Source organism: Camellia sinensis, chromosome 9 (genome assembly GCF_055761805.1).
Source record: "Camellia sinensis isolate YWXY chromosome 9, ASM5576180v1, whole genome shotgun sequence".
Classification (NCBI taxonomy): domain Eukaryota; kingdom Viridiplantae; phylum Streptophyta; class Magnoliopsida; order Ericales; family Theaceae; genus Camellia; species Camellia sinensis.
This window is the reverse complement of record NC_138969.1, coordinates 191,067,380-191,139,468: the sequence shown is the minus strand read 5'-3', so window position 1 is coordinate 191,139,468 and position 72,089 is coordinate 191,067,380. Positions and strand designations below refer to the sequence as shown.

The window sequence follows — 72,089 nt, the reverse complement described above, 5'->3', positions numbered from 1 at the left end:
ATTTAGCTAAAACCTTTATATATTAAAAAAAAAAAAAAAGAAGGTTGTTAACCTTAAATATATTAAAAAAAAAAAAGAAAAAAGATTGAAGTTATATTTAACTTTTGTTGTGAACCTTAAAAAAAAAAAATTTGTTAACATTAAATATATTAAAAAAGAAAGAAAAAAGATTGAAGGTATATTTAGTTTTTGTTGTGAACCTTTAAAAAAAAAAAAGGTGATTTTTAACATTAAATATAAAAAATAAAAATGGGGATTAAAGTGGGTGGGGAAAAATCCATACCATTAAGAAATGGGGATGGTGGTGCCCATGGGAAATGGGAAATGGGGAATAAAAAAAATTTATTATAAGAGAATGGAGATGGAGAATTAATATCCACCCCATTGCCCCACATTGCCATCCCTAGACACAATCAACGCAAAACTTGTTCTAATGGATTAAATTTTGATTTCAACCATAGTGGATTAGGACCAGGCCCATGAGAGAGCTGTCTTGGTTATTGCTATGTACCTAGCATATTGGACTTCAACCATCGTGGGCCATTCCTTTGTGTGAGTGTTGACCCGCACTTTAGGATCTTATTTAGGTTCCCCACTTGTCCCTTTTTTTTGGGTTTGGTTAAAATATTTCTAGTAGTTATTCAATAGTCCCGACCACCTTTGTACCAAATCATTTTATGGTCGATTACATAAATAAATAGATAAATTATAAATATATTCTCTGAGATCTAATTAAAATATAAATTACTTTTGTAATTTTAAAAATTACATTTTATCGTTTAAGATTTCTAATTTCATAACAAATCACCCCTTTTATTAATAAATTATCAAGTCAATTAACAGTTTTTAATGATATTATAAATATATTTTAATTAATAATTTAAGTAATTTTATTATTGTAAATGAGAGCAATTACAGATTTCTTTTTTTTAGTTAGTTATGTTAAATAAAAAAATTTAACAAGGAAGTATTTATAATTTTTCAAAGTATAGAAGACAATCTACTATAAGCAAATTTTAAGGAGTGCATTTGTAATTTACCCTAAATAAATAATAGAACTCGGGTTTTACATTTCCACCTTCGATAAGAGGTGATATTTTGTATAACGAGTAAGTATCACTACAAATATTATATATTAATTAGAAGGTAAAGGAAGCTGTTATTTTCATTTCATTTTATTTCAATCACATTTTTTTCTTTATCATTATTATATATAGAAAAGAGTATTTGGAGCAAAGTGGAGTGCAATTAGTAACTACATATAATAAAAATAAAAAAAATAATAAGTGTATTTGAAGTAAAGTAGAGTGAGAATAGCATCTCTCAAAATAAATTATACTAATTACTTTTGAGATTTTAAAAAATATCTTGAGCTCCACAAGTTTAATATAATTACATTGTGATCATTTAAAATTTTAATTTTTAATTCACATGACACATTGTTCCATTTTTATCAATCATTCGTTAATTTTACTCTTAAATATCTCTATCTTATATTAGTTTTTGTTATTTTTTATTTTACTAGGTTATTGTAATTAGACTAAACTCGTATGGCTTAATATATTGTTCCAAACTTAGTAGTTGGTAATTTTGTTTACCCTTAATTAAATATCAAAATTAATTTTGGCACATTATCTATCTATATCTATACTATTATGAAGTTAAAGTATAACTTAATATTTTGAGCCATTTATGTCAAGTGAATTTTCTTATTTCTCTACTAGCGATGCACCTATGCTATGCACAGCAATTCTACATAAATATTTATTTAAAATACATTCATATTATAATTTTTTTTAAGAACTAATATTTACATTTTTTTTTCATCTAGACTCTCAAAATGATAGTGTAAGTATTATTCAATATGTTTGGTTTTAATTTTTTAAATTCAATTTTTTAGAAATTGAATCTTTTGTTTGTCGTGCTTTTTTTATTTTTAGCGAATATTTTTAAAATTTTAAACAATTTTTTTGCTTTTTGGACGTACCTTACTTGCATATATCTAAAAAGTAAAATATTTATAAAAAAATATTTTCAAAAATCAATAAATACACAAGAATACGAAAAATTAACTGAATTTTCATTTTTTGTATTTTGGTATTTTTTGTATTTAGTAAATTTTCTAAATATTTTTTTCACAAATATTTTTTAGGTGTATTTATATTAGATGTTCTAAAAATTAAAACAAAATGCTCAGAATATTTTAAAAAATAGTGAAAACAAAAAAAATACGAAAAATAAAAAATTTTAATTTTTTGAAAAGTGAATCTTGAAAATTCAAACCAAACAAGCTTATTGTTATTTTCTAAGTAATAAAACTCATGAGATTTAAATAGATAACTTGAGAAATAAGTAAATTTTTTGTCACTACAAGAAAAGGGGCTTAAAAGACGGAACTATTTGCGACGGCACGCTTGCCATCTCAAAAGTCTCTTTTTGCGACGGCAAAAAATGTCGTCTCAAAAAAGCAGAGTATTTGCGACGGCACCATTTGCCGTCTCAAAAAAGCAGAGTATTTGCGACGACACAATTTGTCGTCTCAAAAAAGGAGAGTATTTGCGACGGTATTTTCTGTCGTCGCAAATACTCTCTTTTTTTGAGATGGTATTTTCTGCCGTCACAAATACTCTGCTTTTTTGAGACGGCAAATTGTGCCGTCACAAATACTCTCCTTTTTCGCGACGGCATTTTCCGCCGTCGCAAAAAGTGACTTACATGTTTTTTCTTTGTTTTTAGTGAATATTTTTAAAATTTTAAATATTTTTTTTAGATGCACCTTAGTTAGATGTATCTAAAAAATAAAAATAAAAATTATGAAAAAATATTTTTAAAAATTAATAAATACATAAAAATACAAAAAAAAAATGTATTGAATTATTGTATTTTTTTTGTATTTTTGGTATTTAGTGAATTTTTAAAAGATTTTTTTTATAATTTTTTTTTACCTTTTATGTGTATTTATGTTAGGTGTGTCTAAAAATTAAAAAAAAATTACTTAAAATATTAAAAAAATTCAGTAAAAACACTATAACACGAAAAACAAGAAAGTATAATTTTCTCAAAAGAGTTTTTGAAAACTCTAACCTAGCATAGTGATTGTGGTTTTGAGACAGTTTCATATATATACAGTCACAAAATGGTTTGAATAAATGCAACGGCATTTTTCTATCGCAAAAAAAAATTTTAAAAAATGATGTCGTCTTACTCTTTTGATATAACATTTCTCTTTTCATTCATTTTTGCATCTTCCTGTCTCTCTGTCTCTATCTCTCTCTCTTCTCTTTATCTCTTTCACTCATCACTCTTCTTTCTCTATCTGTCTGTTTGTCTCTCTTATTTTCTCTTTGTGTCTCTTGCCTATCTCTCTTCTCTCTATCTCTCTCATCTGTTTTCTCTCTCTGTCTCTCTCGCTCATCTCTCTATCTCTCTCATTTCTTTTCCCTCTCTCTCTCTCTCTTATCTTTCTATCTCTCTCGCTCATCTCTCTTCTCTCTCTGTCTCTCTGTTTTTCTGTGTCTCTCTCTCGCTCATCTCTTTTCGCTCTATTTCTCTCTCTTTTTGTCTATCTCTCGCTCATCTCTTGTTTCTCTCTCTTTTATGTCTCTCCATCTATCTCTATCTCTCTCTCTCTTTCTCTCTTTTCTGTCTATCTGTCTCTCTCCCTGTCTCTCTTTCACTCTCTCTCACTCATCACTATTCTCTCTCTCTCTTTCTCTCTCTCTCTCTCTGTCTGCTTGTCTATTTGTCTATTTCTCCCTCACTATGTTCGCCTTGCTCACTCTCTCCCTCCCATCTTCTCTATTTATCGAGTTCCTTCTCGATTTATCGATCCACTATAAGAAAATACACTTTTAGCAACCACTTTGTCTCTCTCTCGCTCATCACTCTGTCTCTCTCTCTGTCTCTCTCTATCTCTCTTCTTTGTTTGTCTCTCACAAAATTAAAATATTTTTAAAATATTTAAAAAATTGATTTGAATTAAGTTTTGAAAAGAGTTTTGAATTATGTGTTTGGTTATGAGTTTTGAAAAGTAATGATTATATTTTGAATTGAGTTTTGAAAAATGGATGTAGAATTATGATTTGAAAGCTCAAAACAAACACCATACTTAAATCAATGGGTGGAACTATGACCACCACCACTACTGCCACTACTACTACCATTACCTCTCATCCACCATCGCCACTCCATCTCCTCTACCACTACCACAACTTCACCACTAATCTCCTTCGCCGCCGCCACCACCACTACCACCACGACCATCACCTCTTATCCACCACCTTCACTGCCGCTCCCTTTCCTCTACCACAAAAAATTAGTTCCTAGTTTTGCTATGTTCCCTATAATAGATCATTATTATTTATATGTACTTATTACTTTATTGTCTATGGACTAAGAAGCATGAACACTTCTGCGGAGGAAGTGTGTGGTGACGACATGACGTCTCTTAATTAAAAAATCAAATTCATAATATTGGACACTTTACTAACACTTTGTGGACACTTCGACGACACTTGTTAAACCCTTTTAACACGTCCTATGTGATGACTTTGTTCATAATAACAATGTTATGCATTGTTCAGAACACAACTTATGCATTCTAAATATGTATTGAAACATTGCTTTGAAGGTGCCAATTAATTGAAGGATGATGAACTTTTGTATAGATACTAGAAGGCTGACATTTCTTTGAAAGTGTCATAACTTATTTCCATTGCTTAATTTTCTCAGAAATGCATATGTTGTCATTGTTGATTGAGATGTTTAATTATCCATGTGGGATTTGATGACTAACAAAAAAAAATGTTGTATTTGATGTTGTTGGGAGTTAGAGCCAGATTTCAGATAAAATTTTTATGTTTTTTTGTATTTGATGCTATAGTAGTTAAATTTTTATTTTTATATTTAATTGAGATGTTTAATTATCCATGTGGGATTTGATGACTAACAAAAAAAATGTTGTATTTGATGCTATAGTAGTTAAATTTTTATGTTTTTTTGTAATTAACATTAACACATAATTATATTGTCATTAATTATTTTTATTTTTATTTTTCAGATATTTCCCATGTAAGAGTGTGCTTCTTGTGGAATGCATGCCTGTGGAGAATGTGGCTAACTTTTGTTTTTGTTATCTACGAAGAATGATGAGAAAAATATTTAATTTTGGTTTATGTTATTTTGAATTATAAACAAAATCATGTATTTAAACATTATATATGTATTATGGAACATTATGTAGTGGGATAATTTTGTTGATGTGTAATTATGAATGAAAGAATATTTTATTATGGAGAAATTGTTATTTTTATACAGGAATTTTTATATTATTATGCAATTATTATGGAGAAATTTTAATATTTTTAATAATTTTATCGCAGGATGTTTTTTTCTTTTTTGTGACGGCACTACACCGTTGCAAAAAACAGAAAATTTTAATATTTTTATTGATTTTGTTACAGGTTTTACTTTTTGTGACAACACTAAATTGTCGTAAAAAATAGAAATTTTATTATTTTTTTAATACTTTTTGCGACGGCAGTACACTGTCGTAAAAATAGAAATTTTCATATTTTTAATACTTTTTGCGACGACACCACACCGTCGCAAAAATAATGTTCTTGCTGTTGCAAAAAAAAAAAACTATTAGCGACGGCATTTTTTACCGTCTCAAATAACATTTTTAGCGACGGTAAAATAATGCCATCGCAAAAAGTCAAGAAATTTCAAACATTATTAGCGACTGCAAAGTGTCGTCGTAAAAGGCAAAAACGCCGTCACAAAAACTCTTTTGCAACGCCCCCAGTTGCAACCCCCCTCTTGCCGTCGCAAAAAGTCATTTGCCGTCGCAAAAAGTTTTTTGCAACGGCATTAGGAGTATTAGCGACGGCATCTTGCTGTCGCAAAAAGCTAAAATTTTAGTAGTGTGTGGTAAAAAAGTTTAAAACAACACTGACAAAATTATTATGTAAATTAATTTACTATACAAAGAGATACATGAAATATAAAATTAAATTTTTGTCTACTAAATGTTAAACAATATACCAAAGGCAAAAATATGTTAAGTTAGATATACGACATAGAATTTTTTTAAAAATAAGGTATATAGTCAAATTTACTAATAGATAGAGTATATACAAAAATTAAATTAGAAATTTGGAGTTTGGAGTTTGGAGTTTGAAGCAATTATCTCCAACGTTCTGCATTTAATTTATTTATTTATTTAATTTATTTTTTTTGATAACTCAGTATTTGGCTCATTAGATCAACTAATATGGGAGGACTAATTTTACCATCCACTAACGGAAGGCCCAATTAAAGCTGAGGCAAAACCCCGTATGAATTGGTTGTCACAACCCAATCCTAGCAAGGCAAACCTCGTCAAGAGGGCAAACCTCAAGCACTATAACTCCTTTATACAATAATCACATGTACAATCCTTATATTTACATCAGCAACAATGTAAAAAATCTTTCAATCGGCCATCCTATATTAATTGATCCATTCAACTACAAAATATCATCATGCCACTAAGTTAGTTCCCTTGCACCATTACCCAAAAAATACTAACATGAATCCATCTTTACATCAAACTTCAATCAGAAATATATATATATATATATATATTTACAATCAACCTCCTTCATACGTATAAAAGATAAAACTACATCTTAAAGTGACCGTTACCTAAAATATAAGAGTTTGATTGGACTAAAATTAATACATAGTGAAAATTTCATAAACCATTATCAAGATTTTTCAAAGAATATCATAATGCGGAAAAATGCAATTGAACAAGGAAATCAAAGCAAAAATATAACTTTTTAATACATTAAAGTCTACCTCGCACTATAGGTGGCGACGGTACCGTTACCTAAAATATATATCCATAAGAACATAGCTCATGTCATCAAATCATTTCAATTCTTATTTCAATATTTTAGTCCCTAGAACCCCTTATGTACAACAACGCTTATAGTCACTACAACAAAAAGCAGTTTTAGCGACCAAAAATGTAAATTTCGTCGCTGAAAGTAGGACAATTGGCGACTAAAATTGAATTAGTAGCCAAAAGTCGACTAAAACAGTTTAGTAGCCAAATGTATACTTATTGGCGACTAAAAATCAGTTTAGTCGCTGATTATATGGGTTTTAGCGACTAAAATAATTTTTGTAGCCAAAAGTGAAGGTTTTTGGCGACTTAAAGAAATTAGTAGCCAAAAGCATAGGTTTTGGCGACTAAAAAATGGTTTGGTCGCCGATTGTAGGTGTTTTACCGAAAAAAAAAATTGTAGCCAAAAGTAAAGGTTTTTGGCTACTAAAAAAAATTTAGTAGCTAAAAGTGGACAATTGGCGACTAAAATTGAGTTTAGTCGGCAAAAGTGGTGGCTTTGGCAACTAAAAATCAGTTTTGTCACTGAAAGTGGTTATTTTTAGACGGAAATTAATTTTTTTAGCGACTAAATTATTGGTAGTAGCCAAAACTAAGGTTTTTGGTGACTAAAAAAAAATTTAGTCGCCAAAAGTGGCTCCTTTTTTTTAAATAAATAATATATTTTTTACATAAATTATATTGAATAAAAATAATTATGTTTATATATATAGTTTAATTAATACGGGTCAATATACTATAAATAATATATTTTGCATATATATTCATGTGGTGTTATTGTGGCATAGTGGAGAGAGTGTGTTGGTAGAGGTTTAGAATGTGGAAGGTTGGTGGTTCAAAACTTGGAGACGAAAAAAATAGTTGGCAAATGTATAAATTAAAAAAAAATAATTCACTATTGGCGACTAAAATGTATAATTTAAAAAATATAAATGAGCTTTGGCGATGAAAACTTTAGTCGCTACAGACTTGGTTTTTGGGCGACTAAAAAATTTAGTCGGGAAACTTAAAACCCGACTTTTGGCGACTAAAAATTTAGTCGCCAAATGTGTTTTTTCTTGTAGTGAGTCCTTATGCCCCCATCTCAGCATGTTTTGGTCCTTGTTTTGACCTATTTTAAAACAAGGACCCCAAAACATGTTTTCGTCCTAGGACCCCAAAACATTTCGACCCTTGTGGCCCTATAGGCTATATTTGGTTATATGATCAACAAAAAGAAGTATTTTTGCATAATATTTCGTTGTCATTCCATCATCATCATCATGAAATTTGTAAGACTCAACGTAAATAAATTCTCAAGAAAAAATTGACGCTTTATTATACAAATAAAATCCTTTATTTAAACTCAGTTTTTGACCTTGTTAAATTTATAGATTTTTCAGTACATACTAATATCATGATTTAATTTATCCTCAAACTTTGTATTTCAAATAGAGGTAATGTTTTCCATGGTAAGGTATACTTACCTCCAAAATAGCAAAAAGAATAAATTTGAAACTCTACGAGTTAATTCCCAAGAGGTGTAGAGACGCCTTCCTCTAATCCTAACAATTAGTAAATAAGATCTAAAATTAGGAAAATGCTTTCAATGAAAATTACAACATCTACAAAATTGATCCTAAATAAGATATGATATGGAATGAGAGCTAAAACCATACTAAAGAACTCCTCCAACTTCCTCAAGTCACCCAAAGAAACAACTTATCCAATCTCCACAACACCAAACCTTAGTACATTTTGAGCTATCAATTATTTAAATATCCAACCAATTTATGTACACATACCACCACCAATTAAACCACAAAGATCAAAAAAACAATCAGTGTGTTTAGTTTCAATTTTTTGAATTAAGTTTTCTGAAAATTGAGTTTTTTATTTTTCATGTTTTTTGTTTTTAGTGAATATTTTTAAAATTTTAAGTAATTTTTTTTTTACTTTTTTAGATGCATCTTACTTAGATGTATCTAAATAGTAAAATATTTGTGAAAAAATATTTTTTAAAATTAATAAATACACAAAAATATGAAAAATGTACTAAATTTTAGTATTTTTTTTTTGTATTTTTTGATATTTAGTGTATTTTTAAAGATTTTTTTCACAAATATTCTAATTTTTAAGTGTATTTATGTTAGGTGTGTTTAGAAATTTAAAAAAAAAAGTACTTAAAATATTTAAAAAATTCATTGAAAACATTAAATATGGAAAATAAAAAAGTAGAATTTTCTGAAAACTGTTTTCTGAAAACTAGAACCAAACAAGCTGAATATTTTTATAAACCCAACAGCTTAGGTAAAACCACTTCAACAATTTATAAAATTCCTCCAAAATTATTTATAGATCATAGAGATACCCAATCCACCATTTATCAAATCAATTCTAACATATAAATTTTCTAACAACAAAATTCCCAATTTTTACATCACATTTGAACCCTAGATTAACCAAAATCTTAATATCCAAAATAACCATCAAATTAATAATTTTTATACATGCAAAAACATCCATAGAAACTAAATATAAGTATAAAACTCAATAACTAAACGTGAATCACCAAAATTCTAGAAATCATCATCTCAAACTCTAAAAATGTAAAACATTAAATTAAACCTTTTAGAGAGATATTCTTACCAATTAAAAGCCTCTAATCCCTCAAGAAAAGAAATCCCAAGCTTTGATCCTTCAAGAGGTTAAGAAAAATCTAGAGTTGGATTTTATTTTATTTTTTTGGTTGTTATTTTCGAACAGAGAGAAGTGGCCAATAAGAGCTCTTTCTGGCGAGGTAAGATGGCCAGCGGTGGTGGAGATGGTGGGTTGAGGTAGTGGTGTAAGGATGGAGCAAAGATGGGGTGTTTGGCCACCAAGAAAGTAAGGAAAAATGAGAGAAAGGTATAGAGAAATTAGAGAGAAGAATGAAGACAAAATAAAATAAAAATATACAATATATATATATATATATTTTGAGTGGTGCTACATACACCAATTAGTGTATTAACTAGTGTACCAACCTAGTTATTACATTATTATTGACCTTACTCATTATACAAATTACACATATCAAAAATATCTTAAATTATGTCACATCATCAATTGGTACACTAGTTAGTATACTAATTGGCACATATAACATTACTTCTTTTTTTTTTAAATAGCTGAAAGGTGGTGTTGGGTCACACTTACAATCAAGTTTGAAGTTGGGTTTGGATATCCTAAGTGAAGTTTAACTTAGGAGAGTGTTTGGCTCTAAAAAATGTTGGGTATATTATATTGGCCCTATGAAATAGAGTCAATCTTCTGTATAAATATTTTGAAAAAGCCATTACTAAAGAAAATTTAAAATAATGTTGTACATGACAAATAATCAATAGTGTTAATATTAAAGGTAAATTATACCTTTTATCTTTTATATTTTATCATTTTTTTTCTTTGGCCTATAAATTTTTTTTTCTGTACCTTAGTCTTTCACATTTTAAGTTTTTCTTAATTTACTCTTAAAATTAATTTTTATTCAAAATTAGTTAAAAATGTCACATTGATAATCACATAACATGAAACATATTATTATATTTAACCTACACTTCTAACTCAAAGTTAAATCTAAACATAATAATATATATTTTTATGTCTCATGACCGCCAAGCCAACACACTATTTTTTATCTAATTTTGGATATAAATTAATTCTAAGAGTAAATTGAGGAAAATATAAAACATGAAAGATTAGTGGGGAAAAATAAAATCATTTAAGGATCAAAGTGAAAAAATAGTAAAAATATATATAGGACAAAATATAATTTACTCCAATTTCAAACGTTAATCATCAAATTTTTTTTTTTTTTTGTTCAATTTACATAAATATAGTGAAGAGTATGTTTATAAAAAAAATAAAAATAAAATGTTACCATATAGAATATGAATGCTTTTTTAAAAAAATATATTTTAATTTTGATAAGTAACAATATTTTGCAATAATAAGGGCTGGTTTGGGAATTTGGATAAATATTGGGTATATTATATTGTCCCAAGAGATAGAATATCTTCTACATAAATATTTTGAAAAGGCCATTACTAAAGAAAATTCAAAATATACATGACAAATAATTAATAGTGTTAATTTTAAAGGTAAATAACACCTTTTATCTTTGGAAAAATTCCTCTAAAATCCCATATGGATAAATGTTATTCCATTTAGTCCTAGAAGACTTTCAAACCATTTGGTCCTTTTTATTTTTTAAATGGTGTATTTATTTGATTTGAGGGTTTGGGAGTTTACTGATTTGCCCTTGGTTGTGATTTTGTTTTAATTTTTATTTTTATTTTTTTTTATTTATTTATTTTTTTTTGGTGTGATGTTGGGGTGGGTATGGATAAGGTATGTAAGTATGTATTTATTTTTTTGCATTATTTTGTGGAGTGATTTGTGGGATGTATGATGTTACCCAGTTGATGTGGTATTTTGTTAATGTAGAAATCGTTTTGTTTTGTTGAAGGAGTTGTGGGTGTTCCATTCTTTTCCATTGTTGCTGTTGGGTTTGTGTTGTTGACTTGTTGTGCAGCATTGTTGAGGGTGAGTTTTATAAGTTGTCTATTGGTGGTGTGTTATGTTTGATTAAATGCTTTCATTGTTGTTGAGGTGTGCCAGGGAGTATGGTATGTTAAGGTGTTAATGTTACGATGCGATGATATGATGTTATTTTTTGGTCGCTGCGGAAATATGTTGTGTCATTTTCAAACAATGTCGTGTTAATTACGATAGCATTATATCATGTGTTTTTTTTAATTATATGTATGGAGTTTGTAGTGTTGTTGTTGTGTTCTTATGGTCAAACCAATGCGATATTAACGTTATTAACAGTTGCACTTCGACACGATTACAGCTTCCACCATCGAACATCACCTATTTTACTATGCCATTCACGTTCACATTATTTCACAAGCAACATTAGCGTGTGTATTCAGTTTGGTAAAACATTATGCCATTTTTTAATTTTTATTATGTTTTGCTGTGTTCGTTGAATAGACTTTGCTACATAAATCACATTTTGTTATCGGATTTGCAATATTTTATGAAATTATCTACATCTTTAGCTAATCAATATGGCATTGGTTACGCTGGGTATGAGAACACAAAAAGGAAATAACATAGGTACCACATGTAATGATTTTTGTCAACCCGGGTTGTGTTACCATATAGGTCCCACTTAATATATTTTGCTATGGTGTTGGTTTATGATGCCAAACATTCTGGGGCAACGAAAATCACATTGCAAAGGAATTTAACTGTGTATTACTTCGTTTTGTGCAAATCCATTTACGGTGAGTTGGGGTGCATTAACGATCGAGTGACAAAATTGGACTATTTACTTCATTATTTTTGTTCAAAACTATTATCGTTTGATTTTTTTGTAGTATTAAACTATCATTTTGTTGAATTCCATTTACGTGCGATGAGGGGGGTTGGGTTGAGAACTATGAGTTGCCATTTGATTTTTATCATGACTGTTTCTGTAACGCCCTCAATTTAAGACATAAATCATTCATTCACAAGTTTCATGAACATAAAGAAAAGAATACATTTTCATTCATCAGAGACTTCTTTACAAAAATATTACATGTTATCAACAAAGTAAATGCCCTACGGGCTTACATATTTCCAAATAATAATTTGGTTACAACAAAAGAGAGTTCTAACTCTATACATAAAAAGCCCTCGGCTTGGATTTACATTTAACACAAAATACAAATAACAAAAACGAAGTCTTCAACTCCTAAACCTCCCAAGCTAAGACCTTGGAGGCGGCATGTCCCCTGTACCTGAAAAATGGTGTCCCAAGTAAGGTGAGTCAATGCTCAGTAGAGATATGCTAAACAACATATGAGAATTAACTAAAACATTAGCATTCGATAAATGTTTAACACTTATGAACAATCTTAAACCTTTTCCATAATCAATCAACATTGATACCCACATTTCAATTTACTTCCAGTTATTACCCAAGTCAATTCATTGACACAATTCATTATCATATAAACAATTCAAAATGAGACTACAACTCATTCATCAACACTTCAATCATAAACATCATTCATACACTTCCATAACTTATCATTTTATGGAACTATGTCTGAGGCAACCAGCACCCAAATATAAATAAGATTTCGGAACTTTCACCCTGGACACTCCGGCCAACTTAATTACCCATGGAGTTCATCCCCTATCTTCTCCCAAACAATGATATATATACAATGTATTTAAACACATTGTCATATACAATGACCAATTCAATCACATATACAATGTTTACTTCCAAACGTCATATCCAATGACACATTCCAATTGATTAGTTTCAATTTACCTAATCAGCATGCAGTTTCTACAACAATCATGGCTATCCTCCACCGATAACCCAAACAGATATATCTAAACAGATAGATAAATTTCTCAACAGGTAATATATCACATTTTTCATAGGTGAGTGATTCATCAATCCAACTACACCATTTAACAACAATTTCCTCCAATTTCATGGTTCTCAAACTAATTTCATATTTCCATAATGATTTCATCAATTACACAAATAATATATAAAATTCAAATTAGAACATTTTTCCCCTTTTCCAAATATTGCTCATAAGGCCAAATTTTATCCATTATACACAAACAACCCCATTTTCAAAACCACATATACATATAGAATCCAAAATAGAAAACCCCTATTTCACAATTTCAAACTCAAAACCCTAACTTTACCCAAACCAACCATTTATACAAAATGACCAATATCTATGTTAAGCCCATATAGGAGAGTAGAATATCTCTACCTCAAGAAGAGAAGACGAGCCAAGCAAGAGATGAGCTCCAAAGATGACGAAACCAACTTCCACTCGGATAAAAATGGAGATCTTGAAGAGCTCAAACTTTTTATCAAAGGAAGGAGGGTGAGAAGATCACTAGATCTAGGTCAAAATAAAGAGAAAGAGAGTGTGTGTTTTAGAGAGAGAACTCTCAACTTCAGGTTTTGGAAAGTTTTAGAGAGAGAAAGGATAGAAAAAGTGATTTAAAATGTCACTTTCGCGATCTGATATACGTGCAATCCGCTCGAGCAGAGAGTTTGACGCTCGAGCGTCAGACACAAAAATTAGACCCGCTTGAGCGCAACAAAGGCCCCTCGAGGGCCAAGACACAACAGCAAGACACTACCTGCTCGAGCGCAATGATACCCGCTCGAGCGTAGAATACACTCGTCCAGTATTTTACAAACTTCAGACAATCGCTTGAGCGCCAAAGGGCCGCTCGAGCGTGAAAGACACTTCTGCAGTATTTTTGCAGACGCACAAAGTACTAAAGGATTGCAAACCCCGCTCGAGCGCAAAAGGACCCGCTTGAGCGAAAGATCAAAATCTGGGCAATAAGGTTCTAGACCAACAACCAACCAGCCTATTCTGAACACGCCCAAGACATCCGAAAACTAAAATTCAAAGAGTAGGAGGAAGAAGAGACATAACAACAACATTAAACCATAAGACCCGAGTTCGAAACACCATAAAGGTCAAGTTAGAAATCGGGGTCGCCATAGTTTCTGACGTAATTGCAATCCACAAACGAAAGGGCAGGGGGCCAAGTACAATATTTCTGCAAATCCATTTTTATCAAGCTTAATTTCATACAGTACCATTTACAAACTTTCGTTGTGTCACCATGTCGTAGAACAACCACAAAACCATGCATGATAAGATCCTTTCAAATCCCCATGACATTCTCTTAATACGACTACAATACAATGAAATAAATAATCAAGACACAACCATTTCCAAAGGCGTAAAACTTAATGTTTCAATCAATCTTACCAAAACAGATTCACAATGATCATTTAACATACAAGTATAACAACATAATCACTTGTTGTGTATCCAAACTACTAATATTCGCACACATTCAAATACTTGGAATCATATATTTATTAAACGCAATATAACATAACTACGTTATATGTCATAACAACATTTGAGCAAAATTAAATCAACATTCAACTAATCAAACGACTATAAATTGTGAGCGGACTGTCTTTCCACCAATCCTACGTTTGGAGCACCGACTTTTTGAACTACTTACAGCTACAATTATATTAACATATTAATGCAAGCATACATTTAAACAAAAATATGAACGGCACAATGTGCAAAACAACATTAATAAGACACTTCGCCACACACACCCAGTACATGAACTCCAAGGAAATGACAAGGCATGCAACACATGATGTTCACTTAGCAAATGACAACACAATGTTCAAACCAAAAGTGTAACACTGTTGAACAAATTAGCAAGCAGTAACATTTTGCAAAATTATGCAAAATACTATCACAACTACCTCCTTTCATTTCCAAACAAACCCAAGCACAAGCATACAATTATATGGAATGCTTATTATGATTGATTTAAACAACACCACCCATTTAATAACATTGCAGTAATTCACATTTCAAATCCACAAAACTTAACCAGACTCAATTAACAAGGGACCCCAACGATATTACAACACAATAACAAACCCCTCTCACTGAATGCCACTTACACTACATAAAACCAAATGATTTGAAATCAAATAGACCGAACCACAACCACACCAGCACTATTACCGATAACAACCCCTTCCAACCAAATGTCTAATATCCGTAATAAAAACATTACTAACAGCGTGTAACATTACTAATAGCATGTATCGACTTGCATTACAACAATGTGCATACCATTTACGTGGAATCTTCACTAACATGAACTTAAACACCATCACACATTGACTACCATGGCAATAATTCACATTTCAAGTCAACACTACAATAACAGACTCAAAAAACAAGGGACCGTAAGGACGTTACGGCACAATGACATGCCCCTCTCCATACATGCCACGACAAATGCACTTCATAACATGGGTATGGTCAACATAACCCTTCGACTAAAATTGACAACATTAACAGTCCAAATGTTAATTGTCGTACACACTCTTAGAAAACAGGGTAATGTGGAGACACATTACAACATAACAACTCTACAATCACAACAAATAACCCTAACATTAGCTCATGCCAACACAACAACCACAAACACATACACCCACAAACAGCACATTACTGTCGTATACAATGTTGGTTGAAACAAAACTAAAACCCCAAAATTAATTGCCAATACACGACCATAACCCCAATGAAAATCGAAACTCACATTACCAATAACACCAAACAATGTCATGGTCGACTATCTAGTATCACGCCATCAACATCAAAACCATACAATCTAACATTAACCACACAACATATCGAACCAGCATAAAAAGTAAATAAATATCGGCAACACATACCTAACACCATAGGTCACCAACACCAACCACAGATGCCGACGAATGGAAGATGCAAACTCGACAACAATACGTCGTCAATGTCAACCATGGCGACGAAGCTATTTCGTGCCACTCTTAATCGCTGATGCGAATTTATTCCTAGAAGAGGGTTCTAGTGTATCTAGGGTTTGGGAGAGGGAAACTAAATGTTAAATTGGGAGCTGGGAACAGGATGTGGATTCAATGTTGCCAAATCCATTGATTGAACTAATGGAGGATTCTATATCGCATTAACATCGGAATTCCAAAACTTCCTATATTTGTTCTTCCGTTATGATCGGATGGGAGAGAAACCAAAAGGCTGTATAGTACGTTTTTCTGGACACATTAGTAATTTCAACATCACCAAAAAAACCCTTTTACCCCAACATTCTGAGAAACACTCATTCAAAATCTGTGCAAATGTGTCATTAACATTGAAATGGGACTTATTAGTTTTTAAGAAAAAAGACAGGATCAAATGGTGCACAACATCTTTATTTGGAATTCAGTGGTGCTTCACCCTTTATCTTTTATATTTTACTATTTTTTTACTTTGGCCTTTAAATTTTTTTTTTCTCTATTTTGGCCTTTCACATTTCAAGTTTTTCTTGATTTACTCTTAAAATTATTTTTTATTCAAAATTAGTTAGCAAATGTCACATTGATAGTCACATAATATGAAATATATTATTATATTTAACCTACACTTACTTAAACTTAAAATCTAAACATAATAATATATTTTTTGTATGTCTCATGACCGCCAACACATTATTTTTCTATCTAATTTTAGATAGAAATTAATTTTAAGAATAAATTAAGAAAAACATAAAACGTGAAAGATTAGTGAGGAAAAAGAAAATCATTTAAGGATCAAAGTGAAAAATAGTAGAATATATATGGGACAAAATATAATTTACTCTAATTTTAAATGTTAATCATCAGTTTTTTTGGTTCAGTTTACATAAATATAGTGAAGAGAATGTTTTAAAAAAAATAAAATTAAAATGTTACCATGTAGTATCTAAGGAGACTATAATATGAATGCTTCTTTTTTTTTTAAAAAATATATTTTTTTTAATTTTGATAAGTAACAATATTTTGCAATAATAAGGGCTGTTTTAAAATTTTAGCTATTTCAATTGATTTTTTTAATTATTTTAGCTTGATTAAAAAGTTATATTTGGGATGATAATTGGTTTTTTTTACAATTGATTTGATGGTTATGAGAGAAAAAGTAAAATGATTATGGTACAGATGTGACATTTTGTCTTATTGACTATTTTAGCATATTTTGTCTTTATTGGTTATTTTAGCTTAAACCTAGCTTCCTAAACACCCCTTAAATATAATAGATGCAATGACATTCAAATTTCTTTGCAATTTTCATAAATAAATTAATTTTCTGAATGTATTTACCCCAAGTGTTGATTTAGGTAGGAGAAGTTAGACTAATTATAAAGATATTATTTTAAATTTTTATCAATGAGTTTAATTTGACTAATTCTTGATAATTTTGAAACTTCTTAAAATTTAAGAATTAATTATAGTTTAATTTTAATAAACTTATGCACGACTCTCAATTCATGCTATGATTTTTTGCCTCAATGATTTTTTTATGAATATTTTCAATTTATAACATGAGTTTATAAATTAAATTGCAAATATTTAACTGCTAGCAAAACATTATCATAAATATTATAGAAAAAACTATTGATTAAATGACACATGTGTTTTTATATTTTTATAAACTCAAAGAATTGAAAAATTGTCTACGTTTATGCATAATATTTTTCAGAATAAGAGTTTACTTTTTTAAAAAAAATCAAAACTAAATATTTTTAATATAAAGAATTCAAAAATATAATAGTGTAATATATCCATGTATAATAAACATTAACATATTGATAATAAATCATCAAAAGTAAATGTGTTTTGAAATTAATAACAATTCAAAATTTAATTTACTTTCCAAATTGAAGTGATTGATGATTATTACCTTATGAACTAAATAATTAATTATTAATTATATTTAAAAGGTAATAACCAATGATTAAATGATATGTGTATTTATGTATTTTAGAAATTAAAAAAAAATTAAAAAATGTGTGTTGAGAATTCAAAGTCAAATGCCTCACAACATTTTTGGTTATATTATATAATTTTGAACATAAAAGGATCTCATAAAGAATGCCCTTATGACTTGAGTGCACACAATTTTTTTTTTTTTTTATTAGCAAAGAAAACTTTATTGATTATAACAATGAGGAGCAAAGAAACAATCAATAAAGAGGGGGGAAGAGAGCAGCAAGCTAACAAACTAATACCAAAACAGATGGCACTAGAGAGAGTGGCTCGAGCTCACCCCCAAGTTGGAGAGGCACCAACCAAAGAGAGAAGAAAAGAAGACGTAGAAAAAGGGGAAAGGAAAAAAAAAATAGAAGTCCAATAGCAAATTCAACCTCTGATTTGATTCCACTTGAACACATAATCATCAACTATGAAGCAAGACATGAAGAGCATATTCAACTTCAGTGCTACAAAATGGGCAGAGAGAGGAAACAATGTTGCCTAATGTGCCAATTCTATGCAAAACTCCACAGATTTGATTTTGTTTTTCCAAGCCAGCCAACCAAAAAAGAGAACTTTGGGGGGTAAAGCATTATACCAAACAAACTTACTGCTCCTGAGTTGAGGGCCAAGTAGTGAATTGCTAAATGAATAAAGGGTAGAGACAAAGAAAGAACCATTAGCCCATACTTAACAATCAACACTGTCAACACTCAGAGGAGGTGATGAGGATAAGATATTAACAAATCTGGTTTCTTCAATCAATTCCCAGTCATATAGCACTCTTCTATAAGGAAAATGCCAAACATCCGAGCTGGATTTCCTATGGAAGAAATGATGAAGGAAACCTTTCTTGCCTGTAGAAAGATTGTAAAGAAGAAGGAATTCTTACTTGAAACAAAGGCCACCACACCACTTATCATGCCAAAATTTGATTCTGGACCCATCCCCCACTTTAATTAGGCAGTTATCGAAGTAGAAGTTGAAGATATTCCTGCTATAGGAACCAATGGTGATAATGTCAATCCACATTCTAGAGTGCTTATAATGGGATCTCACTGGAGGATGCCAATAATTTTCCTCAATTTTGTAGTTACTGCAGATAACCCTCCTCCAAAGTGCATTGATTTGATTCCCAAATTTCCACTACCATTTGAGTAGTAAACAAGTATTCACATCGCTGATCCTTCTAATGCCCAAACCCCCTTGGTTGACACTCTTTGTTACCTTCACCCATTTCACCAGATGGACTTTCATTTTTAGATCTTTGCCACCCCATAAAAACACAACCTCAATCTTCTCAATTTCTCTAGCTACTCCACTGGGCATCTTAAATAAAGAGAGGTAATACACAGGTAGATTGGATAAGACAGACTTGATCAAGGTTAGTCTACTTGCAAAAGATAGTAATTTCTCCTTCCACCCTGCAAGCCTAAATCTGATTTTGTCAAGAATCAGTTTCCACATTGATTTCCTACCTGGATTAGTTCCTAGAGGCAGCCCCAGGAATTTCAAAGGGAGTCTATGCACCTTACAATTGAGTAGATTTGCTATAGCGATCCCGATTTTTCCCGTCATGTATTGTGTTCCTGACTCGGATCTAATGGTTGTATGTTGCTGTCTTATTCTTTTTTCCATCCTTTAATTCCTTGTATTTGAGTTTTGGGATATGTTGGGTAAGTTTGCAACAAGTTGGTTGGGTGTTGGAACAAATGGTTGCTATCCAGATTTTAGTTTCTTCGCTCGAGCGAGGATTTTGTCACTCGAGCGAGCCCTGGGTTTTAGCTTCTTAGCTCGAGCGAGTGTTCCTGCACTCAAGCGAGCTTTCTGCGGTGTGTCTCTTCGCTCAAGCAAGCTTTATGTTTTGTGTTCCTTCGCTCGAGCGAGCACTCTTGCGGTCGAATGTGCGTCTGGGTTGCAGACCTAAAGCTTTGAATTGTGCGCTCGAGCGAGGCTTCTTACGCTCGAGTGAGGGGTTTGTTGTGTCTGGTCGCTCGAGCGACCACTTCTTCACTCCAGCGTGCCTCGCATATATCAAATCGCAGCAACAGTTCTCTTCTTCACTTTTTTGTCTCTTTTCATCTTCAAACCCTAATTTCGGCAACCTCTCTCTCTACACACACTTCTCTCTACAAACACTCCTTATTCTAGAGGTTTTTTACCCTAGTCCCTTTGTAAGAAAACTAGAGTATTGTGTGGGCTTCGTTTTGATCCGAAAATCCTTGGATTTGGAGCATCTTGAGTTTCTTCCTCTTCTCCTTTAGGCTCCTAACTTTGAGGAAGGGATAAACTACTATTTCTTATGAGTTTTAACATAAATATTTGTCATTTTGTATAAATGGCGAGATTTGGAAATTTTGGGAAGTTAGGGTTTGAAATTTGAAATGTTAAAAGAGGAGTTTTCCATGATTGGGTTCCATTATGTATATGAGGTCTTGATGATGGAAATAGTTATGTAAAATGAAAGAAATTTGGCCTTGATTGCAAGTTTTGAGAAATGGAGGATAATGTCCTAATTTGAGATATACAAATTATTTGTGTAAATTATGAAACATTGGGGAAATATGAAATTGGTTTGGAAATTATGGAATTGGGAAAACATAAGATTAAATGGTGTAGTTGGATTGATAAATCACTCACCGATGAAAAATATAATAATCTATCTATTTGGTAAATTTATTTATCTGTTTAGAATTAACCGTTTTGGGCTATCGGTGGAGGATAGCCATGATTGTTGTAGAATTGCATGATGATTAGGTAAACTGAAACTAATCAATTGGAATATGTCATCGAATATGACGGTTGGAATTACACATTGAATATGTGCATTAATTGATCATTGTATATGATAAAATGTTTAAATACATTGCATATGTATCTTTGTTTGGGAGGAGATAGGGGATGCATTCCACTATTTGGGAGGAGATAGGGGATGAACTCCATTGATAATTAAGTTGGCCGGAGTGTCCAGGGTGAAAGTCCCGAAACCTTACATACATCTAAATGATGTTGATGATTGAAGTGTTGATAATATGAGTTGTAGTCTCATTTTGAATTATTGATGAATTGAAGTGTTGTTTTTATGAGTTGTAGTCTCATTTGAATTACTTGGATAAACGAACCATGTCAATAAAGTGAATTGGAAATAGAAATGAAACCGGGTTGAAAGATGAATATCAATGTTGATGGATTATAGAAATGATGTAAATCGATGTACATGCGTTGAACATTTATCAGATACTAATGTTTTAGTTATTTCTCATATTTGGTTTAGCATATCTCTACTGGGCTTTGGCTTACCCTACTTAGGACACCATTTTTCAGGTACTGGGGACATGCTGTCTCCAAGGTCTTAGCTTGGGAGGTTTAGGAGTTGAAGGCTCCGTCTTTTGTTATTTTGTTTTGTTGTTTAAATGTAAATTCAGGCCGAGGGCTTTAGGTGTAAAGAGTTAGAACTCTTCTTTGTTATACCCAAGCTATACTTGGAAAGATGTAAGCCCATAGGGCATTCTTTTGTTATTGACATATATTATCATTTGTAAGAAGACTCTAATGAATGAAAATGCATTATTTCTTTATGATTACGAATCTTATGTATGATTACCATTATGTCTAATTTTGAGGGCGTTACATTTGCAAAGGAAAACAGAAGCTCATCAACCACACCAACCCTACACACAACACTTTTATGATAATTGATTTTAAGACCAGAGAGAACTTCAAAGCATCTAAGAATTCGTTTAGCAAGAACCAACTGATTCCACTCTGTATCACAGAAGAGAATTGAGTCATTTGCAAATTGAAGATGGGATAAGAGAACCTCATTAGCCACAAGTTTCACTCCTTTAAGAATGCCAAGATTGAGGGCTCTATTTAGAAGAATGTTAAGCCCTTCTGCTAATAAATTGAAAAGGAATGGTGAGAGTGGGTCGCCTTGTCTGAGTCCTTTTTTGGGTTAAGAACTCCTTTGTTGGTGATTCATTTACAAGAATGGATATTCGAGCTGTAGAGACATAGACTTTCATCCAGGAGATCCATTTAGGCCCAAAGCCAAAACTGGACATCATAGAAAATAAAAATTCCCAGTTTACAAAATCAAATGATTTCTCAAAATCCAACGTTAGAATCAGTCTTGACTTCTTTGTCTTCTTCCAGCCATCAACCACTTCATTAGCAATGAATACCCCATCCAGAATATTTCTCCCTCCTAGAAAAACAATCTGAGTTTCTCCAATAATTGAGGGTAGCACTAGCTTCAATCTACATGTTAGAACTTTTGCCAAAATTTTGTATAAAAAGCCCACAAGACTGATGGGTCTATAGTCAGCTAGGCCAATAGAATTATCCAACTTGGGGATGAGAGTAATGAAGGTACTATTAATGCCATAAGTGAGCTTGCTGTGTGTATGAAAATCTTTAAAAAATTGAATGATGACATGCTTCATGATCTTCCAAAATTTCTGATAGCACAACAGGTTAAACCCATCAGGGCCTGGTGTTTTGCTGTTATTACAGTCTTTGATCGCTATCAATACCTCAGATTCCTTGAAATCTGATACAAGATGTTGAGAAACAAAGCTTGCCTCAATTGATTTGAATTCCCCTCCCAAGACAGGCCTTTTTGCCCAATATTCAGTGAATTGACCCTTAAAGTGTAACAGCACCTCATGCTTAATCCTACTAGGTTCCTCAAAAGATACCCCATTAGCTGTAATAGAGTTGATCATGTTTCTACTTTGTCTAGTGCTAACAAATACATGGAAAAACCTCGTGTATTTATCCCCATTCAAAGCCCAATTTAATCTGGATTTTTGTAACCATAACCATTCCACCATTCTATAAAGCTTCCACACTTCACATCTAATCACTCTTCTTCTTTCTTTTTCTGAGTCAAGCAATACTCTAACCTCTGCAATGATGTCTATTCTTCTTCTGAAGCCTTGAGCTTTGTGATGGTATTACTACACACCTCAATATTCCATTTTTTTAGTTCTATCTTTAGAAGCTTCAGTTTTTTTAGAAGTATGTACCCAATGCAGCCAGCAACAGTGTTGTTGTTCTAGGAATTAACAAAGAGCTTAGAAAAACTGGGGTGCAAAGTCCAAGCATTGATAAACCTGAAAGGCCTGGGGCCCAATCTCTTTTATCTTCCATCATCAACAATGGGCAGTGGTTTGAAACTAATCTAGGCAGCCTCCAAAGCTTTAATTTGAAATTAATCAACCATTCAGGACTGAGCAACACTCTATCAATTCTGCTCCACTTCTCTATTTCCTGGGCATTACACCAAGTATATTTTCTTTCCAAAAGAGGTAGATCATTGAGTTCACATTGTCCAATAAACTCATTAAGTTGTTTCATTCCCCTGTCCCTTCTAGAGCATCCCACCCTCTCATCTATATGCCTTATCTTATTAAAGGCACCACCCAAGCACCAAGGCTTAGGGAATGAAGCTTTGAGCTTTGACAGATTCGCCCATAGTATGGACCTGCTGCTAACATCATTGAGAGCATATATGTTGACCAATACACAATCAAAAGAGTTATACAGTAGACCTGAAAGTAAAACATACCTCCTAGTGCAGCGGCAACCAGAAAAATAAAAAACATTTGTATCCCAAATGCATAAGAGCCCACCAGCAGTACCTTCAGGATCCACTGACATATACTCCATATTTCTACTCCCCCAAAGCTTCCTAACAACATGATCAGAAACCACAGCTTTCTTGGTTTCTTAAAAAAAAGCAATATCGATATGTCTATCCTTTAATAGCTTCTTGATTCTACATTTATTCTCAGACTTTCCTAATCCCTAATATTCCAAGATAATGGCTTCATGGAGAAACAAATGAAACACTCAAAATCTCCATTCTATAACAGTTTACTGTTTTGCCTTCCCCTCCTTGGTAATTCTTTCTTTGTTCTTGAGCTCTAGGTCAATAATCTTAGTTAATGCAACATCTTCTTGTCCATTGAAGTTGAAACCAAGAGTTTTCCCCAATTTGATAGTGGCTGTGGTTTCTTGAAGAAGGAAATTCTTCAAACTTGTTTAAGCCTCAGACAGATCTGATTGTGTAATTGCAACGGCTGCTGGTCTATATATGATAGATTTGGAGTTGGGTTTGTTAACATCTTTATGTCCATAGAGTCTAGAAAAGCTAGTAAACCCTTCAAACTGGGCCTTTTTTTTTCCCCCCTATTCTTCACATTCCGCAGGGGTTTTGAGTTAGCAGTATATAGCCTAATTTGGCCAGAATGATTGAGGCTTAAAATGCCCTTCCCATTTGGGCCATCATTAAATATTGGCCTAGGAGTGGCTTTATGAGAGTGAGACAGAGCCAAAATCCCATTATTGCCAGGCCCAAAATCACAAGACTCATTGGGCCTAGAGAAATGACCAATATCTAAGTTATTGCAGATTGATTGGGTCAAATCCATCTCAAGATTAATGCCATGCTGGATACCCTCTTTAGATCCACTTAAACTGTTGATGAAACCAGGCGTAGAAACTTGCTCAACACACCTCTAATAGCCATCATTACTTTTAGGTCTGTGCACTGTCTCCTCTAGCATCATTACCTCTACACATGCTCCCTCCTCTCTGCTGCATCCTTCATCCCACTTTGTCTCCTCAACTGTTGTGCTTGTTTTCTCTCTAATGTGACAAGCAGTAGGCTCCTTCCTCGGTGCTACCTTATTGGTGCATGCCAGCTCAACAGTAAGCTTGCCACACCCTGCTGCCACATCATCATCATCTTTCTTCTCCCTACTACTCTCCTCTGAAAAAATTTCTTCCTCTTTACTGTAACAGATTTCATTGGAGCTACAATCTTCCATACCATTAGGCTTCAAGGTGTTAATGTCTTCTATATGGTCTTCACACACAAGGATGGGATAGACTTGACCCTTACACTCTAAGAATATAGTTTTGTTAATAAGCTCCATATATGGTTTGACCACTCTAATTTTGGCATAGGAGAAAGACTTTGGTTGAGAAATATCGCCGTCTAAGTTAAGGACAGTACCCCAAATACTTCCAATGTTGTTGAGTGTGTTTCTATTCCAAAAATTTAAGAGTACGCCATAGCACCTCAACCACAAACCTCTCTCTTGTTCATAGTGGAAACCTGGCTTCCATTCCCCCACAGAATGGCTATATTCCTTGAACCATTCTTTGATATTGCAGATATTAAATTTCAGCTCCTCTTGAGAATTAAAAGTTAATATTACATCACGCCTTCCCCCTTTTCTGACTACCACATGTTCCAGCCCTTTCTCCTTCAAAACTTTTCCAATGTCATGGGTGGAATACTCAGCCTTAAGTCTGATTATTGCACTCTTATAAAGCCATCCATGGTTAACTTCATCAACTTTTATGGTCGTGCTTACATTTCCAGCTACAGTGGGTGTGACTCTTTGTAGTAAATCTGCGAAGGATCTTTGGCCTGCATATAGAGCTTTACTCCTAATGCTGTTTGTTTCGAAGAATCTTCTGGTGAGCTGTGGTCTTCTTATGCTCTGTTCATCTCTGGTACCCCTATCATAAGTAGCATTTTTGACTTCTAGCACCCTGTCATCCACCAACAGACCATTCGCTTTTTGGATGGCAATGTCTACTGCTATAGAGCAATCGAATCTTATAAATCCAAATCTTGAGTTTGTCACTACTCTTCTTTTGAAATGTATAAAGACATCCTTCACAATACCAAACTATGTAAAAATTTTGAACAGGGATCGAACATCCATTGTTTGTGGTAGATTGTCCACAAAAACCGTAAAAAGTCCATGGCTTGCTTCATTGCATTTTGCTCCACCTCCTTTCCAATGCCTCACTACTGGAATCCAACCTTCATTACCTCTTTGCTCCATCTTCCAACTTTGGGTCTTCTCAACAAGGCACGTTGCTTCCCTTTAACAGCTTCAGTTTGTGCCAGTTTTAGAAATAGGGCTTGTTATGATAGCAGTCACTTAATGATGATGCGTCACAAAAGTCACCAAATTATATTCAAGGTAAACTACCATTGAAGTTTCATCTTTGGTAGTCAACAACTGAGTGAATCTCAATTAGGGGAAAAATGAACTCAATTAGGGGAAAAAATGAACTCAGGGTGATACTAAGTTGGTGGCTACCAAGCCAACATTAGTGTCAAGTGTGAATAATAACTATACTTTATACACCAACTAGAAGAAACTTTTTGTTGAGTTCACATATGTTTAAATCTTTATTTAAATTAAGACTTACTTGGAAAGAAACAGTCTCTAGCAGCTAAAGTGATGATATCAGCACAAGAGACAATGCCTTGAGTGGCACACAATATGTGTGCATTCCTTCTAGTTTTTTAAAAGAGATGGGCTTCCGGGAGGTTCACCATGGTCTTATTTTGATGATTCGAATAATTTATTTTGTATTACCCTTCGTATATATTATCTACATAAAAAAATAAGTCGATCCAATAATTGGAATCTATTCAATTTATCGCATTTATTTTCAAAAAAATGAATGACAAATCTATATTTTCAAAAATGTCATCCATTTTTTTGGTAATAAACACAATAAAATAAAGTTGTTATGATTATTAGATTGATTTAAATTTTTTTATGAATGATATTTATAAATTTTTTTACAAAATAAATAATTTAGATTATCAAAACAAAACTTATGATAAATCTCATGGGCCTAAACATCACTTTCTTATCCAAATTTGAACCGCTGGACACTACAACAAAAAGCACTTTTGGCGACTAAAAAAAATTTAGTCGCCAAAACTTGTGGAATTGGCAACTAAAAAGTTTTTTAGTCGGCAAAAGTACAATATTTAGCTACTAATTTTTTTTAGTCGGGAAATGTTGATTATTGGCGACTAAAAAAAGTTTTAGTCGCTAAAAATGCCCACAATTAGTGACTAAAAAATGTTTTAGTCGCTGTATAGATAGTTTTGGCTATTAAATTTTTTTAGTCGCTGAATGAGAAACAAAAAATTACTTTCAGACTTTTGGCGACCAAAAATTTATTTTTAGCAACTAAACAATATTTTAGTGGCCAAAGAATTAAAATATTTGGAAGAAAAATTTTGAATTTTTGAGAGATTTATAAAATAAATTGGCGACCAAAATATTCAGTAGCCAAAATACTACTTTTAGCGACTAAAACAATTTTAGTCGGCAATAGTATATAATTTAGGCTAAAATAATATTTAGTTAGATTTTTTGCACCCTTTTAGCGACAAATAATATTTAGTCGCCAAAATACTACTTTTAGCGACTACAATAATTTTAGTCGGCAATAGTATATAATTTATGCTTAAATAATATTTAGTCAGATTTTTCGCACCCTTTAGCAACTAAAATAATATTTAGTCGCCAAATGGCATGAAATTATGCCTTTCCCGACAAATAAATCATTTAGTCGTGGAAGCTCAAAATTTTATAGAGGTAGTAATTTCAGATTCGCACCTCTGTCTCACACTTTTACCCTCTCTGTGTATACACCACAACCACCCAACCTCTGTCTCAGCCAACCTTACCACCGCAAATCAATAAACCTCACGGCGATCAAACCTCACGACCGCGCATCCTCAGCACCGTCGGTCCTCGTACGCCGCAAATTAGCACCGCCACCGCCACTAACAGGTTCGCTCTGTTGCTCTCTTGCTCTCTGTCTCGCTCTGACTCTCTCTATCTCGCTCTCTCTCTGCCCCTTCTTCTATTTCCCCAACTGTGAACTCTTGCTCTAGGGTCGTTTATTCTACCCATTCAGTTTAATTTTGTCTTCACTTCTGAAATGGGTTTGTTTGAAGGGGTTTCATTACTAGAATTTTATGGGTTTAATGTTGTAAATGGGTTTGATTTTAGGGTTTGATACCTTTCCCCCTATTTTCGTGTGTGTAGCATTGAGATTGAAAGAAGTGGGTAAGGTATGGGTACGCTGAATGGAGTAAACTTCCAAATTGCAATTATGAGCTTTTAGTGTAGCGTTGTTCTTTTGTGTGTGTAGTTTGCTTTGGTTATTGGGTCATCTGGGTTTGTATTCTGTTTTCGAATATATATATATAGATATATATATATAGAGAGAGAGAGAGAGAGAGAGAGAGAGAAAATTTCTTTATACTTTGATTTATTGAAAGAATTGCAGAGCTTCAGGTATGATGTTGAGCAATAGAGTCATCCATCTGATAAACAATTTGAAACATTGTCTCATAATCTTCCTGTATGTGAACTTAATGTTCAGGCTGAAAATGATGTTGTAGGCCAGGAACTTCAGAGGCAACTGGAAGCTGTAGGTAAAGCTTTTAACTTTCCTTTTGTCTTTTCATCTTTTTTATTTAAAAATGGATTTTGGATATGAAAACCCAAATGATGGTATAGCTTATAAATTTATCAGCCTATGTTTGCCAAGTTTCATGTGGACCTTGAAAATACAACAAATGGAAGATATCTATCCTTAGCTTGTATTCATTTGATCTGCTCATTTGGGGGAACTTCGGTGCTTTATACTGTTTGTCTTTCCTAAAGCTAACCTTTATTCACTGCTATTGGTGGTGCCAGAGAAGGAATTGAAGCAAGTCCATGACTTGTTCGGCCAAGCAGCAGATAACTGCTTGAACTTGAAGAAACCATATTGAATACAATGATAGTCCTCATCAATTGGCGTTTCTATCCGTGAGTTCATTGGTAGACATCAACTCTGGTAAAAATTTTAATAGTAGAGAGCTAAAACATCCTGTAAACAGAGTTGAATCTTTGTTTCTTAGAATGGATTTTAATTCTAAATTAGAATGATTAAGCTCAGTACTTCTTCTAACTATTTTGTTTGTCTGAACCTTTAATATAAAATCTATTTGGAATTAGATATTTGACAACCTGAGTGATTGGATTTTATTTATTTTTCACTTGAAATGTGTGAACTGATAGTTAATACCAAATTAAACGTCAGCTTTTTCATACCATTGATATTATTTTCTTTATACTTCAATAACCTGTGAAATTTGAAGTTGTCAACCAAATCTCTTGATATTATTTTCTTTATAATATCAAGAAAATTTCTTTATACTTTGATTTATTTCAATTTAGTATCTGAACTTCACGGTTTTAATGTTTAGGTTGATGTTTAGGTTGTCAGCTTCGTGTTGTCCGAGCAATTGCTATTTTAGAATGCCTTCTTCAGATATTCTATTATGAGCTTAATGTTACTTGTTGGAATGTATAGTAATACCTTTATACTGCATTTGAGCCTTTTTTTTTTCTTCTTCTTTTGTTTGTTGGCATATGAAATGTTCGAGCTTGAGGTTGGTTCTGCTGACCCCTCTATTTGTTTTTGGTGTGTTCCACTTTCTTGTGTGCAAATGCCTCCACTCCCTTCCTCCAAAAAAATAAATAAAAAATGATGCAGTTTTTCATACTTCGTGAATCATTAATGAAATCTGCAAGGTCAGTTGATAAAACATAATGATGATTCCTGTTTTGTTGTTTGAATGACTGCAGTTCTATGATTTTTTTTTTTTTTTTCCTTCCAGTTTTTCAATACAAAGTCTGTAAGAGAAGAGCAGATCCTGGGAATATTAGTAATGCAGTGAAAGGAGATGAAAAATATTTGAGCTTTGGAAAAAATAGGGAATTATTAGTGCAATGTGAGAATGAGTAGAATGAGCAGCTAAGGAGATTCAAAGCTCTTAATCACTTCACCTGAGTTCAGTCATGGTTCTTAGATTGGCTGGTCATTGAATTTGTTGTTTCTTTCCCATTAGGGTTAGGGTTTATAGTTTGTTAGACTATATCAGTTATCAATTAATAAAAAAATTAAAATAAATGCTTTTGAACTTTATGTCATAAAATGTTAAAAAATCTACAAAAATAATTCTCACAAAATGAAATATGTAGTGTTAATTTTTCTTGTGACAATTGACCACATAATGTGAAATTTCCCATGGTCATAATTATAGAGAATTCAACGGTAAAAACATAGATCAAACCAAAGTAACTATATGAGTTTTAACTTAGGATACTTGTTTTTCACACTTCCATTCAAACATGTTTCAAAAGAACAAAAGAGACTTTATAGGACACAAATGAATAGATTATGAATACTCACTTTTTTAAACTCAGTTTACATGGGAGTGGTAATTATATTAATATAATCTTTGAGATCTGTTGCACTTGTGGTGACTTGAGAAGATATTTTTTCATGTTGCCTTTTTAGTAAAGTGATAATTACTTTCTAGTAGTTAATTTTTGTCTGACATGTTATTGGAAAAATGGCTCCTACTCAGTTTCTTTTTATTTTTATTTTCAATAAGTATTCCTAGCTCAGATTGTTATTAGCACTCGTGTGGGTTCTCTCATCCACTAAGGTCGTAAAGTGATAGTTTAGTTGAGTCTTTAACTATTTCTTTTAAACCAAAAAAGGAAAATTTCTTTATGCACAATCACTTAATATAGATGGGACTACATATGGTATTGAAGAAAATTGAATCAAGAAGGAAACTTCTACCACTCTTGCATATAGTGCACAAGAAGTGGCTAGGAGTATACTGAATTTCCATTACAGCAGAATTGGACTTTGGTGGTACTTTATTATGAACTTCTGGAATCTACTTTCTTTTCTCACTAGTGGTTACTACTCACTCCCCTTTCCATCCCATTTAATATACCAACCCATAGACATGCAAACCTCATTAAATTAGATATTATTTTATTAGATACTTCTACTTAATATTTTTTGATGTATCTAAGACCACTATAAAGAAGGATGTGAAATGACTAAGGAAATGTGCAGTTGTAGCTGATTTCTATCATTGATAGATTATGTGCATGTTGTATTGTCTACAATCTCCCTTGCTTACATGTGCAAATACTTGTAGAAGCTTGATCAGTAATAGTGGTTGCCCGTGTTTGGGCTAGTTGTTGAAAGAATGACATCTTGTTCAATCACTCAACTCAACTTGACTAACCTGGGAAAGCTTATTAATGACTATTTGGTTTGCTAGATAGCATCTTGTTTATGTCTATATATAATTTTCTAGTTTGAGATTAAGTTTTTCTTTTTCCTTTTTATTTTTTTAATAGAAAATAATAGCTAATTAATTTGACTATCTTATATGTCATATAGTATGCATAACTGTCCCCTTGTAATCATTGATTCTATTTTTTCCAGGCGATTCTTTGACACTTATGGGCAGTGTTATGAAGATATGAGAGAGTTCCACCAACATCTTCCTTCATTGTTGAAACCTGGTGGGATCTACTCATTTTTTAATGGCCTTTGTGGAGGTAATGCCTTTTTTCATGTTGTTTACTGTCAGTTGGTTTCTCTAGAACTTGAGAGTTTGGGTTATTCCACACAGTTAATACCCTTGCCTATAAAGGATTGTTTGGGAGAAGAAGTTTGGAAGGGTGTGAAACACAAATATTGGCAATTGGACACATATTACCTCCCTGTTTGTCAGTCTATACAGGATTCTGAATGATGCTTGGGTCCATACTAGTTTTTCTTGATCTTCAACATGTTTAATCAGTGGACAAGCCATTACGTTTTACTGATCATATTTGAAGTTTAGATGGTTAGGAAAGTTATGGGAAATTATCCTTGAGAGATCTTGTGCTCTCTTACGTCTGTTTTGTAGTGTGTGACCTGTGAGTGTATGCTCTAGAGGTAACTAAAACTTGGTTTTATTATATTCACTTTATTAGATTAAGACCCAAGAATGAGTTTAGCATTTACTATTTGTTTGTGTATCAATTCTTGCGCATTCTATATTTATGCTCTGAAGTTTTCTAGCTTCTGAGTAGTGGAATAAGATTTAACAAAGTGTGTGCTTTGGTTTATTTGGATGCAATTCCATGGAAGAATAATGAGTTATAAACTTGACGTATTTGGTTTATTCATTTATTCTTAAACGGTGGATTTATTACAACTTGACATACTTTACCACTCATGATTCTAACCTATACCACTTAAATGTTATCCATTGTTTTTATACAAGCTAATGGTGCATGTTTTGGTAAATTTGTCTGATAAATGCTAGATCGTTCACATAAGCTTCTGCATCTCATTGTAGGCTATATAATATATGATGGTTTGATCTTGCAATATTAAATTTTTGTGGATTGTTTGTTGAGGCTAATTTTGTTTCTTGAGAATGTAAGGGATGAAATTCTGATTAAATGACAATAGAATGGGAATTTGGGAAATTGCTTCATGCCATATAACTTGCGCTGACATAAAGAAATGATGATATAAAGAAATTGGCATGGCTGAATACGTCCTAAACTTAGTCGAAAAAGGGCATTTCGAGGGCGAAAATTCAAAGCAGCCCCCGATCCACGGTGTGACTCTCGTGGATAGCTTTTTCATGACAAATAAGACTTATAACAACTGACGGAACGTAATTTGGACATGTAGGTAGAGAGTTAGAGCTAAATACGCCTTAAACTTACTCGAAAAAGAACTTTTCGGGGACGAAAATTCAAAATAGCCTCCAAATGACCGTGTGACTCTCATGGATAGCTTCCCCATGACAAATAGGATTTGTGAGAACTGACGGAACGTAATTCCGATCTGTAGGTTGGGAGTTAGAGCCAAATACGTCCTAAACTTAGTAGAAAAAGGGCGTTTCGGGGTTGAAAATTCAAAACAGCCCCCGAACCACCATGTGGCTCACACGGATAGTTCCCCCATGACAAATAGGACTTGTGACAACTGACGGAATGTAATCTGGACCCGTAAGTTGGGAGTTAGAGCCGAATACGCCCTAAACTTAGTCGAAAAAGGGCATTTCGAGAGCCAAAATTCAAAACAGCCCCGGAAACGCCGTGTGGCCGACACAAACAGCTTCCCCATGCCAAATATGACTTGTGACAATTGATGGAATGTTATTCGAACCCATATGTTGGGATTTAGAGCCGATTACGCCCAAAACTTAGTCGAAAAACGGCCTTTCGGGGGCAAAAATTCAAAACAACCCAGCTTTCCCATGCCAAATAGGACGTGTGACATCTGACAGAATGTTATTCGGATCCGTAGGTTGAGATTTAGAGCCAAATACGCCCAAAACTTAGTCGAAAAGGGGCGTTTCGGGGGCGAAAATTCAAAACAGCCCTTGAACTGCCGTGCGGCTGACATGAAAAGATTCCCCATGCCAAATATGACTTGTGACAACTGACGGAATGTTATTCGGACCCATATGTTGGGATTTAGAGCCAATTACGCCCAAAACTTAGTCAAAAAACACGGCCTTTCGGGGGCAAAAATTCAAAACAGCCCCCGAACCTTCGTGTGGCCGACACGGGAAGCTTCCCCATGCCAATTAGGATGTGTGACATCTGACGGAATGTTATTCGGACCCGTAAGTTGGGATTTAGAGCCGAATACGCCCAAAACTTAGTCGAAAAATGGCGTTTCAGGGGGCGAAAATTCAAAACAGCCCTTGAACCACCGTGTGGCCGACACGAACAGCTTCCCCATGCCAAATATGACTTGTGACAACTGACGGAATGTTATTCGGACCCGTAGGTTTGGATTTAGAGCCGATTACGCCCAAAACTTAATCGAAAAATGGCCTTTTGGAGGCGAAAATTCAAAACAGCCCCGAACCTCCGTGTCGCTAAAACGAACAGCTTCCCCATGTCAAATAGGACTTGTGATAACTGACGGAATATTATTCGGACCCATAGGTTGGGATTTAGAGACGAATACGCCCAAAACTTAGTCGAAAAATGGCGTTTCGGTGGCGAAAATTCAAAACAGCCCTTGAACCATTGTGTGGCCGACACAAACAACTTCCCCATGCCAAATATGACTTGTGACAACTGACGGAATGTTATTCGGACTCGTAAGTAGGGATTTAGAGCCAAACACGCCGAAAATTTAGTCGAAAAAGGGCGTTTCGGGGGCGAAACTTCAAAACAGCCCCCGGACCTCAGTCTGACTGTCACGGACAGCTTCCCCATTACAAATAGGACTTGTGACAACTGACGGAATGTATTGGAGATGTATAGTAATGGAAAATTATGGAAAAAATATTCAGAAACCAATATGAACTCAGTTTACGCCTTGTTTTAAACTTGCTAATTTTTTGAACGTACACACGTGTGTTATTTTATATTTAAGCTTTCGTGCAAGTATGAAACATGCTCATGGTGTTTCTGAGGCCATGTGCATCATGAGAAATCAAGTATTCTTTCTTTGATGAACCATTTATAGGTGTCTCAACATATATTTCTACATATTTGCTTTTATGATTGAAATTTATTTTTGTTATTATTTTTATCACATGTTCTAATATCCTTTCTTAAATGGCACTGACATACATTAATAAGCACCGATGGTTTTATATCCAATCTAATGATTCAAGTGCCTTTTGCAAACAAATAATGAGGAAGTTGGTAAAAAGAATACTTTCTATTCACATTGGGCTTTGATATTGGTTTAGCCACAGAATTTGGATACATGTTGCATACAAATAGAAGATTGTTGCATTAGGTTTATGTTACTAATGAAAGATTTAATAATGATTGTTCTGCATTTAACAATGTTCCTTATAACAAAAGACTTTAGAAAGACTGTACAATGAATGATAATTGATTCGTCATGGAAGGTTGCTTCTCACTTATTTTTATTTGTCACTTGTTCCCAAATTCATTCATGAAGTTGGGCATTTTTGGGTCAAATTCTAATGTTTTTTTTGTTTTTTGTAGATGACTTTGTTGCGTGGACTTGCAGAGATATTTTGGTGTATGGAGAAGAAATTGTATTTTTGTATAGAAGTAAATATAATACTTTTGTCGTCTCCGGCTTTTGTGCAGTTAACTATTACCGATACAGAAAATTTTTGGTAGCGAACAACTAATTACTAGCATGGTAGATAAATCACCTTTTGACGCCGTACAGATATATTATTTTTTGTCGTGGTACATAAATGTATTTTTGGCTTGGTACATACATCACCTTTTGTCGTGGTACAGATTACGGTGCTAATTAGTACCATGCCAAATGGTCATTTCACATGGTATAGTAAATGTAATTTTTGTATATAGAGGGATTTACTTTTTGTATGATTCTATATGTTGTATGGAATTATTATTTTAGTTTGGACAATAGTTGGTTCGTATGTACTTGGACAGTTAAAGTAATTTATTTTTTGTATACGGATGCAGATTGTGGAATGATTGATAGTTTATGTATCATTTTATTTATATACGTATTACAGGTTCCATGGAATACAGGCAGGTTATGGACACATTATAATATTTGCAATAAAACATAATATCATGTTTTTGCCGACTAAACGTTTTGTAGCCAATAAAAAGGGAAAAAAAAATAACAAATATTTGGCTACTAAAAGTTTTGTAGCCGAAAGAAAATCAAACATTTGGCTACTAATTTTTTTGTAGGTAAAAGAAAAACAACCATCTGGCTACTAAATGTTTTGTAACTAAAAGAAAATCAAACCTTTGGCTACCAAAAGTTTTGTAGCCAAAAGAAAATCAAACATTTGATGACTAAAATATATGGTAGCTAAAAACAAAAGTAGAAGAATAAAAATACTTTTGGCGACTAAAAATTTAGTAGCAAAAAATGTGAGAGTTTAGGCGACTAAATTTTTAGTAGCCAAAAATGTGAAAGTTTAGGCGACTAAATTTTTAGTAGCCAAAAGAAATAGTATTTGCCGACTAAAATTTTAGTAGCCAAAAAAGATTGACTTTAGGCGACTAAAATTTTAGTAGCCAAAACACTAATATTTGCGTTCGGCGACTAAAAAATTTAGTAGTTAAAAATTTTTCAGCGACTAAATAATTGGCTTTTGGCAACAAAAAAATTGATCGTCAAAAATGTAATATTTAATTAATTTTTCAACCTATTGGCGACTGAATTAAGTTTAGTCGCCAATTAACTTTCCTGACTACTCTTCGGTTACTAATTTTCCGACCAAAAAATTTAGTCGCTAAAGGCTATATGCGAATAAAAAAATAACTTTTAGCGACTAAAACAAAAGTGAAAATTCTTGTAGTGGGAAGTCTCTCCCTTTTTCAAAATTTTAATGTTGTGTATGGTTGATACCGACAAAAAAAAAAAAAAAAAAAAAAAATCTCTCATTTTCTAAATTCCTATCCAAATTGATAAACAAAACACAACTTAAAAAAAATATCCTTTATCTATTGCATTTAATTCAGACAACATAAGTTTCAACTACCAACAACTTCAGAACGACTTCAATACATCAAGCTTAGCAATTATTACAATTTTTATTTTATTTTTTATTTTATAACATATTTATTAAAAAAAAATTAATGTGTTTGATAAATGCCGAAAAAATATTAATGAAAAAACTGAGTGAAAAAAGTTGTTTTCCATTTTAGTTAGCTAAGTAAGCCACACTATTACATATAAGAGTTTTAGAAATCAAACTTTTTTATTTTAAAAAATAACAAAATTATTAGAAAAAATATTTTGATAACTAAACTATTTCATCTCTAAAAGTGATTTTGGTTATAAAATCTGAATTTGTCGTAGTGATTGTTAAAATTGGCATTTGAGTATCACATGGTTTTAGATCAATATAAAAACTAAATAATAAAGAAAGAAAGAATTATGACCAAGGACAAAATTATGTTGTTATTTGACAATTATGGGACTAATCAAAAGAAGGTAGAAAGATAAACCATGCTTTGAAATTGATTAGTCGGCATTGTAATTGTAATTAATTACTTTGTCCAGAAGGATACCTTGTACTACAAAGAAATTCATTTTGAAAAATACAAAAATGATCAAAATCAAAAGTAAATTAGGAGCAAAATTTCCATGGAAAACCCAAATAGAAAAGATTAGGTTTTCAACAACAATGGAACTTGAAGCCCTACAAAAATGGTGTGAAAGGCATTTTTGTATCTAGTTTTGGTCGTAAAAGCCTCATGCAATTCCTTCATATTGACTGGTAGGTTATTCAAAGCCACCATGCATCCAAATTCCAACTTTACAGCTTTCGAATCCTAGTGTACACGGACTACACACGAAATATTGACTAGTTTTTTAATTTTATTATTATTATTATTATTATTATTTTGCCGACTCTTCAATCACTTTAGAAGAATGAATAACCTATTTTCTAACATGATATCAGTTTAATTTCTAAATATACATTATCAGTAAGATAAAATTGGCACGAGATAAAAAATGAAAAGTAACAATTAATGTAATTAGATTACGAATGTTATATAAAAACCAACTGACACATAATAAATATATATATATATATATACTTTTGAATTCATAATATGGATGTGTAGATTACTATTGCACTTATCTTAGAGCCACAATAAAGGTATCATCACGTGTTTTAAATACTGAAGAGCAAGTTTAACCTACCAAGAATTTATAGAGATTCGAACCGAAATATTGAGCAAAAAAATTATAATTCTTACCACTTACGAGTCTAAACTCGAACCTATTAATATACAAAACTTTATCTTATACTCATGTTATGTGTTTGATCTTAAAGTCATATTATATGTAATAGAGACGAATTCAGGATTATGTCTTTGAGGAGCTATTCTATAATTTAAAAAATTGAGGGGTTATTTTATGTAATTTTAAAATTATCTACAAAAAATTTAAAAATACGAACTCTTATAATTTTAAGTTATTTTAAAATTTTTAATATAATATATGATATTTTTCAAATTTTTGAGATGCGGCCACCCCCTTAAACCCCCCTGGATCCATCATTGATATGTATATATATTGCTATTCTTGTAGGGGAGTTTTCTATGCAATCATTTCATATTTTTACTTTTTTGGAATAAATTTTGCATTTGAGCAGTGCATTAAAAGAATAATTATGTTATAAATGATTTTTTTTTTAATTTGGGAAAATTACTTATCAATGTAATTTTTTTTAAATAAATTGAATTAATGAAATTTTTTATACATATTAATATTTAAATTTATAATTTTTTTCGTTGATTTATAAATATTTTATCTAATTTATGCTTCTGTAATTATAGAGATTCGAGCCGAAACATTGAGCAAAAAAATTGTAGTTCTTACCACTTACGAGTCTAAACTCAAACCCTATAGATCTACAAAACTTTATCCTATACTCATGTTATGTGTTTGATCTTAAAGCCATATTATATGTATATATTGGTATTCTTGTAGGGGAGTTTTCTATGCAATCATTTCATATTTTTACTTTTTTGAATAAATTTTGCATTTGAGCAGTACATTAAGAGAATAATTACATTATAAATGATTTTTTTGTTTAATTCGGGGAAATTACACATTAATGTAATTTTTTTTAAAAAAATAAATTGAATTAATGAAATTTTTTATAAATATTAATAATTAAATTTATAAATTTTTTTTAAATATTTTATCTAATTTCGCTTATGTGTAATTTTTCCTTTTTAATTCCTGCCTCGGTTTGGTGCAAGCTTTAAACTTGCACCAAGTACGACTTACACCAAAAAAATACTCAAAAATATAAATTTTTTTTAGACTGTCACGCCAAATTGCAAATTTTTTTACTTTTAAAATGTTGTTTTATATAAGCTTCCTAGTCAAATATCTGGCTTCATGCATGTAAAACTAGCTTTTCGGTAAGCAGGAGATTAGGTATTGAAAACCTATGAGACTTCTATCTGCCAAACTTCTCCCTCGGGCGTCTAACAATTTGGAAAGTTGAAAAAATGTTATTTTACACTCTTGACCTCTTCCCTTATAAAAACCTTGTCAAATTATACTAGACCAAAAGACTCCTCTCAACCTTCATATTTTTAGTAATTACTCACCATTGTGTGTTTGTATTATGAAAATTTTCAAACAATTTGAACAATCAAGACACCAAATTCAAAACCCTAACTTAAAGTTAAAGGATATGTCAATGACGTGTTCTCTTATCTGATAGAATAATATTATAATTACATTATATTTATTTTGTGATTTGTTATTACTACATTAGTTTAATTTCTTCACCCCTCTTCTCTTTTTACTGATTAAAAAATAAAATAAAAAAATTAATTCTTACCCAATTGGGTTGAGCACATGTAACCCACACTAAGGTTACTTCGGTGATAACATCAGTCTTAAATTATGTTTGGAATATTGATATTTTTCCCTTATTTCTTCTTTTTTTCTTTTTTTGAAAACTTCTGCTCAAATTAAAGATTTAAACACAGACAATAAAATTCCTATTAACAGATAATTAAAAATAAGAAGAAATTGATTTCCAAGTTGAGGTTTGGTTGAGAATGAATGATGACCATAGTTTTGTTTCAACTTGATGATAGAAAATGTAATTGGATTTGCCGGTCTTAACAGGGTTTGATAATTAGAGAAACCACTTTGAACCTCCTAAAGAAAATGCATAGAAATTACAATCAAAGAAAAAATTCAACAATAAATGAATAAACAAAGGATAAATTATAAATACATCATTTGAGAATTGTTTAAAATACATATTATCTCTTATACTTTTGAAAATTACATCTTGTTCCATAAAATTTCTAATCGCTTGAAATATTAAGCTAATTAATAATTTTTAATGATATTTTCAATTAACAACTTTGGACTAATCCAAAAAATAATAATAATAATAATATCAACTTTGGTAAATTCATTATTATATAGGAAGGGAGTTAGGAATTTTATTTTTTCTTTCAATTTTGTTACATGAAAAATTCTGACAAGAGATATTTGTACTTTTTAAAATCATATGAGGCAATCTGTATTTTAATCAAATCTCAAGAGATGTATTTATAATTGAGAGGGTGATTTATGATCTGGAGTTGGGCCGAGATATCGACCGAGCAGGTTGAAAGCCCAGCAGTGCATTGGGCCGAGATGATCGACTGTTCGCCCAGAGAAGGGCTGCCAGAACTTGGGCCGGGCAGAGTTCGGGCTGTGTGTGCCACCCCGGACCGGACAGAAACTGCTCGGCAAGGCAGTGCTCGGTCGGACCATGATGCTCGGTCTGAGGATGGCCGAAGCCAGATAGGCCGAGTGACCGGCGCCCGGGAAGGCGCGGACATCCGAGGAAGTTGTCTAACCGGCAGAAAGGCCGACCCCAGGAGGCACCTCGGGCTAGGCTTTGCCGAGATGCCGCCTAGCCCGGTCCTCCTCAGTCTTGGCCAGTGGAGGCACCTCGGGCTAGGCTTTGCCGAGATGCCGCCTAGCCCGGTCCTCCTCAGTCTTGGCCAGTGAAGTGCTAGGGTATGGAGCACGGCATGGCACAACAACGGATAGGGCAGCTCGACTGCCGAGCTCCAGCTGTGATGACAAGCAGTTGAGGTTAGGTGATGAATGACATGGTTTATGCTGACAGATGGGATAGCAGAGCCACGTGTCAGGAGATGACTGGGAGTGGATATGGGGCTCAGAAGGTATATAAGCATGTCTGCGCCCCCCATACGCTACACACGAATGTCTCTGTAAGGGATTCTTACACTCAAACACTCTCTCCCTTCTCTCTCTATCCATCATAAGGTGTGTGCTAACTTGACCGTCGGAGGGTTTTTCCGGCCACACACCGCCGGGTAGCTCACCGTTACTTGCTCGCTGGTGATTGGACATCGACGGAGCTCGGAAGAAAGGAGTACGGGCTTGCCGGAATATTTGCTCCCTGTACAATAATTTACCAATAAATAAATTACAAAGCCCTATCCTAAGATTTGAAAAAACATATATATATATATATATATATATTTTATATAGTAAGCTCCACAAGTTTAGCATAATTACATTAAACTCCCACAATATTTTAATTTACATAATACTTAGGTCTCGTTTGAAAAGAACTTTTTTAGTCTGATTTTTTAATTATTTTAGGCTAACTAAAAAAGTTCTGTTTGAGATGAATTTAGACTTTTTTGTAGTTTTGTGAAAGAAATAGTAAAATAATTATAGTTTGGATGTAACATTTTGTCTTGTTGACTTTTTAGCTTATTTTGTCTTTTAGTGGATTAGGGTGTTTGGCATAAGAGCATCTCTAACCGTTCATTTCTTTTTTCACCAAATTTGAGTAAAAAATAAGTTGTTTTATCAATTAGATACGGCTTCCTCCAACAGTGAGTATCAAACCTGTCGAACAAAATATATGCAGAATTGAGAGAAGGGTCGACCGGCCGGTCGACCAGTTGGTCAACCGACCAGACATCCGACTGGTTGACCGGTTGGTCTCCCCCAACGGTAAAGCACAGTAAAATAGTGAAATCTTGAGTCTGTTCTCACTTTGATGAATTTTTTGTTCCATTCTCCTTTTGATATCAATTTGCTGAAACTATTGGAGTTCCAAACAGTGACTTTTTTACCAAATTTCAAATCTGATGCAAGGTTTGATGAACCGTTGGAGATGGCCTAACCTATACAAGTCCACTTATTTAGATAAGTGCAATTATTTGGGTCGCATCACCTCTCTACTTTTTTTCACATATTTTTGTAAAAAGTAAAAAAATATATTTATTTAAATCATCTCAAATACCCTTAGTCTCAACCATCTTACCAAACGAAGGCTTAACTTTCTTTTTATCATAGATTCGTTTTCATATAAATAAAAAAAAAGAAAGATATTTCCATTGGTTTTATATTGAAATTTATATTTTGTTTACTTTTTCGTTTTCACAGTATTTGGATTATTTGGGTCTTGTAGTTTTATCAAAGGAAAATTCTATATAATTATGTTAATTTAGATTACAACGCAGTTTACCATCTCTCTATATACTCGAACCTATGACTTCATTTATTATGATTATGTTTGGCTTGTTTATTTGGATTAAAATAGTTATATAAGACAAAATTAATTATTTTAGCTAAATAAAACGAAATGTTATATCCAAATCATAATCATTTTATTTTCTTTTATAAAAGTCAAAAAATTTAAAAAGTCTATCACAAATGAAACTTTTTAATCTAATGTTAAAATAGTCAAAAAATCAAAAAGCCAACATACATCTCAAACGAAGACTATAATAACTAAGTGTTCTCTTCATGACCACTTGAAGACAAGTTTGAGTCTAATATAATTATGTTAAAATTATCAAATTTATTATATTTTTTTCAAAACTTAAAAATATAATTTTATTTTTTTCAAAAAGAAATAGAAAAAGAGTAGTTGTGGAAAAAAAACAAAAGTGGGCCGGTTGTGATTGAAATGTCCACGCAATTACCAAACTGTCCATGAAAATCAGATCTCTTACATCAACATCTACATACATTATTTGTATTGTGAAATCTGAAAAAAATATAAATATATTCCAATACTCTGTCTCTGTACGCAAAGTCTACTAATTTCTTTAATCACAACCGTCCAATCCAACTAACCCCTACACATTACTAATTTTCCACATCAGCCAGCCACGTGGGGATGCTTTCTTTCGTCAAACCGAATCCCAGTCAACTCTCCTTTTGTCCTTTTTCTTTTTTTTTCTTTTTTTTTATTTTTAATTTTTTTAACAAAACTCTCGTTTTGCCTCCTACCTCGATAAAATAATATTATAAATTCATCTTTATCAATTCAGAATTTATTTATAAAAAAAAATCAATAGTTTAAATTTATTTTAGAACAAATTACATATACCTCCATCGAAATTTGGCTAAATTACAGATACCCCTTGAGGTTTTGAAAATTACATCCCGCCCCTTGAGGTTTGTATTTTCATAACAATTTACCTCCTGAGGTTTATATTTCATAACAAATTATCCCCTAATTTGTTATGTAAATATAGCATTTTGGGAAAAATTTATAATTTCTCAAACCTCAGGAGGGTATTTGTAATTTAACCAAACCTCAAGGAAAATATATATAATTTGTCCTTTATTTTATATTCAGTCTCTATCACACAAATGCAATCGAGATAAATTTAGAATCCGTAAGGATGAATTCCTAATATTTTTCTTATTTTACTGACAATTTGTTCATTTTTTTTTTTTTATCAAAATTGTTACACGAGCAAACAAGTGATTACTATATTCTATTTGAATATTTTAATTACTTTCATTGTGTACAGTGTCGTAATTGGTTTAGCAAAGGATTGTCATGCCCAATGGCGTGTGTATAATTTATTTATTTTTTTCACTCTTACCCATTTTATGATTTTTAATTTTTTTTTAAATTTATGTTTAGAGTCTCATCATAATTTTTTTTTCCCTATCTGTTTCATTGGTTTATCAATTGTCATTCTTTCCTGTATCTTGTCTAGATGTGTTAAGCGCGCCCACACAGACACACACACACACACACACACACACACACACACACACACACACACACACAAAAAAAAGAGAGAGAGAGAGAGATGAAGAAGAAAAAGAAGATCACTGAATATAACACAAAAATGAAACAAATTATGAGTCTCATATGTAAGCAATGCATAGTAATCTTATGATATCAATTTTTTATTAACTTTTTTTTTTTTTTTTTGGTGTTGCCATTTTGTTTTATGATTAGTTTTTTTTAGAAATATCATAAAAAATAATAATAAATATTATTTTATCATATATTCCAATGATATAAATAATAAAAAAATTAATGATATATAAGAGCATCTCCAACGGTGAATCAAAATTTTCACCAAATTTAAGTAAGAAAAAAGCAAATTTTTTCAATCTAATACCATTTGCTCCAACCGTGCATCAAAAGGGAAGTGGTCGACCGGTTGGTTGACCGGTCGGTCGACCGGTAAGGCAAAAAAAATTTTTTTTTTTTTTGTTTACCTGTTTGAACCTTTTTGACCGGTTTGAACCTACCTATTTGAAAGGGAATCGGTCGATCAGTTGGTCAACCGGCCGGGCAATCGATTGGTTGATCGGTTGGCCCACCTCAACGGTAACGCACAGTGAAATGGTGAAATCTGGAATCTATTCTCACTTTGATGAATTTTTTGTTCCATTGAAATGGTGAAATTTGGAGTCTATTCTCACTTTGATAAATTTTTTGTTCCATTCTCATTTTGATATTAATTTGGTGAAACCATTGGAGCTCCAAAAAATGACTTTTTCACTAAATTTCAAATCTGATGCAAAGTTTGGTTCACTATTGGAGATAGTTTGCCAATACTCTTTTTAATTTGATAAAGTCATGATGATGCAATATTTGAAGACAACAACTAATATTGACCCAATATCTTGAGAGGAGCCAAGGGCTTCTAGCTTAACCGGCATTATCCTATCACTCTCATATAAGAGGTTGGAGGTTTAAATTTCACTAGACAATGTTAAATGTAAAAATGTTTCATTAGCTCTCATATGTTCCATCCATCATCAGTTGTGCTGCTTAGCCACTCCCTGTAAACATCTCCTAGGAAAGGGCTTGTTTGGGAAGTATTAAATTAGTATATTTTTTAATTTTTTATAAAAAAAAATAAAATATAAATTGAGTTTGAAATAATATAATAGAGAGGTGATATAACTTAAATAAGATAATTGTGACCTAATATAAAACAAATTAATATACAAATATATATATTCCAAAAAAATCATTACCCATCAACTGTACTAACGTCAAACTCCACAGCAGGTGAAGGAAAAAAAAAAAATACATGTTTACATTCATTAACTTATTTAAAAAGAGTTGGGCCCGTGGGGGTCTACCATAGGTCTCGTTTTGAGAATTCGAACCGTCAATATGTACAAATCGTCTAGTACTGTATGCCTATAAAAAATCACGTCTATTGGATATCGCTAACTGCAGATCAAATCAGTTTTGTATAAAAAATGTCAAAAAGTGTTATACTTAACAGTTGATTAAAAAAGCTTACACAATCAGATAGCTATCGAAATCCAGTCAACGTGATTTTTTACAATCATATAGTACTCGACGAGTTCTACATATTGAACAATTCCGATTAAAAAAAAAAGGACCCGTGGTGAGCGCCCACGGGCTGAACAACACCTTCCAATCAAAGCCCAAAAAGGAGGCAATATTTACCCATGTATTCACTCAGCTGATGCACTGCCATTCCGTACGCCTACTACACAATTTTCTCCTACACAATTTATTTATACAATTTTTTAATACATATTTTTTCATAAAAAGTCAAAAAGTTAACCCAAACATCCATATTTTTTTTCTTCAACTTTTTAGTTTAAAAAGACAAAAAATACACTTATTTAAGACACTCCAAACAACCCCTTATATATATTTGTGTTGTTAGTCCTCAAAAAATATATACATAGGGTAAATTAAACCGACTTCCATTGAAATGTACATAAAATATAAAAAATCTCATAATTTTAATATTTAGTACTAATCTTCCTTTTAGTAACATTCAAAAGATCATAATTAATGCAGATTGTGTACAAACACATAATTAAACTTAATAAAACATATAATTTAGTATAAAACATATGACATCATAATTTTTCCATCAATATTATAACTAACTAAATTATTGATAAATATTATATCAAATAAAATTTTAAAAAACTTCAATGTAATTATATCAAACATGCAAAATTTATTATATATATATATATATATATATATTTTTTAATATCAAGAAAAATCAGTATAATTTACCAATACATATGGTCCACATGAATAGAATTGCATTCCAAACTATTTCTTGCATTTTCTTTTCTTTCCCTTTCTTTGGGCGCCCATAGTTTGAACAGAGTCCTTTTCTTCTCTCGTTTTTTTCCATTGTTTGATGGATTCCAAGTCGATGTCCAACTCCCGGGATTGGCTCAGCCCTTGATTTCGAGATGAATTATAAACTCAAACGTTTTAAATTGATTGTTCTTAGGTTGTTTTTGGTTTATATAGATTTGTTTCATTCATATTTTACCTATGTTTCTTTTCTTTTCTTTCTCTCTTTTCAAATTTCCTCACAAATTCATGAACTAAATACAATTTTAATGTCTCTACGTGATCTTAATTAATACAAATGATTTATGAGTAATTTCTTGTATTTGGAATTTACTTGGGTTGTGTGTTTGGTTCATCGATTTGGAAAGAGAAGAAAAATGTGTTTGAGCTTTAATTATATTTCATTCACATTTTATTAACTTTTTTCATTTTTCTTTCTAGATTTCTCTCCAAATTCATAAACCAAACACATCGTTAGTTGTAGATTCAATATAACCTTATCTTAAGGTTGTATTTCGACCATGGATTTGGATATGAATTTAGAAAAAAAATAATAAATAAAAAATAGATAAAATGTAATTATATTTTATTTGCATTTCATCTATCTTTTCATTTCCCACATTTCATCCACCATTTTTTTTTCATTTCGAAATCCGTACTTAAATCTTAAATCCAAATACAATCTAAAAGCTTCCTCACAACTTTTTTAGAAAAATAAAAATATATAAAAATAATTATTATTATAATAAGACCAAAGCTTGTTTTCAGTCTACTATATGGATTAGATGATTCTATCCTAACTTTAATCCTTTAATTTTTTTAAGTGAAGATCATTCATGAAAAAATTGAAATTGGTCCAAAAATTATATTGACATGATTTTAACATGTTTGTTTCAAATATATATATATATATATATATATTAGTTTTAAATCATATTTACCTTTTATTTTTATTTTTTTAAAAGTAAATATGTTAAAATTATATCATTATGTTTATTGAATTAATTTGACTTTTTTTTCATGAATAATAACTTAAAAATGTCGAAATAGGATGTGTGATGGAACCAACATAGGCCAATCCTTGTAGTAGATAGGAGATGAGAATTACTCATAAAAATTTAAAGGCAGTGGCTTGTCTCTAGTTTACCATCTAAATTAGAGGGTCCAGTCTGGCCTATTAAACTCACTTTTGGACTCTTTTTCGATAATGCGAATTGTTCAAATTTTAAAATTTGTTTAGTATATTGTCCCTGTAAAAATTATGTCGATTAGATAACAGATACTATGTATTCGAATAATTTTTTTATGAATTGTTAATTTTCTAACAGTTCATTTTTTTTCTAGACAAAAGTGATCCAAATATATAATATCCGTTATCCAATCAATGTAATTTTTTACAAGAATAATGTACTCAATAAATCTTAAAATGTGAACGATTAATATTATCGAAAAGGGGTCTAAAAGTAAACTCAATGGGACAAATTAGACTGGACTGTCCCAGATCTGGACTGAAGATCGTCCAGACCCAAATTTAAAAAATAAAAATAAAATGAGAAGTTTTGATTGGATCATGTGGTCAATTTAATGCCAATGCTTGCGGCACACAAGATTTAGATCAATAATTATTACTTTGGAGCATCACTTAGATTTATTCTAAAAATATTGAATAATTTTTTCAAGAATAATGATATAAAAATAGAAGAATTTTTTTTTTTTATAAATGTTATACAGAATGATGTAATAAATTATAATATTTTAGTTTAAAAACATAATTTTCATAATTTTTTTCATAATTTATATAGATACCGCTGTTATATCATTCTATCAATTTAACATTTTTCTTTCTCCAAAAAAAGTTCGGCAAGTCTTGTTGTCCCAATGTCATGCCATATGTTATTTCAAAAAGGATATTTAGGGATTGTTTGGGGTGTCCTAAATAAGTGTATTTTTTGTCTTTTTAGATTAAAAGGTTGAGGGAAAAAATATGGATGTTTGGGTTAATTTTTTGACTTTCTATGAAAAAATGTGTATTAAAAAATTGTTTAAATTAGTGTGTAGGGAAAAATTAGGATTGACAGTTGTGCAGTCATACTTTTTAACTTTTAGTGAATAGTAATAACTTTTTAATTTTTTGAGTAATTTTTTAATTTTTTAACTTTTTTTCAACTTGTCAAACTCGATCTTATTGTGATTAGAGAAACAAGAAACATTTAATAGGATTAAAGTAAGTCACTATATGTTGAAAAATTGGACCATACAATGGAAAGAAGGTACGTGGGTATTTAAATCAACTTCATAATACTTTCAAAGGAAAATTAAAGCATGCACCAACTACTCACTTTTATTAAAGTCTAGTTTTATAATTAGAAATTTTTCGTGAGCTTTTAATAGAAGAACACAAAAAACTAATATTAATATATGGCTGCTTTATGCCATGGACTTTATGTTCTACTGCAATAAAAAAATAGCCTTGCAGTTTGTCTTTTGTCTTTAAGCAATGCGAAGTACACAAAATTAGTAAATAGAAAATAAAAATAAAATATTTGATATATTTTAAATTCATTCAAAATATGAGTTCTACCCTACAAAATTTAAATTTCAACCCTACATCAACATTCTGGGTATATTTCTTTAATCTGAATCGCGTACATATAGTTTTTTAGAAAAATTTAAACAAAAAAAAAAACAAACAAACAAACAAACAAAAATCAAGGTTTGAATTGTTTAACAAAACAAATCATGAATTTTTAATTTTGTCAGTTTGAACTCTAATTTATTTATTTTTATTTTCAATTTAAACTATATGTTTATTTTTATTAAGTAAAATTATTTTTAAAAAAATAAATTTAAATCACTCAACGCAATGTTGGTGTATGAAAAATGTCTAAAATATCTATTTTCTTTGATTTTAATAATTAAAATACATTTTTTGATATTTTACCTAACGAAAATGGGTAAATATTTTAAATTTAAAAAAAATCAAAATATTAATATTTAAATTAATAAAAAAAATTATTTAATTAAAAAGGTAATTTTTTTAAATATAATTTTCCTTAGTTTTTTAGTTCATCTTTTGTGGTCAATTATTATTAAGTAAATCACAAGGGGGTTTGGCAACTTGATAAGGTTTTGAGATATAAATCTTAAAATTTCAAGTTTCACTTTTTCTAAAGTCAGTCATTCGAACGACAACACATATGGTTGGTAGGACAAATATTTAATATTTGGGACCATACTCAGTGTTAGAACTATCGGTTTGAATTACTGTATTCAAGTTCGCGACTCACTACTATATGATTGAATAACCATTTTATATAATAGCACCTAAAGATGACTTATGAGGTTTCACCTCCTTATGATCAGAGATCACCCTTACGTGATTAGGTCTTTTTTTTCTTAGTCACAACAAAGAAAATATAACTAGGCCTCTCAAAATTCATGTGCTTTCCCCCCAAATTTTTAGATTAATTTGGCCATGTATTATGCATGGAAAATAAAAATATAAAGTATATAATAAATAAATAAAATAAAAAGTATAGGCAGGGGCCACGGTCCCACCCGATAAGGGAGTCAAAAGATTGGATCTGAAACGTGTTGATCTGAAACGTGTTGGTCTACCACAGAAAGTAGGTCTCAAGAAGGGGTGATTATTCAGTACTTTCCGAGTATGGACACGTAGTGTTCCATAATATTTTAATTGGTGGAGAGATATAAGGGTCCACGATTTATGTTGGAAATAGAGGGACAATATGGGTCTAATTGATTAGTGATTGATTTAAAATATGAACACGTGGTGTTCCGAAAATATTGAATAATTTTCCCCCAAGAAGATGCCACATGCACCGCAGGATCAACCAGTCGTCAAAATCACCCTTTAGCTCGGCCGTCAAGTTCGTTGAGTTTCTTCCCTTTCTTTTTTTCCTGGCTCACGGCTTTCATTTTCATCACGTGGAACGCGCCGCACGGTTCGGCGCGGTGGCTCTCTGTAGAAATTATTCACTGCACTCCAACAAATTTATGTATTGCTCCAATTTAGATTTCGTTGGACTATTCTTTGATGGTTTGGCATTCTCATTTTTTGCTTTAAAAATCAATTTTAATTACTTAAAAAGTTATTATTCGAAAAATTGTAAATATTTTTTAAAAAATTAGTTCATTTAAGCGACATTTTATTTGTGGATTTATTTTAAGTCAATAAATTAATTTAAAAGCTAAACTTTTGTATAATTTTTTTTCTGTAATGTTTTTGATAAGTGAAAAATTACAAACACAAGCATCTCTATTTTCCAACAACTTAATAAAAATGGATTAATATTCGGGTGTTTGTCAATTAGGTTTAAGTTAAAATAGTCAATAAAAAGAAAATTGGTTGAAATAATCAATAAGATAAAATATCATATCCAAATCATAATTATTTCATTTTTTTCTCACAATCATCAAATCAACTACAAATAAAGAGCTACCTATCATTCAAAACACAACTTTTTTAACCACGTTAAAAAGTTAACTAAAATAACTAACTTTTCAAATAAGTTAATTGTCTCACTTTTTATAATTTTTCTTTGCATCATTGATTACAAATAAGAATTAAACAACACATAAGTTAGTTTTTAATTACAAACTTTCAATTTGTATGAACAAAACACAAATTTTATTGGTCAAAAACACATTTTAAATAATTTTGTTAACGTATGTTTTTAGAACACTTATTAAAAAACTTAAATAGATTATTAATTACACATAAGCACGTAATATTATCTTAACATTTGTTTTAATGATGCATATTAACAAGACTTAAAAAATTTAAACCATCTACAAACACTGAATCAAACACAACTAACTACGTAAAATAATTATGATGACGCATATCATGTGATATGATGAGCACATCATAAAAATTACATATTCACTAATAGGCTTTTTCTAAAATAATTTCTCACATGTCTTAACAAAACCATTATATTCTGGGAGTAGTGAATACCTACCCACTTTCCTAATTCATTGATTTAGAGGAGCAAGTCAAAGTTCAGTCTCGACGAAATGTAGACGAAACCCCTCTCTTCTCTTTCTTCCACTGGTCCCACTGCCACCTGTCACCTCTCTGACGCACCACCTTACGTAACTTTATCAAAACCCCTTCCCTTTCTCACCACACACATCCACTTTGGACTCCACCCCCATCCCTTTTTATACCCCTCCCCATTTCTCCTGTAAAAGACTTCAAAACTTCACAAAGACCACCTCCCCCCTCCCTCCCTCCGTCCCTCCCTCCCTCCTCCTCATCTACATCCCACTTTCTCTCTCTATACATACAAATTTTATATATACAACCTCTCTCTCTCTCTCTCTCTCTCTCTCTACTTCTTGATTGACTGCTTCATTGATTTATGGACAAAGGGTGGGGACTCACCCTTGATTCTGATTCAATTGGTTTTTTTCCAAATAAACCGGCCGGGTTGAGTTTAACTCCGAGATTGAACCGGAGCCGAGGCGGTATGTTTTCGGGAATTGAGTTTCCGGTTAGATTAAACCGGAAGGAAGAGCAGCACACGGCTCTGCAACCGTCCGATGAGAATCGGACGGTTGTCAACGAAGTCGACTTTTTCTGTGATAAGAAAAAGTCGACAAAAGAGGATGATTATATGGATTCTAAAGCAAGTATTAGCCGTGTCAAGAAAGAGAATTCTCACGAAACTGGTCCCGGAATGGACTTGGATGTAAATGTGAGCAAACCCTTTTCAATTATTCTGATCATTTACCATTCTTTCATTAGAATTCACTCTTATTTTTTAACGTCAAAATTACGCTTTACTCCCTTCAACTATGGCCTTTTATCACTTCAAGCCTCAACTGAAAATTGCTATTAACTCTTCACCTTCTTATTTGTTTCCATCTCAATTTTTTTTTGTTAACATATGCGATAAAATAGGTATATATGTTCTTTGTTTTTTTTGTTTTTTTTTTTTGTTTTTGAAAGAAATACTTGAGAGAAATATATAAACATGACAATTTTATGTCTAGATAAAAATAAAAAAAATAAAAAACACATATTTCTTGGTATAAATCTCCTCTTAAATAAGTATATTCATCACAAAACCAATATATTTTCTTATAATATACTGACATGTATATCTCATATGTCATTTTTCTTTTCTTTTTTTCCTTTCTTTTTTTTTTTAAACAAGATGTTGACTGAAGATTGAAATTGAAGCAAATTATAAAATTAGGGGGACAAATGTAACTTTTTTTAGCTAAAATGTGTAAAGTTAAAATAGCCCATAGTTGAGGGGTAAAGTTTAATTATTATGACTTACTATTTATTTATTATTATTATTTTTTGGAAATATAGACAGGTTTGCACCTTCGTACGACTAACACGGAAAGTGATCTGTCAACGGTGGACGATGGGATTTCATCCCACGTGGAAGATAAACGAGCTAAGATCGAGGTAAGGATCCTCGTCAGTTTCATATGTTTTTGTTTTGTTCTGTTTTGTTTTTTTGTTTTTGTTTTTTTCATATTATTATTATTATTATTATTGTTATTATTATTATTATTATTATTTTTTTTTTTGTGAAGAGAGATTATTTAGACGAAGAAATGTTAATTTTGTGGTTTTCAGATGGCAGTATTGCAAGCTGAGGTTGAAAGAATGAATGCTGAAAACCAGAGGTTAAGAGGGATGCTCTCTCAAGTTAGCAACAATTACAGTGCTCTACAGTTACACTTAATTACATTAATGCAACAACAGCAACAGCAGAGTTCAAGAGCCGAAGCCACTCACCAACATGAGGTAATAGTCATTTTATTTTTCTTTGGATCACATTTTAGTCTTCCAATTATGTGTCATTTTAATTTTAATTCTTTTAATTTTTGGCTTCATTAAATTCCTAGCTTAAAGAGAGAAGTTCTAGCTTGTAGTAAAATTCGAAGCAATAATTCTTGTAGTGAGATGTAGGGATTCTTTCTAGCTAGATTATAGACTATTCAAGCAAGGCGAAAATAGGTTGTTTAAACTTGACTTATTTATTTTTTAATGAAGTTAAAAATGTGTTTAACCAGAATTACTTTCATTTTGATATGTATTCTTAAACAAGTTTTAATCAAGCTGATAATAAGTTAAGCACAAATAATATTTCATTTTTTTATAACGAATACGAATTTTAAATTATATTTAAGTTTAACTTGTTTTCATAACTGATTGAATAATTTGATTTATTTTACATCCCTAATATGATAAAACTTGAACCATTATTCTCTTAGTAAGGATCAAATTACATACTCAGAAAAATATATCTATGGAATTCATGATAAATAGCATTTTCTCTTCTTTCTGAGCAACTAAGCTACCCCAATTAATTGTGGCATTTTAATGTGATGCAAATAGGATGCTTTGCTTACAGTTATATTCTATGTATGTTCAGATATTAGAAGCAAGGTCAGAAGATAAGAAACATGAGGGTGGTGGAGGACCAGTGGTGCCAAGACAATTCATGGACTTAGGACCAAGTGCCACAGCTGAGACAGATGATCAACCATCTCATTCTTCATCAGAAGAAAGAACACAATCAGCCTCACCTCATCCCAACAACAACAAAAAAGACATGGTTCCATTAGTTGGAAGAGAAGAGAGTCCAGAATCAGAAGGTTGGGTTCCCAATAAGGTTCCCAAATTGAATCCTTCTAAGACTAATGTTGATCAGGCCACTGAAGCTACCATGAGAAAAGCCCGGGTCTCCGTTCGAGCTCGCTCCGAAGCTCCCATGGTAATTCCTCATTAGTCTTTTTTCCTATCTTTTCCAAAATTTGATGGTTTTTTTTCCCCCAAGTTTTGTTGAATTGATCTTAATGTTACAACATTGATGTATTGCAGATCACTGACGGATGTCAATGGCGCAAGTATGGACAGAAGATGGCGAAAGGGAACCCATGTCCTCGAGCTTACTACCGGTGCACCATGGCGGTTGGTTGTCCAGTGCGCAAACAAGTAAGTTCCTATCTGTTTGATTGTATTTTCATTTTTGTGTATTCATATTTCATTTTCTAGTCATGGTATTAGTACGATTTTAAATATCATATTGTATTAGCCGATACGTATCGTGTTTTGTTATTGAAATAAAATCGCATGTGTTTCGGCAGTTTTTAATTTACAGACTGATTTATATCCAGACAACCATGTTCAGCTATTATACAATATTTTTTTATAATTAAATATTTTTAAAAATCAATGACAACAATACTCGATTATCAATACGTATCCCAATACCACTACACCATCTCTTAATATTGATACATCTCCCCTAGTGTCACTAATACAAAACCATATGTGGTAGTTAAAAAACACGAAGTAGCTACATAAACAAAAAATTACATATTGAAAATGTATAAAGTATGATTTAACATATTTAAGGCCTTATCGTCTTAAAATAAAAAATCACTAATATATTTGTTAATGTTAAAATTATTACAGCCAAATCATTCTGATGAATAATTCTGTCTAAAATTTTTGGAAGAATAACATTTTTCAAAGACTAACGTGAGTTATGGCAATTGACAGGTTCAAAGGTGTGCCGAGGACAGAACAATCCTAATAACAACCTATGAAGGTACTCACAACCATCCCCTCCCTCCGGCAGCCATGGCAATGGCATCAACCACATCAGCTGCAGCAAGCATGCTACTTTCTGGCTCGATGTCAAGTGCAGACGGGCTCATGAACCCTAATTTCCTCGCTCGAGCAATCCTTCCATCCTCATCGAGCATGGCGACAATTTCAGCCTCAGCACCATTTCCAACAGTCACATTAGACCTAACCCACACTAGTCCCAACCCACTGCAATTCCAAAGACCCCCTACCCAATTTCCAGTCCCCTTCGCCTCTGTTCCAACCCCACCACAACCGGCGGCTCATGTCTTCGGGCAAGCCCTATATAACCAATCAAAATTCTCCGGCCTCCAACTTTCTCAAGATATAGATGCAGCCCAATTAGGTCACCAAGCTCCACCTCCACAATTGCACCACCAACAACCACCACCGAACCACTCATCATTTGCTGACACTCTTAGCGCCGCCACAGCCGCCATCACCGCAGATCCCAATTTCACCGCTGCTCTTGCTGCCGCCATCACCTCCATTATGGGCGGTGGTCAGCAGCCAAACAGCAACAATCCCACGACCACCGCTTCCACCACCACTACCACCAACACCACAACAAGCAATAGCAATAAGATTGGCAGCTTTCCAGTGAACTGAATGTGATTAAAACTTTTTATTTTGCTGTTTCTTTTTTTTTTTTTTTTGGGTGGGGGTGCCAATTTCCTTTTCTTTTTACATTTTTAGGGGGTAAGAATGAGCCGGGTTTTACATATCGGGATTTTAAGTTTTTGATATCAATACTATATGATATTTATAAATATATGACTGTTGATATCGATATATATTCCGATACCCGTTATTTTAGATCATGAGACAAGATCGTGATGCTGTACATTTTTGTTTTTATTGTTGGAGGCGGGGAGATAGGACACAAAAATTTCATTCTTTCTTTTGTTGTTTCAAGTAATAATTTTTTTTCATATTTTGTAGTAAATACACAAAAGAAGAAATATTATTGGAGATGTTTGTTTATTGAATTCAGATGGGTTTTGTATCTCTCTGTGTTTTGTCTTTTATCTTCTATTTCATTCTTTCTAAAGAAGACAGCGAAGAAAAGAATAATCAAAGTTTGAAAAAGAGTATTATCACTTTTATTATTATTGATTTTCAGAGTCAACAAGTTCGGCCATTAAAATGTTTGACACGGAAATAGTGAATTTGGATGAGAATCAAAGAGTAGACTTTGGAGAGACTTCCAAGCAATTACCATCTTCTCATGCTTCTCTCCAATCAATAGTTTGGTTTGGTAGAATTTGAATACTATATATATATATATATATATTTTAATCAGAAAAAAAAAATTATCAATAAACCAAAAAAAACAAAGAAGAGATAAGTGCAACAACGCAACAAACCGAAACAAAACAAAACCCAACTAATTTGGAATTGAAGTTGGCGAGTAACAAACACAGGCCTGTTTCGGAGATTTTTAGGGCCTAAAGTCAATAATTAATTAATAAATTTTTGACATTTTTCATAATTTTTTTTCATTGAATGAAAAAAAAATGAAGATAGAAGACAAAAAAATTGTATCAAAATCACAAAAAATACTTAGTATTACATTATAACAATTAATAAGTTTTGCTTGATCTTCGCTCTTCTTGCATTTTTAGAAATAAATAAATCAATCAAACTTGCATAATCTAGTTTTTTTGTAAAATCATTTTCAATAGATAACAATACTAATTATTTTAAATGGATCTTTTAATTTTTTAATGGGTCAATTTATTTTAAGTTAATTTGTGCCTTCCTTAATTTTTTTTGGATTTAAAATATACTTAATATATTACAATAAACTATAATAGGAGGACCCTTTTTTAGGTTTATTTTCAATGGATAACAATGTTAATTTTGTTAAATGGATCTTTTAATTTTTTAATAGATCAATTTTTTTAAGTTAATTTAAACTTTCTTTAATTATTTTTTTAACTTAAAACATACTTAATATATTACGCTAAATCATAATAAAAAGACTCTTTTTTTTAGTCTACTTTAAATGCCCTAGGCCATGACCTTGTTGGCCCATGCCTAGGGCCGGCACTACCAACACAGAGTAGCAGCCACACCCAAAAAATTAAAATAAAATAAAATTTAAACAACAACAACCAAACCCAAGCCAGTTCCGAACAGCATCAACAGCGTCTGCCCTTCTAAGCAGGTCATTGCCCAAGCAGACCAACGACTAATTTGAATACTATACATCAATTATCTGAAGATTTTTATACATACACCTACATATGGATGTGAGCAAGTATCATATGGGTGACTTTCAAAATAAAAATATTTTTTTTATATATTTACGATAAATTATAAATATAGTTATTTGAGATTTATTAAAAATATAAATTCTCTTTTTAAATTAAAAAAATTAAATCTACTCCTTCAAGTTTTCAATTATATAACAAATGATCACATTCTTTAATCAGTCGTTTAGTGACACTAATAAAGTGTACGACGTAACAAACTATTTTCAGAAATTCCTATCGTGTTTGGTTCCTGTTTTTCAATTTTTTTTTTTTTGTTTTAATTTTAGAATTTTTGTTTGGTTAAGTCCAAAAATCAAAAAAAGTTTTCATTTTTTTTTTCAAATGTACACTTGGAAACACAAATGTAATTTGATGTGACTTGTTCTTTTTTATTTTCTTTCTACTTTTTGATGTGACTTGTTCTCTTTTTTTTTTTTTTTTTGTGGTTTTAGTAAGTTGATCGAAAGTCTGTGGCGGGATTTTGAATTTTATGTTGACACAATATTCAATATAAAGGGATTTTAAATTTAAAAACAAAACAAAATTCAAAAATACTTTTATATTTGATGTTTTAAAAGTTTGTAAGTTGGTTACTAATTTTTTTTGTTCTAAGTTGTGATTAAATTACGTATTTTGTGATTGATATCATGAAATTTTACGATAAAATCACAAATTTAATGGTAAGATATGTACCCATAAAAGGGTACATATCAAATTATTTTTCGATACATATATAGTATGTACATATATATACATAAAACAAATATGATAATATTTTTGATGTGACAATAATAGATTTGTTCACACACGATCCAAAAAGGGCAGAACTGTGTAGGGGTTGGAAGGGGCACCGGCCCCCTCTAATTTTTTATAATTTATTATTAATTTTATATTTATGAATATTTGCAAAATGTATGGTGGAATGATTTTTTAATTTTATAAAAATTACTTTACTAACATTAGTATTACACCATGTATAATAAAATAATCTCTAATTTTATCGAGTCAATTTTATTAATACAAAAGGTTCACGTCACTTTTTTTTTATTTTAAAAGTTAAATGTTATGCATATATATATATATATATATTTTATGAGTAATACTAGAGAACCTAAAACTTCTTTCCAAAATTTATATCACTACAAGAAAACTGGGTATATGAGACGGAACTATTTGCGACGGCACACTTGCCGTCTCAAAAAGTCACTTTTTGTGACGGCAGAAAATGCCGTCTCAAAAAAGCAGAGTATTTGCGACGGCACCATTTGCCGTCTCAAAAAAACAGAGCATTTGCGACGGCACTATTTGCCGTCTCAAAAAATGAGAGTATTTGCGATGGTATTTTCTGCCGTCGCAAATACTCTCATTTTTTAAGACGGCAAATAGTGCCGTCGCAAATGCTCTGCTTTTTTGAGACGACAAATGGTGCCGTCGCAAATACTTTGCTTTTTTGAGACGGCATTTTCTGCTGTCACAAAAAATGGCTTTCGTGTTTTTTTTTTAGTGAATATTTTTAAAATTTTAGATATTTTTTTTAGATGTACCTTATTTAGATGTATCTAAAAAACAAAAAATTTATGAAAAAATATTTTTAAAAATTAATAAATACATAAAAATACCAAAAAAAAATGTATTGAATTATGGTATTTTTTTTGTATTTTTGGTATTTAGTTAATTTTTAAAAGATTTTGGTGATTGTGGTTTTGAGATAGCTTCATATATATACAGTCACAAAATGATTTGAATAAATTCAACGGTATTTTTCTGTCGCAAAAAAAATTAAAAAAAACAATGTCGTCTTACTCTTTTGATATAACATTTCTCTTTTCATTCATTTTTTCATTTTCCTGTCTCTCTGTCTCTATCTCTCTCTCTTCTCTTTATCTCTTTTCATTCATTTCTCTCTATCTCTATCTCTCTCTCATTTTCTCTCTGTGTCTCTCGCCTATCTCTCTTCTCTCTATCTCTCTCATCTGTTTTCTCTCTCTGTCTCTCTCGCTCATCTCTCTTATCTCTACCTCTCTCATTTCTTTTTTTTTTTCTCTCTCTTTCTCTCTCTCTTATCTTTCTATCTCTCTCTATCTCTCTCGCTCATTTCTCTTCTCCTTCTGTCTCTCTCTTTTTCTATGTCTCTCTCTCGCTCATCTTTTTTCGCTCTATTTCTCTCTTTTTTTGTCTATCTCTCGCTCATCTCTTGTTTTTCTCTCTTTTTCTATCTTTTCATCTCTCTCTTTCTTTCTCTCTCTATCTCTTTTTCTATCTATCTCTCTCTCCCTGTCTCTCTCTCACTAATCACTATTTTCTCTCTTTGTGTCTACTTGTCTATTTGTCTATTTCTCCCTCACTATGTTCGACTTGCTCACTCTCTTACTCCTATCTTCTCTATTTATCGAGCTCCTTTTCGATTTATCGATCCACTATAAGAAAATACACTTTTAGCAACCACTTTGTCTATCTCTCTCTCTCGCTCATCGCTCTATCTCTGTGTCTCTCTCCCTCTATCTCTCTTCTTTATCTGTCTCTCACAAAATTAAAATATTTTTAAAATATTTAAAAAATTGATTTGAATTAAGTTTTGAACAGAGTTTTGAATTATCTGTCTTCTTTATTTATTGAGCTCCCTATCGACTTATCGATCCACTACAAGAAAATGCACTTTTAGCGACCACTTTGTCTCTTTCTCGCTCATCACTCTGTCTCTCTATCTCTTTTCTCTATTCGTCTCTCACTCATCTTTCTCTCTCACTACCCATCTTCTCTACCACATTTACCACTACTGCAAATGTCATTCAACTACCACCACTCTTCTCTTTCTCTCTTTCACTCATCACTCTTATTTCTCTGTCTATTTATCTATCTATCTGTTTGTCTGTTTGTCGGTGTGTCTTTCGTTCATCTTTCTTCTCTCTATCTCTCTCATTTGTCTTCTCTCTATGTCTCCCTCGCTTATCTCTCTTCTCTCTATCTTTCTCATATCTTTTATCTCTCTGTCTCTCTCGCTCATCTCTTTTTTTTCTATTTTTCTATTCTCTCTATCGTTCATCTCTTTTCGCTTTCTTTCTATATGTCTCTCTCATCTCTTGTTTATCTCTATTTTTCTATATGTCTCTCTCTGCCTCTCTGTCTCTCTCTATATCTCTTTCTCTCTTTATCTCTCTTTCGCTCATCACTCTGCCTTTCTCTCTCTTGTCTATCTGTCTCTCACTCATTTCTCTCTCTCACCACCCATCTCCTCTACCACCTTCACCATTACTGCAAACACCATTCCACCACCACCATTACTTCTACTGTAGCCACTTCACCTCTACGACTACCATTACTACTACTATCGCCACCACTCCACTACCACCACTACCACTACTACTACCATTACCTCTCTTTCACTCCTGTCACTCCATTTACACTACCACTACCACAACTTCACCACTAATCTGTTTCGCCATCACCATCACCATCACCACCGCCACCACCATCATCTCTTATCCACCACCTTCACTACTACTGCCGCTCCTTTTCCTCTACTACAAAAAATTAGTTCATGATTCTTAGTAATAAAAAAAAATAGACCGCAGAAAAATATTTTTCATTGACTACGAAAAATTAACTTTTATTTTAGTGAAAATATTTTTCATTAAAATATATACGAAACAAATCAACCTTAATAACGGAAAGAAAAAAAATTATTATTTATTTATTTTTATTATTTAAATATTTATTTATGATGATTTATTATTATTATTATTATTATTTTTTTTTTTTTCATCCCGCCCGCTCGGTTCCCCCCATTTTTTCCATTCCCACGCCCCAAAATCCCCAATCTCTTTAGAACAAAAAAAAAACCCTAAATCTAATCGAGACAACATCAATTGTTTAATTGTGAAATAATAGCTGGACGGACAGGTGCATCTTCTGTTTTCTTCTTCCTCCTCCATCGGTCTTAACATTTTGGGTTTGGCCTGAAGCAAAGCAAGCCAATGGCTTCTCCTGTTTCTTCCTACTTGTACTACTACACATCTCCTCCTTCATTCTCTTCATCATCTTCGCGACCTATCTCCCTTTCTTCTAACCCTAACAATCTCTCTTCTTCACCTTCTCGTTTTCGACACCTCTCCTTTCAACCCAAGAAAGGTATTAGGGTTCCAAACTCCCCTCCCCGCCTCAGAGTCCTCTGTCTCTGTGAACCCAAAGGTAATCAATCATCTCTCTCTTTTGAGTTTCTGATTTTTACAATGCTCTCGTGATTTGTGCTTTTATTGGGTTCTTTCTTCTAGTCGTGAAAATCAACTTGATTGTTTGGATTGACGGATTTGGTGAGAAAATAAATAAATATCTAGTAACTTAACTTATTTGGATCTTTGAGGATGTATGAAACAGAAATTACTTTAAAACTCATGTTTTCTGATTTGCTAAAAAATGAATGTTATTATTTATAAATGAAAACTTTTATTTCTTGTTCAAATTCTTGAAAATTTTGGATCAACATATTTGATGGGATGGGGGAAGACAGATAGTTGTTTGATTGACATCTCCCATCAAATGCTACTTCCATTTACTTTTGAACTATGGAGACAACATCAATTGTTTAATTGTGAAATTGATGGTAAAATGATTTTGATCTCACTCCCATTTGGAAATCTGTTTATATGGCATTGCCTTTCAGGTTTCATAGGTCTCTTGTTTTTCCATATTTTTTGAATAGCAGATTTTGGAATATGAGTCTACCTTCATAGAACAGTGTCATGCACCACTCACTTTAATTTAACATTGTCCAATAATTTCTTTTCCATTTAAATGATTTTCTTTTAAAGTTGCCACTTCTCTTTGCATTGTATGAGTAGTTATTCTCACTATTTTAAACTTACCATCAACCTCTCTTTTAGTTATACTCCACCCTCTTGTAATTCCACAAAAAAGTGTGTATTCAAATTAAAATTCTTTTATGATCCATTTGGTTCATGAATTTGGTAAAGGGAAAAGTAAAAGATAATGCTAAGGAAATTATTGTTCCTTGTTTGAAAGTATGTGAGGAATTTTTTGTTCCAAGTATAATTTCTTCTTCTCCTCATTGCACGAATTTTTATTATTACATGAAAAATGTCAATCTAACTTTGCTTTAAGTAGGAGGGAAAACACGAAGGATAAAGATTTTCCTTTCCTTTTACCTTATTAATTTCAAGTTCCACACAATGCCTTGATAAAATTACGAAATTCCACTGTATTTCCCTAGTAGATGGAAAGAATGTAGAGTGTCAAATAAATTAGTTGGTTTTGAGGAAGACAAACGTAGCTTCAAAAAAGAGGATCCCCAAATGAGGTGTTAGCTACATTGAGTGAATATGAATACTCCTTTCCTCGAAAGATACTTTTAATCATTCTCATGTTTTTAATGGTTTTCAAAGGAGTTTCTTTTAGGTGTTAGCTTGATGCAGTAGTATGCATAGATCAAAACTCAGTTGCCATCTTCATTTCACATCCTGTCAACTGCAGAGTCTATTCACCAAACGGAAGAAGTTGCTTTATGTTATTCTTACATTGCACTGTTCAAATATCATGCAGTTTTGAGAGAGAAAGAGAGAGAGAGCAAGATGAGTGGAGCAGTTCTGGTGGCTGTTGCTGCAGCAATGGGTAACTTTACTACAAGGATGGGATAATGCTACTATTGCTGGTAATTTATTCTTTCATTTATTTTTACTCTTTTTTATTGTATTGTTATATTATGGATCACAACTAATAAATTTTGTGCTTTTGAATCCCCAGGCGTTTTATTTCTTTACAGTAGGAATTCAAAATTCGTTTTTATCTTCGATATTTTCAGAAACAAAAACAATAAAAAAACACCCATTCATCAACTTATCTTTTTTATTTTACGGTTTTCTGTAGGATTTTGGAGTTTCCTCAATACTTTTTTTTCCTTCTTTTTCATTCTTTTGATTTTCTTGTGTGATTGTACTCATGTTGTGCCTCCTCTCTACTTTATCTATTACAATCTTCTTTGTTGCTTATCAGAAAAAATAATAAAGTGTTTCCAATAGAAGTGTTTCAGCAAATCAATTTGTCAAACAAAATTTTCATTTTCCCAATTTTTGAGAATAGAATATGAAAACAAAAATGATACCAAACACACCCTGAATTTTACCAGTACTATAGAAATTCACACCTATAAATATCTATCACCTATTTCCAAGAAGTCGAGAAACTTTAATGTCTCAAATCATAAATAAATTGTTTTAACAAAAAAGCCACTCAAGTAGATGAAGTTTTAGAATTGATAAGATGAGATTTTTTTATTGTAGCCTTGGACTCAATCTACTCCTCCTTTTAAACCCTTATTCAGTAAGGACTAAACTAGGCATGCTTTCCTTGGATCTCATAGAAGATTGTTCATGTCAACACAACTTAGCTGAAAATAATTTTCTATGCGACTATCACCCCACATTTCTTAGGTAGAAGATGAATCTTGCACTACAATTGATGTTCTTTTAGAAATTTTGATCATATAAAAGATTTAAAATAAACAACACTGTCAATTTGATGCATCAATTTGCACGTAGTAAAAAACAAAAAATTGACTTCAAATTACAATTCCATCTAGTTTAGGTCCTAATTTGAATAAATTACATCAATTTTCAAAATGATTTGTACTAAATACATACACAAACAAATGATTTTCTTGCATGGACTTTGTAGAGTAGAGTAGACCCAATGGAGGATTGGGAGGATTGGGATGTTTTGGGATGTTTAGAATTGGACTAAATGGGCAGTGTGTTCAAACTCCTTTTCCAGTGGTGACAACTATTTTAAGGTTTTCATCAAACGAACAATTATATGTAGTAAATAAAAATTTAATTCCACTCATACCTGTGTGGAGTTGCCCCTGCTTCTATAGGAATCACATTTGCTCCACAGAAGTGCAGGTTTTTTGGTGGAATTCCTCCTCATTATCTGTTTACTTTTTGTAGGGTTTTGATTACTTAATCATTTGTTGCATAACCTTCTCTTTCAAAATGATGCATATGCTATGTGGGCATAAGCAAAGCTTTGGCATCCACATGCTAGTTAGGCTGACTGAAAAATTAATTCTTACTTTTCCAAGATAAGGAAATGCAGTAGTCTCAAATGTGTCTGTCAATGCACAAATTCTGCCATGATGCTGATTGGTGAATGTTGCTGTTGCCTTATCTGATCATCCAAATTTAATAAAATTTTACCTTGTCATCATCTTCTTTAAATTGATTACTGATGGATGTGTGAAAGATAGGATTAGAAATGAATATATGCGCGAAATGGTAGGAGTACTATCAGTTGAAGATAAGTTGAGAGAGAAGATGCTAAGATGATTTAGTCATGTATAACAAAGACCTATGGATTCAATTGTAAGGAAGAGTTAATTGTAATCACATATTAGTATTCTTCTCACAATTCTTTATGATGGACACTCTGCATGTGAGTTCCTACAAATAAATTTGTGTATTCTACAATCCAAGACAGGTAGGAACCCTTTAAGTCCAACCCTTCCCACTCTCATCAGACATGAAAAAATTCCCCAGGTATATTACAATAAGAGTTTATTACACTATTTTGGACTATACTGAATTCCATTGTTATTGTTATTATTATTATTATTATTATTATTATTATTATTATTATTATTATTATTATTATTATTATTATTTTTTGTGAGCAGGGAAAGCTTTGGTTTCTCCAATTGAGAGATATGCAGTTGTTCCTGATGACAACGTAAGTGTTCTTTCCACAGTTTTCATTGTCTTCATTACTGGTGTTTAAATAGTTGGTTTCTCCAAAAGATTATAATTTGCAACTGTTATCTATTTATTTGTAGGTCAAAAGGATAAATTTTGCCGAGGGGAAGATCTGATTCTAGAAGTAAGGAATTTGCAGCTTGATTTTTGAAATAGGCTCAAAATTGAGATCTTGTTGGAAATTTTTTATTTTTTGTAAGAGCATTTAAATATCCAATGTGTTGATTGGTGAATTTTAGATTTTATTTTATTATTTTATAGGATTTGGGTGAATTTTATAATTTAAATATGCTTTTATGAACATGTACAGTTTAATTATTCTTTGTAAAATATTGAATTTGATGGTTTGATCAATTTTTATTTTTATTTTCTGTTATGATGTTTTTTGTGAATGGAATGTAAATAATCAGCTCTTAGAGAGTGAGAGACGGCACCACCGTCGGAAAAAATAAAAAATTTTAATATTTTTATTAATTTTGTTATAGGTTTTACTTTTTGTGACGACATTATACTGTCGCAAAAAATAGAAATTTTATTATTTAAAATAAAAATTTTATTATTTTTTAATATTTTTTGCGACGGCATTACACTGTCGTAAAAAATAAAAAATTTCATATTTTTTATACTTTCTGCGACGGCACCACACCGTCACAAAAAACAGTGTTTTTTTTTTTTAAAAAAAAAGACTATTAGCGACGGTATTTTTTGCCGTCTCAAATAACATTTTTAGCGACGGTAAAATAGGGCCGTCGCAAAAAAGTTAAGAAATTTCAAACGTTATTAGCGACTGCACGGTGCCGTTGCAAAAAGGTAAAAATGCCATCGCAAAACATTAGCGACGGCACTTACCGTCGCAAAAACTCTTTTGCAACCCCTGCAGTTGCGACCCCCCTCTTGCCGTCGCAAAAAGTCATTTTGTCGTCGCAAAAAGTATTAGCGACGGCATTAGGAGTATTAGCGACAGTATTTTATCGTCGCAAAAAGTCAATTTTTTTTGTAGTATATTCTCAATGGCATGCAAGAGTTGGGTCATAGTTGATTAATTTCTAAATGAATTAATTGATATGTAACATTCAACTTTATTGAGAGTAACTTTAAATATTATCATTTTTTACTTTGTATTTAATAGATTATATTAATCAATATAATAGTTTGAAATAATGGTTTAACTAATTTTATACTAAGATCTAATCAATGTTTCAAAATTCTTGAAAATTGAAAAAAAAAAATGTTTGTTAAATTTATTTAATTTTCTCGTAAAAGGCTTTTTTTGCAACACTTAAATAAAAAATTATATTCAATTAGTAATGTATGGAAACTAACTCGGCATTTTTTTACATATATATTGGCTCCTCCCGGATAAAATTTTTGGTTTCGCCCCAGCTAACAAAAGGTCTGTTTGGTACAATTTTTATAAGTTGAAAGTTAATAATCAAAATTAAAAAGTAAAAGTATAAAAACATGGCTCCTAATCCATAAGTTATAAGCAGAAATTAAACCAAATGTTCTGACACATAATTTCAAAAAAGAAGAAGAGAGTTTTAAATAGCTCCATAAATTGCACGAAACAAGATCAAAATATATAAACAACATATAATTTTTGATTGGTTCAAAATAATAATCCCCTCATTTAAAAAATATATTTATCACATCTTTAAATTATTAAATGTCAAATCATTAGGCCATTTAAAAATTATTTCTTCATTCATTTTGTAACACCGGCTATTAGCCCAATGGTCTTTCACTCCAACATATAATTAAGGTTTTTAGGAATTAAATTTTTTTTCTTAAAAATAAAAATAAATAAATTGTAAAAAAAATATTAAGAGACCAATTTATATTGTCACAAGATTCCTAGCTAAAAAATCATTTTGAAAAGTCAAAAAGGCCTTCAGTAACAAATTTTAAAAATATTACTAATAAATAAATTTCTAGAGACAAAATGACTATGTGCCAAAAAGATTTATTTTTAAGACAAAAAATTTGATCCAAAAAATATAATAATTAATCATTATATATTTAATTTTGTCACTAAAAGTAAAATAAAAAAACTTTTAACAATTAAAATATTTTATCCCTAAAAAATAATTACATCTTAAAAATAATGACATCTTAAAAAGAATTACATCTTACATGTTTTTGTGTGAATACATCTTACATGTTACTAATAACAATAAGAGATAGGATTTTCTCCAGTTCTCATCTAGATTGGAGAGGCGTTGTCTAAATATATGGAACCTATTATAGGTCTCGTTTCAATAATCCGTACTCTTTTAAAAAAAAAAAAAACTATTTGTGTATGCCATTCATAAAAAAAATTATGTCAATTTGATAATCTTAGTATCTTCAATTTATGACATTTGTATTCAAAAAAATGAATGGTCTATTTTCAAAAACACACTTACTATTCATATTTTTTACACAAAAACAATAAAATGAAGATACTACAATTAACGAATAGACCTAATTTATTTTAGAAAAAGGTTTTCCTCCAACCCAACATGTAGGAGCTCCTACAACCCAAGCAATGTGGTATTCTATGATTGGTTAAGAGATTAAACATGTACTTGGAATCGTAATTATTTTAGGTAACTTGTGTATTATTTTTGTAATTATATTTTTATTAAAAAAATATATAATTTAATTTTGATAATTTTTGAATATATTTATATAGGAAAGTGCACGATCAAATTGTTTCAAAATTATATTACACAATTAATACCAATTGAAAATTTACATATATTAGACAACATTGTGTGTTGTAGAATATAGAAAAAATCACAACAAAAAATAAAAAAGCAAATAAGCGAACAAACAAACAAACAAAAGTGTCACTTTTTGTTTTTGTTTTTTATTTGGTTTTAGTAAACTTTTTTTCAGATTTTCCTTTACAAATATTTTAACTTTTAAGTAGAGGTGTTCACAGTTCGGATTTAGACGGTTTGCTGATCAGTTTAGACCCACCCGCATCTGTGCAGATTGGAAAAAAGACAACCAAAACAATCACCAGCAGTGCGGTTTGCGGTTTGTGCAGATAGGGTTCGTAGATGTGTGGGCGATTTGCAGATTAAACTTTTTTCTTTAAAAATTTATTTTTGAGTCTTATTTTTTTCCCATTTTGTAAATATTTATTTTGAGCCCCTTTCTCCCCATTTTCTAAAATGCTCCAACATTAATGACTAATGAATTAAAACTTATAAAATTAAAAACACAACAAAATCAATTCGTAACACAAACAAATCATTCAAAATCTTAAATCAAATCATAAACTAACACAACCACATATTTCAAAATTCTAAACTAGAACTCCATATTCATTAAAGAATTTAAAATTCCAAATTACACTTCATCTAGGACAAGTTCAGTTATCTAACGATAATAATATAATCAGTATTTATTTAGTTTCAGTTGATATAATATTATTAGCAAATGTAATGTTAGACTAAGTCAAAAAAAAAAGATGTTTTGTTTTGGACAAAAATATCTAGGTGGGATATAGGAATAAAATCAATGGTTAAGATAAAAAATAAAAAAATAAAAAGTGCGGGCGGGTGCTTGCGAGTACGGGTTAAACTCGCAACCCACAAACATGTCATATTTCAAACCGCATCTGTCCACATTGTATTTACGAAACCGCCTATTTGTATGCGGGTTGGGCGATTTTTATGAATCGGATAAACCGTTGCCCACCCCTACTTTTAAGTACATCTATTCATATAAAACTTTAATTATAATATAAAAAGGTTACTAAAGAATTTTTTTTTTTTTTGAAAAAAAAAGCAAATCATAAAACTCAAAAATTAAACAAAACAAACTGATTTTTGTTGATAAAATTTTACAGCACATAATGTTGTCTAATGTATGTAGTTTTTCTTTCTTCTTTTTTTTCGTATAATGGAAACAATGTACGTAGATTTTCAACTGGGTACTAATTGTGTAATACAATTGTGAAACAATTTGATCATGTAAAAATAAATAAATAATAATCAACATATGGGTCACCCAAAAATTACCAAAATTTTGAATTTTCAGAGAAAGATTTAATTACAAAAAAAAGAAGAAGAAGAAGAAGAAGATGAACAGGCTACCTAAAATAATTAGGATTCCAAATACATATTTCCTTGAATATAGTCTCTTGGCCATTCATAAAATGCCACATTATGTGGATTGAAAGAATTCCTACTTCTTGGATTAGAGGAAAACCTTCTCTTTTTTTTTTTTATGAACGATATATATAAAGAACTTTAAAAAATAAATAATTCATATTATTAAAACAAGAACCATGACAAAAATTCATAGACTGAGACAACATCTCTTCAATTCAAATGAAAATTAGAGAAAAGCCCATCCCTTAACTCGTGTGTTTAGTAGAGTCTGGTGGTTTGTTTAGTATTGTAGTAATAAAGTTAAATTATTGGACAAAACTGAGGTGCGCACTGCTGGAAAATGGACTTTTAGCGGCGTTTTAAAAACGCCGCTTAGGTAGTGAAAGCGTCGCTAATTATTTTTGTGACGTTTAGTACCAAACGCAAAGGACGCGGCCGTCGCTATAGCTTTATGGCGTTTGAAAAATGTCGTTATATTATTATAGGCGGCGTTTGTAAAAACGCCGCCAAATGTCCTGCCCTAATTGTACTGTGATGTCACTATGACATTTAACGACGTTTTGGAAACGCCGTTAAAAGCATTTATACATTTTAAAAATCTATCCGTTGGGGTAGGGATATAGTGACGTTCAAAAACGCCGCCATAGCCTTTATTTTTATTTTTTTTATTATAAAAATTGTGCTAATTTTATATGGTTGAAAAAAATACCTGTCATAAACAATTATTAAGAACTAATAATTGATGTTTATTAAAATAATAAATAAACTAAGTTTGAAAACAAAATTAAAAATAAAAAACAATGCAATAAGATGTGATACATGTACAATTACAGAATATATCTAGACACAAAATATATTAGAAATTCGTGAGGATTTATTTACAAAGTCAGGCTTGAGAACTTGTGCAGAAAGCAGAGAAGACAACCATACTCCTAATGACACAATACTAACCATACTCCTAATGACACAATACTGATAGTAACAAAAGCTTGGCCCAGTTCATAAACAAAAATTTCTTTCTGAACGAGGCAAACTTATATAGTCTCTGGGCCATTCATAAAATGTCACATTATGTGGATTGAAAGAATTCCTACTTCTTAAATTAGAGGAAAACCTTCTCCTTTTTTATGAACGATATATATAAAGAACTTTAAAAAATAAATAATTTAAATTATTAAAACAAGATTCATGACAAAATTTCATAGACTGAGATCTCTTCAATTCAGATGAAAATTAGAGAAAAGCCCATCCCTTAACTCGTGTGTTTAGTAGAGTCTGGTGGTTTGTTTATTATTGTAGTAATAAAGTTAAATTATTGGACAAAACTGAGATGCGTTATTGACTTCAGTGCACCATTGACGTCTCCTTCGTGCTTACTACCAAGAAAAATTATATTTTGATATCATATAAATAAAAAATTTATATATAATTTATATACATATAATAATATAGTTTATTATGAATTTTTTACTTTAAAATAAAATATTATTAAAGATAAATTTATTTATAATAATGATATTGTCACATTATTATTGTAAATTTTTTTGTATAATGTTTATGTATGAATAAATTATTTTTTATAATATTGGCTAAATTTATGCGGTGCTCTCACTAATTTTTTATTGGTTTACATAATAAAATTCATTATTTTTGTATTGACTTTTGGAAAATGAGAATAAGGGGGTCATTTGACATGTTAACAAATTGATGAACGAGTCAAAAATTATTCATCATCAATTAAAAAAATAGGGAGAAATTATATTTTTTTAAAAAAAATTAGGATTTGACCATTATAACAAAATAATTTTAATTTTATAAATTTAAACTCTAATTTTTTATTTATTTTTTCAATCCAAATCATTTATCATTTTTTGTTAAGTAAAATTGACAAAATATGATTATTTTAGCAACAATGATTCATCCCACTAAAAACATCACCACTAATAGCACTAATGCATTAAAAAAGTAAAAAAAAAAAAAAATACAACTCCAAGACCAAAACATCACATCATTAATGGCGGGACCCACTGCCACCTAATTAGTGGGAGCACTAATTAGTGCTCCCAAGCATTTTTCTTATTTTAGTCTATTTTGTAAGTATACATAAAATATCTAAAATATCTTTTCTAATTGAATTTAATGACTAAATATTTTTTCTTCAGTTTTGCTTAATGAAAATAGACAAAAGATTTAGATATAAAACAAATCAAAATATTAGGGTTTATTTTGTCATAAGAGTCAAATTCTGTAGTTATTTTTGTAATTATTATAAAAATATCTTAGGTTGGGTTTGGTATGGGTTTTTTTCGGTTATTTTAGCTACAAAAAGACAAAATACCCTAAAAAAATCAATAAGATAAAATGTCACATTCATATCATAATCATTTCATTTTTTTTTTCTTTTACAAAAGTCAAAAAAATAAAGAAATTCAATTCCAAACGAGACTTTTTAACCTCAGGTTAAAATAGTAAAAAAATCAACTAAAAAAGATATTTTTTTTCAAAATATATAATTTTTAATTCTGAAAAGAGCAATGATATATCTCTTAATTTTGAAATTCTAATTGAGCTCTAATGATGTGATAAAGAAAAAAAAATCAAAATATCACATCATGGTAAGACCCACTGCCATTAAAATTTATTTTTATTAGAATTTTCAATCATCTTTATTCTTAAAAAAAAAAAAATCAAAACACCACCCAAATTCTATTTTTTTATTTTTAAATAAATCTCAAACGCTAGTATATGGCACAATGTGAATATGAAAACGGTGGTGGTAGAGATCACTAATTTAGTGACTTTAAATTTATTATTAATGAGGTGACAAAGTAAAAAAAAAAAAAAAATCCAGACACAACACATACTGTGACAGTGAATGAGATCCACTACTACATTATTAATGATAGCTCTAATTAAAACTCCCCCTCATTTTCCATATAGAGGCCCCGTTTGGGAACAGACTAATTTAGTAATTTTTTGGCTATTTGGCTAAAATGGTAGGTAAAAAAAACTTATATGTTTGGGATGACTTTTTGGCTAATTACGAAAAGATGTGCAGAAAGTAGAGAGAAAAGAGAATGACTTTTTTGTATGAGTTGTTAACTTTTTGACTAAAAAAATAACTTTTTGACTTTTTAACTAAAACAATAAATTTCCAAACGGGGCCAGAATAGGACCTGTCCTACTACCAAACATGTGCTTGTACTAATAGTTGTTTGAAAAATACCTACGATACGACCAACGTGGAAATATAGCGGGTCGCACCGTACCTGAACAACCGTACCAACGACTTATTTTCACAATTCCATGTGCTTTCTTCTGTACGCAACGCAACAGACCAGTTTTCAAATGTTGGATTAGCTAATCCCGTTTCCTACCCTTGGTTTTAAAAAGCCTATGAACTCGG

General features: G+C 31.5%; 3 protein-coding genes and 1 long non-coding RNA gene across 7 annotated transcripts; 3 read left to right on the top strand and 1 right to left on the bottom strand.

The window, feature by feature from the left end:
• Nucleotides 1–23,357: 23,357 nt before the first annotated feature.
• Nucleotides 23,358–24,014, bottom strand: LOC145800004 (uncharacterized). Its single transcript, XM_082889656.1, has one exon. The coding sequence runs from the start codon at nt 24,012–24,014 to the stop codon at nt 23,358–23,360; it is 657 nt and encodes a 218-aa protein (XP_082745782.1).
• Nucleotides 24,015–27,713: 3,699 nt separating this feature from the next.
• On the top strand, nt 27,714–35,500 carry LOC114270212 (protein arginine N-methyltransferase 2-like). Of its 4 annotated transcripts, none has more exons than XR_014340786.1 (5): nt 27,714–27,970; nt 28,569–28,620; nt 28,886–29,011; nt 31,491–31,606; nt 35,033–35,500. XR_014340786.1 is itself a non-coding variant. In XM_082888274.1 (5 exons), exons 3-5 carry the CDS (start codon nt 28,968–28,970, stop codon nt 35,182–35,184), a joined length of 300 nt encoding a protein of 99 aa, XP_082744400.1. In that variant the 5' UTR covers nt 27,729–27,970; nt 28,569–28,620; nt 28,886–28,967; the 3' UTR covers nt 35,185–35,500. The 4 variants fall into 4 exon arrangements, 1 of the variants encoding a protein (XP_082744400.1); XR_003631878.2 differs by having other exon boundaries at nt 27,729–27,970; nt 28,886–29,027; XR_014340787.1 differs by lacking the exon at nt 35,033–35,500 and adding an exon at nt 31,681–32,028 and having other exon boundaries at nt 27,729–27,970.
• Nucleotides 35,501–51,066: 15,566 nt separating this feature from the next.
• On the top strand, nt 51,067–55,548 carry LOC114270213 (putative WRKY transcription factor 31). The gene is made up of 6 exons (XM_028211659.2): nt 51,067–51,638; nt 52,265–52,363; nt 52,538–52,708; nt 53,340–53,681; nt 53,789–53,902; nt 54,473–55,548. The coding sequence occupies exons 1-6, from the start codon at nt 51,303–51,305 to the stop codon at nt 55,166–55,168; spliced, it is 1,758 nt and encodes a 585-aa protein (XP_028067460.2). The 5' UTR covers nt 51,067–51,302; the 3' UTR covers nt 55,169–55,548.
• Nucleotides 55,549–64,493: 8,945 nt separating this feature from the next.
• LOC145798913 (uncharacterized) lies at nt 64,494–64,948 on the top strand. Its single transcript, XR_014340788.1, has 2 exons — nt 64,494–64,554; nt 64,658–64,948. It is a non-coding gene; the product is annotated as an uncharacterized LOC145798913 (long non-coding RNA).
• Nucleotides 64,949–72,089: the final 7,141 nt, after the last annotated feature.

Excerpts from the sequence above, each read along its gene's own strand:
- LOC114270213 (XM_028211659.2), top strand. The coding sequence starts at position 51,303 with ATGGACAAAGGGTGGGGACTCACCCTTGATTCTGATTCAATTGGTTTT. Across the intron at positions 52,709-53,339 it reads AAGCCACTCACCAACATGAG|ATATTAGAAGCAAGGTCAGA; the intron begins GTAATAGTCATT and ends ATGTATGTTCAG. Across the intron at positions 53,682-53,788 it reads CTCGCTCCGAAGCTCCCATG|ATCACTGACGGATGTCAATG; the intron begins GTAATTCCTCAT and ends GATGTATTGCAG.
- LOC145800004 (XM_082889656.1), bottom strand. The coding sequence starts at position 24,014 with ATGGAGTATATGTCAGTGGATCCTGAAGGTACTGCTGGTGGGCTCTTA.
- LOC114270212 (XM_082888274.1), top strand. The coding sequence starts at position 28,968 with ATGATAGTCCTCATCAATTGGCGTTTCTATCC. Across the intron at positions 29,000-31,490 it reads ATCAATTGGCGTTTCTATCC|GCGATTCTTTGACACTTATG; the intron begins GTGAGTTCATTG and ends TATTTTTTCCAG. Across the intron at positions 31,607-35,032 it reads TTTTAATGGCCTTTGTGGAG|ATGACTTTGTTGCGTGGACT; the intron begins GTAATGCCTTTT and ends TGTTTTTTGTAG.